This window comes from Budorcas taxicolor, chromosome 16 (genome assembly GCF_023091745.1).
Source record: "Budorcas taxicolor isolate Tak-1 chromosome 16, Takin1.1, whole genome shotgun sequence".
Lineage (NCBI taxonomy): Eukaryota > Metazoa > Chordata > Mammalia > Artiodactyla > Bovidae > Budorcas > Budorcas taxicolor.
In genome coordinates, this window is record NC_068925.1 from 45032547 (window position 1) to 45103959 (window position 71413).

The window sequence follows — 71413 nt, forward strand, 5'->3', positions numbered from 1 at the left end:
ATCACCCTGGCCTGCAGCCTCTTCTCACTTCTCTTTCAGGGTTGTGCTGGGGATACAGCCTGTGATCATACTGACCCTGTGGTTCCCTCCTCTCTCTTCTGCCCTAGAGGCTTCCAGCTTCCTTTTACATCTCCTTTCCTTCCTCAGTTCAGTTCAGTTGCTCAGTTGTGTCTGACTCTGTGTGACCCCATGAATCGCAGCACGCCAGGCCTCCCTGTCCATCACCAACTCCCGGACTTCACTCAGACTCATGTCCATCGAGTCAGGGATGCCATCCAGCCATCTCATCCTCTGTTGTCCCCTTCTCCTCCTGCCCCCAATCCCTCCCAGCATCAGAGTCTTTTCCAGTGAGTCAACTCTTCACATGAGGTGGCCAAAGTACTGGAGTTTCAGCTTTAGCATCACTCCTTCCAAAGAAATCCCAGGGCTGATCTCCTTCAGAATGGACTGGTTGGCTCTCCTTGCAGTCCAAGGGACTCTCAAGAGTCTTCTCCAACACCACAGTTCAAAAGCATCAATTCTTCGGCGCTCAGCCTTCTTCACAGTCCAACTCTCACATCCATACATGACCACAGGAAAAACCATAGCCTTGACTAGACGGACCTTAATCGGCAAAGTAACCCCACGTCCAAGGAGCGGTGGCTGCGCGGGCGCAGGAGGGCCTAGAGGAGCTATCCCACGTTGAAGGTCAGGAAGGGCAGTGGTGAGGAGATACCCTTCATCCAAGGTAAGGAACAGTGGCTGTGCTTTGCTGGAGCAGCCGTGAAGAGATACCCCACACCCAATGTAAGAGAAACCCAAATAAGATGGTAGGTGTTGCAAGAGGACATCAGAGGGAAGATACATTGAAACCATACTCACAGAAAACTAGTCAATCTAATCACAGTAGGACCACAGCCTTGTCTAACTCAATGAAACTAAGCCATGCCCATGGGGCAACCCAAGACAGGCGGGTCATGGTGGAGAGGTCTGACAGAATGTGGTCCACTGGAGAAGGGAATGGCAAGCCACTTCAATATTCTTGCCTTGAGAACCCCATGAACAGTATGAAAAGGCAAAATGATAGGATACTGAAAGAGGAACTCCCCAGGTCAGTAGGTGCCCAATATGCTACTGGAGATCAGTGGAGAAATAACTCTAGAAAGAATGAAGGGATGGAGCCAAAGCAAAAACAATACCCCGCTGTGGATGTGACTGGTGATAGAAGCAAGGTCCGATGCTGTAAAGAGCAATATTGCATAGGAACCTGGAATGTCAGGTCCATGAATCAAGGCAAATGGAAGTGGTCAAACAAGAGATGGCAAGAGTGAACGTCGACATTCTAGGAATCAGTGAACTAAAATGGACTGGAATGGGTGAATTTAACTCAGATGACCGTTATATCTACTACTGCAGGCAGGAATCCCTCAGAAGAAATGGAGTAGCCATCATGGTCAACAAAAGAGTCCGAAATGCAGTACTTGGATGCAATCTCAAAAACGACAGAATGATCTCTGTTCGTTTCCAAGGCAAACCATTCAATATCACAGTTATCCAAGTCTATGCCCCAATCGGTAACGCTGAAGAAGCTGAAGTTGAATGGTTCTATGAAGACCTTTCCTTCCTAGGCCATTGCTTATTATTGTGGTTATAATTATTGTCACATCAGGGTTTATTTCTTGATTACAAAGCAGTTCACAAGCACTGGGTCATTTTAAACCTTACTGCAGCCCACCAGGCTTCTCAGTCTATGGAATTCTCCAGGTAAGAATACTGGAGTGCGTTGCCACTGCCTCCTCCAGGGGATCTTCCTGACCCAAGGATCAAACCCATGTCTCTTACCTCTCCTGCATTGGCAGGTGGGTTTTTTACCACCAGCGCCATCTGATGAATGCTAGAAATAACTTAAATGTTCAACAGCAGAGGAGGGGATATGCTTCCAGGATGCTTCCTGTCAGTGGATTTCACACTTGTGTGGAAACCAAGTATGAAGACCACGGGGATGTGTGGAGAAGGCTCACAATGAAATAAACATAAAAAATAAAGGCTACAAAACCATGTGACACAGAGATAGAGCATCTCCTGAGGGAGGGAGGTTGCTGAACATGAAAAAACTACTTGGTGGGGTGGCAGGCACTGCAGACAACTTTGTTTTTAATTTTTTAACTTTTTTGGCCATGCTGTGCAACAGGCAGGATCTTAGTTCTCTGACCAGGGATGGAACTTGTGGTCCTTGCAGTGGGAAGCAAGGAAGGAGTCTTAACTCCTGGACCAACTGGAAGTCCCTTAATGGTGTCTTTTTTATACATAAATGAAAATCCAAATGAGAAAATTCAGTTTTTCCAAACTGCCTCCCCTCTTGATTGGAAGTGAGAATGGGGACAGACCTCAGCTTTGGGGGCCCCCCCGGTAGTGACAATCACAAAGAGAATCAAGGAAGACAAGGAGTCAGCAGTGAAAGCCAGGTGCCCCGACCCCGGCCAGCGCTTTGCTCTCAGGACCGGCAGACTCTGTCCTGGGCCCCAGATTTGGTGGTAGCCGACAGGTCTTGATGACAGTCATCTCTTGACCGTCAGTGAAATGAGGTCTCCTGTCTGGGCTGTGTTGGACCTTGCTGTGGAAGTGTGGACTCTTAGCGGTGCGTGGCGGCCACCTTGAGGTGTGGCTGTGTCCAGTGGATCAGAGGTGACCCCGGAGACCACTTCTAACAGAATGTGGGGCTAGAAGTGACTGGAAGGCCACTGAGTAATCTGCTAGTGAAGAGGACATGGAGGAGAAAGAGGAATTTGAAGAGGGGTGGACAGTGGACCTCCCAAATAAAGGGCAGATGGAAGGGTCAAGAACATGAGCAGAGGCTCAGTGAGGACATGAGTTTTGGTCACCTCTGCTAATATTGCTCTGCTAACATTTCTGCAGTGGAGGGGACTGGACTGCAGTGATTTAACATTGATTTGTGTGCCTTTTGGCGATGTATGAATTCACTTATGAGTATGCGTTATTTTACCAAAATACTGATGCTTCCAAAGGTGCCCCAACTGACACCCACCTCAGACATCACAGTGAATGCCCTCCAGCCGAGGCCTGCTGCATGAGTGATCCGCCAGGTAGACTGATGGGGAGACGACATCCCTCAGGCTGCTTGTGAACTTACCAAACCCAGTCGTCTTGACCCCCACTGTCTCTCCCAGGAGCCCAAGGGACCCTCAAGCAAGTGGGGACCGGCTGGTTGCTCAGATCCACCTGTGATAGGTGCGGGGTAACTGGGTCTGCCTCGCCACAACCTCTCAGAGCACACACACAGCCCATCACACTCGGTCTCCCAGGAAAAATAAAGAGCAGGGATTTTGGGGAAACAATTTTATTGTTTAAAAAATAGATGGTACATTTGACATACAAAAAAGGCATTTTAAAAACTCTGATCTGAATATGTCTCACTGTCAGATGCATCACTAAAAGTGTCCAGTGTTTCGTACAAGCCAGGAGCAGTTGCTCTTTCTGCAGAAAGGTGTGGCATGTTCACGCCACTGGCCGGGTCATCGGTCTTCCACCACCCGGGGGAACAGACAGTCTCTCCAAGGTAACAGCTTGCCTGTCTCTCTTCCCTCCCGACAGAAATCCTGTTTGGATTTCTGTTTCCCCGCACGGGACAGAATGCATGGACACAACCCAGATTGCAACACACCATGATTTCAGAGCCCACACCCCTCATCCAGGGCTCTTTCTGGCAATAGCTGCTAAGCACAGCACCAAGAAGGCTGGAAACCTTCACTCCGGCTCGGGAAGCGGTGGCTCTCGGAGCCGGCAGAGGCCCCTTGATGTCTGCTCTTACCCTGTCCTTCCAGACCAAGGAGGGGTGGGGCAGACTGTACAGGTCAGGCCTCAGAGATGCGCATTCAGCCTTGATTACCAGCTTCTCCAGGGTCCTTTCCTCTTATACTTGAGTACCCCATACCATTTATAACCAACCTGTCTAGACGACTGTGGGGTACAGCCAAGGACCCAAACTGATGAATATATGTAGTTCTGTTTGCACTTCTGTTTCTAAAGCTGCCAGTCGCTCAACCATATTCCATGCGACTTTTAGTGAATGGAAATGTATCTATCCCTTCCCATGCCAGAGGGACAGAAAAGATGCAGAGATTTCCTTTAGAACACCTGACAGCAAGGAAAAGACCATCAAGGATAAAGAACCACCACGAATAAAAGCAGCATGCTTAATTGAGATCTCCGCCCCTCCCCATCTACGCATCCCATGCAGATACAGCACTGGCGTCTGTTTTATAAAAGAGATGGGCTTCTGAAAGTTGGCTGGAGAGGACAGTTCATCAAAGGGCTCATTCCCCCCAACTCCCCCAGCTTGCTGTGAGACCAGAAGCGCCTCCTCTAGTCTCCGGCTACTTTTCTCCTGTGCTGACAGTGTTCGTGAGTGTGCACCTTGCTTTGCAATGAGCTGAGGAATCCTTAAGGGTTCCTCACTCCAGCCCCACCTGGAGTGCTGATAGCCAGAGGCCAGAGCCTGAACCTCTGGAGAGGGGTCCCGGGATGCTCTGGAAGATGCACATCTTCCAAGAACACAGGCTGGTGTGGTCCCCGCTGGCTTCCTCTGGTGAACATGCCTGGCACTGGGAAGGCCTCTAGAGCAGGAAGAGCACGAAGCGGGATTTCCATCTCACGTGGAGGCAACACAGTGTGCAGCAAAGGACCACAGAGGACACGCTGGTGCCCAGCTCCAACCTCCAAGTGAGCAATGGAAGATGGACCCTGGACCGGTAGGCTGACGCCCGGCCCAATGTTGGCCCGTCAGTGGGGCGCAGTTGGGGGGCAGGCGGGGTTCTTGGAAGAACAAATCCATGACCTCAGTCAAAACACTCAGGGCCTCCTTGAGAGCTGACCTCACTGCGGATCCCTCCCGATGCTGTCCCTGGGCACAGACCAGCTGCCAAACAGGGATGAGGTTGGAGGACCCACCCTATTCCTCGTGGGAATCTCAACTGCCACCTGCACAGCTGCAGCCTCGAGGGGAAGTGGGAGGTTCCCAGAGGGGAGGTGGAGGGCTGGGAGAGGGATGCTCTTCAGTTCAGCGAATCGATAAGGGGGGAGCGGATGGCCCCTTCTGGGCCATGCAGGCAGCCACCGCGGGACACAGCCGCCTCTCAAGGCCTCGGCCCCACTGGAGTTTGTCTTTTGTGGGGCGGGCAGGCACCAAGCTTGGGGACCTGCCACCACGGCCCCCTTACCCTTCTGTCACCACTGGCCTTTCCTGTGACCTGTTCGTTCTCGGACAGACACACTGCCCGGCGTGGACTGAGGTCCGTGGGTCCCTGTCTGCTTAAGATAAAAATAGAGCTGGTAAAGCTGATGCAGAGGTGGCTTCCGTAAGACTGTGTGTGTTTCTGTCGAGAAAAAAGTCTGTTTCTGAAAACTAACTTGTAGGAAACCGCCCCTTAAGTTTCTGCGGAAGCGTCTCCCTCTCTTTCTCAGTCACACTGTCTGGTTCTCTACACAAACCGGGAAGAGGAAGGTCCCAGACCTGGGAGACTGGACCCGTGAGCTCTGGAACAAGAGCCCCCAAGGGAGTGTTCTGAAATACCGCCTGCTGGCAGAGCCCGGGTTGTGCTGGTCCCCGGGAGGCCCGGGACTGGGAAGAAAGCACTGTCGGCAGAAGAACAAGAAGTGGGGCAGGAGGACAGGACTGTCCTAACTTGCAGTTGGCAGGAAACTTTGCTCCCAGAGCAACATCAGAATCTAGCTTATAGCAGCTGGGAAAGTCCCTAAATCTCTCCCTGCAGCAATTGGTAATAAACCTGCTTCAGAGAAGAGGATGTGAGCCGGCCTCCAAGAGGAGGGGCCGGTCTCCTTTCACAGGCCTGCAGAGCCGCTCCAGCTGCCTGGACTCTGTCTGGGAAACTCTGGGAGCTGCACTGGGCTCCCTGGGAAGGAGGTGGTACCGCAGGATGGCTGGGAGCACATGTCTACAACCCTGCGGTCCACGTCCGGTTTAGAACTGCCCTGCTGTCGTTAGACAACTCCAGTTTCAACTTCAAAATCATCGGTCAATTAGGATCCCTCCACCTTCTCACGGGGTTGTTGTAAAGACGAAACAAGACCATACAATAGAAAACGTTTAGTACTCAGCCTGCCACCCTCTGTATAGGACACATCATCACCGCTTCCAGAAGCCCTGGGGCTCCGATTGATGTGTCTTCCATCACCCACCCCTCCCCTCCCTTATGATGGGAGCGGTGAGCATCCCACCACAGAGGCTGTAGCAGCATCAGTGGAGACCAGCCTGATGCATGAAGCTGCAGGAACAGGAAGCCTGGGTACCAGTTCCAGAGTGCTCATGAGCATCCCTGTGTGAGCTGGGTGCCCGTGCTCCTTTCCAACCCTTGGGACCTCGGTTTACCCAACAGCGTAAAGTCAGATTAGAGCAACACATTTCAAACTATGGATCAGCTTGATTTAGTGAATTATAAGCAGCATTTTTTTTTTTAAAAGAAGGTATCCAGAATTCTCAGGATGAGAATTCATTTATGGAACTTTGGCTTGAGATGCAGATTCATACATGAGTGCGAGCGCTGACTCATGATGTAAAGTGTGTTTCTTGCTGTGGATCATGACCCAGAAAGTCTGAAAACCACCAGCACAGGATAGGAGAGAAAAAAGGGGAAGGGGAGTGGGAGGAAGCGGGACTGTGACAAGGGCTCCCAGTGGACTACGCTGGTGTGAGTTTAAGACAGTGCTTCCTAGAGGGGTGGGATTGGGGGTGGGGAGCTTCGAGGGAGGTTTAAGAGGGAGGTGCACGCGTGCATACTCTCGGCAATCCCTTGGACCGTAGCCTGCCAGGCTCCCTGTCCATGGGATTCTCCAGACAAGAATACTGCAGTGGGCTGCCATTTCCTTCTCCAGATCTTCCCGACCCAGGGACTGAACCCACATCTCCCATACTGGCAGGTGGACTCTTCACCAGCGAGCCACCAGGGAAGCAGTGCAGGAGGCAGGGGATGTGTGTACAAAGAGCTGACTCATTCTGTTGTACGGCAGAAACTAACACCATAAAGCAACTGTACCCCAATTAAAAAACAACAACAAAAACCCCAGAGCACTTGATTCTGGGAAGGAAACCCTGGCACTTCCTGCCCCGCCTGGCCCCTACACACGCTCTCCAAAGATGAAGGTGCGTTTTGAGGCAAGGTGCTCCTCTCAGAACAGGACATGCCCAGCTCAGGCCTGTGGTAACTCGCTGTCACTCAGAAACGGTGCCATCAGAAGTTTGCTGGCCCCTTATCCTGCAGCGACACTTGGGCACGTGCAGGTCCCTTTCTTTCTCACAGAAGAAGTTCCTAAGGAACAGATTGGGGAGGGGGAGGTCCTCAGTGCTAGGGATCCAGGGAAGCTCAGGAGCCTGGGGGCAGGGAGAGATGAGGCGTCTCTGTGGTCCAGACAGCAGGGATGGTCTGAGGGCGCCCCCACGTGGCCAGACGTGACACCTGCAGTCACGTGTCCATTCCCGCAGTCCACTCCCATCAGAAGCCTCAAAGCTAAAAACGCTGATTTTCAGAAAGGGAGGAAACTTTCCCATCTGGGCACTGTGCTCTGATCGGCCAAGGTGAGTCTTCTGGGCATCAATATTGATGTCCTATCTGGATGGGGTCTCTGGAGGCTGGGGGAAGCCAAATGTTAATGGGAGCCTTTATGTGCAGAGGCCCCCGCCAGCACCCACCTCACAGGCACCCATCTCCAAAGCAAGAATTCTTGTAAATTCTTGAAGAAGTGTAAACAGCCTTGAAGAAAGTGCAAACAATCAAAAGTTGAAAGGCACATTTCATGATGCTCCTTCTTGCCCAGGAAAGCCCTTGGTGTGACCTTGACACTTTGTATCTGCCTGATCTGATACAAACTGTGCCTATAAGACAGGGAAGCTGTTCCACAGAAAACCCTGCTTTATCCTTCACTGATGTAACTTGGGCTGTGTGGAAAGCTGAAATTAAGCATTTTGAGAATTTTCACTTTTTTATAAAAGAATTTTGTAGATGCCCCCCACCGCTTGGGGGTTTCAGAGAAACAGCTGTTATTGGCCCAGGGCTTCTTGGGAGCACCTGTTTACTCTAAATGAGAAGCTCGACGGGGACTGCCTCCCCCAAGTCTTCAGCATTGTGTTAGTGGTGAAGTGAGCGGTGGCAGAAGGGGCTGGCACATAAGAGGCCACTGCCTCCATGAGGTAGTGTGAAAGGGTGGGCAGCAGTCGCCCTTTCTCGGCACTGACAACCAGCGAAGGCCCTGGGACAGCGGTGGACTGCCACTGCTGACGTGGGCTGCAGCCGCTCCGCCAGGGAGGCCTGGCTCCAGCTGGGTGAGGGTCGGAGCGCCTGGATGGTCTGGGTGCCCTGATGTCACATCTCACTCTCCCTAGATGTTACCATAATAGAAAGATTTAACTGGATTTTTTCAGGAAAAACAAGAGGGGACGCTGAGAGAGGAAACACTCACTGGAAGTCCCCTGAGACAAAAGGATCCTCTTCAGTGTGGATCCCAGGAATGGTCTGACCAACTCTGTCCAGTGTGTTTCAGTGTTTCACGCAGAGCTGTCTGGCTGTGGTGGCAGGTTCACACTATCGGCACCCGCCCCCCCACAAAAGACAGGCTCCAGCAGGGCCGAGGCTGGAGACAGCGGCACGTGCCTGGGGCAGGGGTCCTCCCTGATGCAGCTGGGGAACCGGCGCCTCCCGCCATTGGTAAAGTCCACCTACTGAGAAAAGGAGCTCCACAGCACAGTCACAAGATTCTTGGATCCATTTCCACATCCTAGCGTTTGTTGCTAGGGTGTCTGAGGGACAGCAAAGCAGAGGGGGTGGGAAGACCTCCCTGGTGGAGGTCTAGGAAGACGGGACCTGAGACGCAGAGCAAGCGGAGGTGGCCCTGGAGGGGACAGGACAGCAGGCTGAGCTGGAGGCTGGAGAAAAAAAGGACGGAGGAGGAGGCGGCAGGTCCTAGCAGGCGCTCATGGCTCCAGGTGGGCACCTGGGCTCCGGCATCCACACTCTGCTTTTCTGCTGGAGGCAGTCCAAGGCTCCCGGCCCACAGGTACCTTCTGGTTAACCACCCCCCGACTGCACTCCTGCTCTGGCTTTCAGACTGTCCTGTTTGTGCTGGTGGGTGCCCACATGTAACTGCTGCAGGTCTTTTCTTAAAGTGGACGTTTCTCCTGACTTGGATCTGTAGATTTTCGAGAGCAGAGCTGCCATCTCTTCCTTGTTCCATGGGGACCTGCCATCACTAGACAGGGACTGCTGCAGTGCTGGGACGGGGTCTTATCCTTCCCTGCTGGGGGCCTGACCCTGAGATGTCAGATTCCAGACAGGAGGGCACGCATGGGCAGGGGGCAGGACTGAGAGGTTAATGAAGAGGGTGAATGAAGGAAAGCATGGGGGTGAGCAAAGGGCCAAGATTCCATCACCCCAGAAATGCATCGTAGTCCATGTACCACACCAGCTGGCCAGAGTCTGGCAGGACACCCGAGATGGGCCACTTCTTGGGCTCGTGGCCCACGCGGCTGACCAGCATGGCGATCTCACGCTTCATCCTGCCCATGACCAGCACGGCCACCTTCCGGGCACGGTTGATGAGGGGCAGGCTGAGGCTCATGCGCCGGTGCGGGCTGGAGGGGCTCGTGGTCAGCACCACCAGCTGCTCGCCGTCCAGGCCAGCGGGCGACTGCGGGAAGAGGGAGGCCGTGTGCCCGTCGGTGCCCATGCCCAGCAGCACCAGGTCAAAGCTGCCATTGGTCACGAGAGCAGAGATCTCCTCGGCGTAGGCCTGGGTGCCCTGGTCCTCCTCGGCGCAGAGCCGCTGGCGCCGGTGCACGGGCATGGGGTGGACGTTGTAGTGGGGGACCCGCACGTGCTGCAGCAGGTGCGTCTGCAGGCCCTGGAAGTTGGACTCGGGGTCCCAGAGCGGCACGCAGCGCTCGTCCACCAGCCACAGGTGCGTGTGGGCCCAGGGGAAGCTGTAGTGCCCTGCAGCCAGCTGCTGGAACAGGGCCACCGGGCTCGAGCCACCCGAGAGAGCCAGGTGGAACTCGCCAAAGCGCCGCACGGCCCGCACAGCAGCGGCCTCGATGTCACCCGCCAGCCTGGCAATCAGCTCCTCAGGCCAGGCCGAGATCAGCGGGCTATCTCGGTACTTGGCCGTGAGGACCTGGAAGTCGCTGGGCAGCGGAGCAGAGTCTGGCCCCGACACCAGCTGCTCCGGCAGCAGCTGGGAGAAGGACAGGTGGCTGCTGCTGAACTCAAAGTCCAACAGCTGTCCATTCTCTGCTCCTCCTGGGTAGAAGCGTGGGACCTCGTGGGCCAGGCTGTCCAGCAAGGGTGTCCAGAAGACCCAGGAGGCCAGCAGGTTCTCCGTGGTGACAAAGGAGTCCTTCCGGCAGTGGAAGATGTGAGAGATGAGCAAGGAGTAGGCATCCTGCTCCAGCACGGGGCTGTAGGCATAGTAATCGGAGAGCGGGAGACCGAAGAGGTGCAGCCTGGGCCGGCCCTCTACTTCCTTCCAGCTGGCGGAGGGCAGGGTCGGCCGGAAGAGGTTCCTGCTGACCAGCACGGCAGGGCTGTCCAGCTCGCCATGGCCGATGTAGAAGATGATCTGCCGGGGCAGGCAGCGGCTCTGGGCAGCGACCCAGTGCTTCTCACTCTGGACGCAGAACGCCTGGTTCTTAAACAAGATCCGCACGTAGCTCACTCTCTCGTCCAGGGCTTTGCCCGACATCAGGATGAACGGGACGCCCTCCCAGCGGAGGTTGTCTATGTGAACGAGGATGCCTGGGGTAGGGGACAGCGGGAGTGATGCTCCAGCACAGGACCCGGACCTCCCGGCTGGCTCACCTTCCCCTCTTTCCTTCCTGCTGGCCAGCCTCCTTTTCTGATTCCTCCTCTGGGAACCTCTGGCCTTGCTATGCTAGCCTCACCCCCACCTCACCTCTTCTATTATCTTCTCTTCCCAGTCAGTGCTCAAAAAGCAGCCTCATGGGCCACCTCGGACACCCACCGCCCTTGAGGGGCCTCTCAGTGCCATTGTCCCCAAAGGGGAGCTGGGCTGAGGGGCTCCAATTGGGAGATTCTGCGAGAAGTCTCACGGGGCAGGGGTGGGGGTGCAAGGTGGCACTGATGCTGAATGGGGATGGGGAGAGGTGTTCCTAGGGAAAGGTGCTTCCTTCCTGTCTGTAGAGTGCTGAGGATGCACTGAGGCCATCAGATACGGGGGTGCGGGGGAAGGAGAGGGGGAGCCAGGCGTCTCAGCCACAGGCCTGCAGGGAACCACTGTGCAGCTGAGGAGGCCTGCAGGGGGCCATGGCGGTGAGAGTCAGACGCAGAATGCCCTTCAGACTGAGCTGCAAACCTGGTTTTCCCATGGCCTATCTCTGTGTGACCTTGGGCAAGTTTCTAGCAACTTCACTGAGCCTCACAGCCCCTCACCTCTAAGTGAGGATGACGACAGCTTCCTGATGTGTTTGCACGGGAGGATTAAATGAGATGATGTGCACACAGTGCTGGGCACGCGGTCAGCGCCCAACCAGCAGCTGCTGCTCTGGTGCTGGGGGTTGGGACATCAGTGTTAGGGAGCCGGCCACCCCCAGAAAGCTCTGAGCCTGTGCAAGTGCCCCAGTGGGCACCTGCCTGCCTGGCGTGCTGCATGGCAGCCAGGTGTGCCCCCGGCCTGCAGCCTCTCTGGGGGCTGGATAAGCTCCTTAAGGGCAGAGCCAGGTCTGAGCCCAGCTGGGCAAGCCCTGGAAACATCCATGGACTAAACAGAGATCACCACTGAGGTGTCTATCCCTCTGTCCAGAGGGAGCCAGCAGGTGACCCACTGCTTTATGCTGGCAGAAGGCCAGGGAGGCAGGGACATCTCTCACCTCTAAGCACCTTGACAAAATCCCACTTCCAGCCCCTCCTGACCCATCCCGAAGGGGTCTGTGTTGGGAGGACTGCTTCCACCTGGGGGTGGGCAGGGGGCAGCCCAGCAGCCCATGCCCGGCCCTGGGGGCCCACCTGCGAAGGTCGGCGTCAGGCTGTGGAAGTTGTCTGGCTTCTGCAGCTCCCTGCGCACCTGCCCGCTGTAGGCCTGGTACTGGCCCAGCACGGCGCTGTGCCTCTGCAGGCCCCGCAGCGCCTGGAAGGCCTGGAGCTTGTGCTGCAGCACGGCCTCCGGGCTGCTGGTGTTGACAGGCAGCTCCATGGCCACCAGTGTGAGGACCTCCGTTAGGTGATTCTGCAGGACGTCGCGGATGACGCCGTACTCCTCGTAGAAGCTGGTGCGGCCTGGCGGGGGGGTGGGGGAGGAGTTATAAGGACTGGGCACGTGGCTGACCTCTGCCTGTGCATCCTGTGCCCACAGCCACACTCCCTAGTCTGGAGTGCCAGAGCAGAACTGGGCAGGAAGGGGGCGGGCGGCCCTGAGCCAACAAGACCCACCCCACCAGGTGTCAGACCCCGAGGGCCTCTCCAGGGCTCTGCCTGGGGAAAGTTCTGGTCCCGGGAAGCTAGGCATCGCGGTGAGGGCCTGGGCAGCTTGCTGGTGCGTGACCCTGGGTGAGTCACCTGACTTCCAAGTCTCTGCTCCACATCCTGCCATCAAAGGGGGCTCACTGTCATCCCCTACCAAGCCCACACAGGTGCTGGGTCCTTGCCCTCGGCTTATAGTCAGGGAGAGCGGGGGAAGATGGGAGGGAGGAAACGCCAATGAAGACATTATAAACAGAGTTCATGGCAGAGGATAATAAGGAGTCCGCTCTGAGACGTGCAGGGGCAGCCCTGCAAGAAGCCAGGCAGAGACAAAGGGAGCTAAGAGGAAAAGCCTGAGGCTGGACGAGCTTGGCTGCCAGGCGCCAGAAGGGGAGCAGGAGGGCGAGGCTGGGAGGGCGGGGCTTGTAGGATGAGGGGCGGAGGCTGCCTTGTCTCCAGGCTCAGGGGAAGCAGTGCAGGGGCTGAAGCAGGAGATGGCAAGACCTCCACACAGTCACGCCCCAGCCTGCTGTGGGGGTCGACCACAGGAGACCAGGTGGCGGCCCAGGTGGGGGCGTGGGGGGGGTGGGGGGAGGTGATGCTGGGACCTGGCAGGGGGGGTGATACTGGGATCTGGCAGGGGTGATGCTGGGACCTGGGGGTGGTGATGCTGGGACCTGGTGGGGGGTGATGCTGGGACCTGGATGGGTGGTGATGCTGAGATGTGGGGGGGTGATACTGGGACTTGCGGGGGGGTGATGCTGGGACCTGGGAGGGGGGTGATGCTGGGACCTGGGTGGGTGGTGATCCTGGGATGTGGCGGGGGGGGGGGGGTGATACTGGGACCTGTGGGGGTGATACTGGGACCTGGGGGGGTGATGCTGGGACCTCAAGGGGGTGATGCTGGGACCTGGGTGGGTGGTGATCCTGGGATGTGGCGGGGGGGGGGGGTGATACTGGGACCTGGGGGGGTGATGCTGGGACCTGGGTGGGTGGTGATGCTGGGACATGGGCGGGGGGGGTGATACTGGGACCTGGGGGGGTGATACTGGGACCTGGGGGGTGATACTGGGACCTGGGAGGGGGTGATGCTGGGACCTGGGGGTGGTGATGCTGGGACCTGGTGGGGGGTGATGCTGGGACCTGGGGCGGGGGATGATACTGGGACCTGGAGGGGGGTGATGCTGGGACCTCGGGGGGGTGATGCTGGGACCTGGGTGGGTGGTGATGCTGGGACCTGGACGAAAGTGATGGAGTGTAGCAGCTGCAGAGGGCGGATGGCGCTTCTGGAGTCAGAACTGACTGGACCTGCTGACCCAGGTGGCATTAGAGGTAAAGAACATGCCTGCCAACGCACGAAATGTAGGGACGCGGGTTCCATCCCTGGGTTGGGAAGATCCCCCAGAGAAGGAAATGGCTACCCACTCCAGTATTCTTGCCTGGAGAATCCCATGGACAGAGGAGCCTAGTGGGCCATGACCCATGGGGTCACAAAGAGCTGGACATGACTGAAGCAACTTAGCATGCAAGGTGACCCATGCGGGCGAGCACCAGTGAAAAGGTGAAGCCAAAGCCAGCTTCAAAGACTCGGGGTGGTGGAGGAGGAGTTGGCTCCTGGGAAGGTGTCTGCTCAGGCCTGAGCAGAAAACGGGCATGGTGACATTATCTGAGATGAGGGGACTGGGTAGAGGAAGGGGTTGATGGAGGGGAAACCAGGTGTATTTATGCCTAAAACATACAGGGGGAAATGGCAGGTGGCCAGTGGATGGGGTTACCGAGAAGGTAAAAGAAGGTGACGCATAGGAAGAACAGCAACCACAGAGCTTGGCACTGACATCAATGCTCACGGCACCTGGCACAGCGTGGAGACGCCAGGCACCCCTCCTGTTACACCCAAAGGGTCTGGCACGGCGGGTCCACCACCATCCCTGTCTACATGAGAGGAAGAAGTCAGAGGCCCAGGGCTGGGGTGAGCAGTCAGGAGCTGGTCAACCACACACGTCACACTTCCTCCTCCAGGGCTCAGAACCACCTCTGACTACCAGTGACTCAAATACATACAAGCCAGTGGTCAAATGCCACTACCCCTCACATGGCATGGCTCACATTCTGCTGACTTGCCGAGACTCGGGCCAATCCACAGCCTTACGTATAGAAAAAGGTGACATCACCACCAGAAGAGCAGCTGCTTATCGGAGGTTTCCGTGAGTCGCCTGTAACCTGGGATCAGCTCTGTCGCCCAGCAGCTTCTGCTCGTCTTTCAGGTCTCGGCTTCCAGAAGGTTCTACCAAGCTCTCAGCCTGCCCTCCTGGAGGGCCCTGTCTTTGGCTGCTTCCCCTGACTAACTTGGTGCTGCCTGTTATTCGCTCTTCCTGCCACCCTGATGCTCCATCAGGTTAGGACTGCATCTGCCTGCTCCCTGCAGCATCTCAAGCATCAGATACGGCGCAGCAGTCACTCCGCAGAACGCTGTGCGGCTGGGAAGCTGAACACACACGCCACCAGGGACCCACCTCGGAGGTTCCATGTTCAGAGAAATAAAGCTGACGATGTAATGTAAATATGTAAACTGCTTTGAAAATATAATATGACCAGGATAAACAGAATTTCAGATCAATGAAAAATACAGGAGGAAATAAGAAATTCCATAGACAGGTTTTATGGATTACGAAAGGTCGGCGGTAAAAAAAAAGTCAGTTATTAGAAGACAGATCCGTGCAGATTATCCTGCATGCAGGTTCAAGAGACAGAAAAGACTCAACACACACACACACACACACATAGCATGATGACTCTTCAAAATTAGACAGCATGTTTTCGGCAACTGGATCCATACAGAAACGATAAAGAAGCAAGGGGAAAGTCCACCTAAAACCCGGAATGTAGAGAAGAGGAACTGGGATAGGACTAGCAGAGGGACCTAAGGTTGGCAAGTTCACTAGTATCTGTTATATCAGTTCTGTATGTTACCTAGATTGTGTGTGTGTGTCCGTGTGCCTGCTCAGTCATGTCTGACTCTGTGATTCCATGGACTGTAGCCCGCCAGGCTCCTCTGTCCATGGGAATCTCGAGGCAAGAATACTGGAGTGGGTTGCCATGCCCTCCTCCAGGGGATCTTCCCGACCCAGGGATCGAACCTGGGTCTCTTGCATCTCCTGTGTTGGCAGGTGGGTTCTTCACCACTAGCGCCACCTGGGATTGTGTAATCATTCTTTTTTTATCTGATCAATACTTAATTCAAACCAACACAAAGAAATGGCCCCTGGTTCAGACCTGCCTGGCCCACCTGCCCTGGCCAGGCTCGGGCCAGCTGGACGGTGAGCAGGCACCACCTGGCCTGAGTTCAGCCCTACAGGCCAGGCGTGGCAGTGGGGCCAGTGTCACAGGGCAGGAAGTGGGGCCCACAGTCGGCTCCTGGGAAGGTGTCTGGTCCTCGGGAGTGGAGCGTGAGTTTGCAGCTCTGGTCAAGGAGGCAGAACCTGGGACACACAGGACAACCAGCCCGGCTGTTGCAGCCAAACTACCCCAGGTACCCACAGCTGGGAAACCAAGGCTCAGCTCCCAGCCCCATGGGGTCTGGTCTCCAAAGTCCTCACAATATCACTGAGAAGACATCAAGAAAAAGACAATAGATAATAGCAATAATGGCGGATGTGTATCAGTCCATTTACCCCTCACAGTAACAACATGTACAGAGGTCCTGTTATTACCCTCATTTTAAAATGTAAAAAGGAACTTCCCTGGTGGTCCAGTGGCTAAGACTCTACACTCCAACGCATGGGGCACGGGTTTGATCCCTGGTTGGGGAACTAGATCCCGAATGCCACAACTAAGAGTTCACATGCTGCAACTAAAGATCCTGCCACAATGAAGACCTGGCACAGCCAAATAAACAAATACATATTTCAATATATAAAAATAAATACAATGTAAGGAAATTGAGGTTCAGAGAAGTCAAGCAACTTGCCCAAGGTCGCACAGCTGGTAAAGGGGTAAAAATGAAATTTGAACCTAGGCAGCTGGCCCCAGGGGCTTCCCTGGTGGCTCAGCGATGAAGAATCCATCTGCAGTGCAGGAGATGCAGGAGACACAGGTTCTATCCCTGGATCAGGAAGAGCCCCTGTAGAAGGAAATGGCAACCCACTCCAATATTCTTGCCTGGGAAATTCCATGGACAGAGGAGCCTGGTGGGCTACGTCCACGGAGTTGCAAAGAGTCGGAAACAACTTAGCAACTAAACAGCAACAAAGCAGGTCCCAGAGCTTGCCATTCTCACCACCTCCCTGGCTCCCTGTAACTTCCCACCCAAACAGCCGCACGGCAGAACAGGCCGCCTGGCATGGGGCTGAGCAGCACGGGCTCTTGGTGGCTTTCAGAAGTGGAGGCTGGTGGCTGAAGCAGGAAACCAAGCTGGGCTTTTTGGTTGGGTGCGGGGGGTCGACGCAAGAGGTTAGCGGCTCAGCACCTGATGGGCCAGGAAAGGTGTGAGGAGGACAAGGAGGGCCGTGTCCCTTGGCTGCAGTCAGGCGGGGAGTGCCTCACAGGTATGTGGGCCCACAGTGACCGAACCTTGTCATTTATACAGAGGACATGAAAAACTGGATCATTAAGTACAGTCTCAAGTGTACAAATAATTCAGATTTTTTAAATTGCTGTGTGTCTCAAAGAACTGTATGTGGGGGGTCGACTCTGCCCCTGAGCCATGTCCTGGTTGGAGTGAGAAGCGTAAGCCAGAGGGCAGAGGCCCCGACACACAGGTCAGATGATGGATGGGGGTGACCCTGGCTAGTCTGGCAGAAGCGGCCAGTCTGTGATTCGGAAGAGCAGAGATCGAGAACAGATGGAAAGGGCTTTGGAAAGGAGATTGAGGGGCTTGAGGAGCTATTAAACGTCCTCGACCTCACCAGTTAAGCAGAGTTACTACACGATCCAGCAGCTCCAATCCTAGGTGGACACCCGAGAGAAAAGAAAACATATGTCCACACAAAAACTTGTACACGAATGTTCACAGCGGCCTTATTCGTGACAGCCAAAAAGGAGAAAGAGCTCAAATGTCCACTAACTGATAAGAGGATAAATAAAATGTGGTGAATCCATCCACACAGCAGAATGTTATCTGGCAATAAAAAGAAATGAAGCGGGTAGCACTGAAACATAGACATCACCCTGTGTAAAAAAGACAGCCAGTGGGAATTTGCTGTATAACAGAAGGAGTTCAACCTGGTGCTCTGTGATGACCTAGAGGGGTGGCATGGGGTGGCAGGGGGAGGGGACATATGTATACTTGTGACTGATTCATGTTGATCTGTGGCAGAAATGAACACAATATTGTAAAGCTATTATCCTCCCATTAAAAATAATTAATAAAAAAAAGAAATGAAGCACTGACACAGCCTTTACAGTGTGGATGGACCTTGAGAACATTATGCTCAGTGAGAGAAGCCAGACCCAGAGAGTCACATACTGTACATCCTATTTACATGAAATGTCTGGAATAGACAAATCCACAGAGATGGGGAGTAAGTTTATGGTTTCCAGGGCTGGAAGGATGAGGGGCATAATCAGAGGGTGGCAGCTAATCAGAGTAGGGGGGAATACAGAGCTTCTTTTGATGAAAATGTTCTGCAACTGATTGTAGTGATGGATGCACAGCTCTGTGAATATACCAAAGCCCGTTGAACTCTATACTTAAGTAAGTGCATTATATGATGGGGGCTCAGCAGTAGAGAATCCACCCGCCAGCGCAAGAGACCTGGGTTTGATCCCTGAGTTGGGAAGATCCCCTGAGATGGAAAAGGCTACCCGCTCCAGTATTCCTGCCTGGAGAATCCCATGGACAGAGGAGCCTGGTAACTACTGTCCATGGAGTTGCAAGGAGTCAGACACAACACAACTCAGAGGCTAGACAACAACAAATTGATATGTGAATTATCTCTCAATAAAACTCTTTTTTTATTAGAGTAGGGAGGTGGAACCCTGAGAGAGGTGCTGTGAGAAGATTAAGCCATCTACGATTTGCAAAATGAACAGAGAGGGGACAGGTGGGAATGAAATCAATGAACAGCTTTGGCTGCAACTGAAGGAAGTAACAAGGGCTACAGCAAACAGTGAAGCATTAGGACACTGAGTGGATGAGGGAAAACTGCATGATGACTGGCTGGATCCATGAAAGGCCGTGCAGGATTATGGTCTGCAGTCTCTGCAACCAGGCTGCGTGGGTTCAAGGACCTGCTGTGCCTTCTTTTAGCCCTGTGACCTCGGGCAAGTGATTCCACATCACATATAAAAGAGGACTGGCCACAGTGCCTGCTCTGTGGGGCTGCTGTGAACATCAATGAGCTAACATGTACATGGGGCATGGAGCAATACCTGGCATGCAGAAAGCACTGATACACACTGGCTAGCATTTTTATTATCACAGGGGCTGCAAGAGAAGGTCTGTCAGAGACAACTGACAACCCAGAGAACAGCCACTATTTGAAAATGAAGAAGTTAGAGGGCTTTCCTGGTGGCCCAGTGGTTAGGAATTCACCAGGTGACACAGGTTTGATCCCTGGTCCAGGAAGATCCCACATGCTGTGGAGCAACTAAGTCCGTGTGCCACAACTACTGAGCCTGCCCTCTGCAGCCCTCGAGTCTCAACTACAGAGCCCACACCCTGAAACTCCTGAAGCCTGCTCGCTCTTAGAGCCTGTGCTCTGCAAAGGGAAGCCACTGCAGTGAGAAGCCTACACACTGCAATGAGGAAAAGCCCCTGCTCACTGCAACTAGCAACGAAGACCCACCACGGCCAAAAAAAATTAGAAAAGGCAGACAGTATTTCATGAGAACAATGCAGTGATGGTTTAAGTTCCAAATCTGCTGGGTCTGACATGATGATATACACAGTGAAAATATTAGTATCTCAGAGGCAACTAGAGATTATATATATAAGACCAGGGCTTGGAAAGGCAATGAATGCTGGAGACAGACTAAATTCCATCAAATCAAAAATGAGACAGAAACTAAGATCTGGCTTGAGGGAGTTCACGTTTTAGCTTCCCAGGTGGCTCAGTGGTAAAGAATCCGCCTGCCAATGCAGGAGACAAGGGTTCTATCCCTGAGTCAAGTGATCCCCTGGAGAAGGAAATGGCAACCCACTCCAGTATTCTTCCCTGGGAAATCCCATGGACAGAGAGGAACCTGGCAGGTTACAATCCATGGGGTCACAAAGAGTCGGACACAACTAAGCGACTGAAACAAGATGGAAACAGGCAGCCAATTCAATTCTATCACCCCATCCATGGTAGACCCAACTTCAGAGAGGCCTGAATAAGTAAAAATGTGTATCTTGGAATCAATGAATTGGAGTAGATTTAGGACCGTAAAGAGGACAGTTAAAGCTTTGAGAGCAGATGAATTTTTGATGGAGAGAACACAGCAGAGTCTTAAAGAGTCCTGTTATCTGCTTACTAGTCATTAGCTCAGCAAATCCCTAAGTGGCCCTTTTCCTATTTTTATCCGCTCTCACTCCTGGAGAGGAGGCATTCATAGGTTTACTATCTGCTGTGTAAAAGAGAGCTTCCTTCATTCCTTAATTTCAAGCTTGGGGGTGGGAGGGGAAGTGAGCCTGTGTTCAGCACAGCCCATATATTTGGGGACTTAGATCCTTTCCTGCGGAGCTGTCTTTCCAGTTAAAATGGAGTGATCAGGCCCATGGCTGGCACCTCATTGGGGAAAGGCAGGGCGGTAAAGACCAGGTGGGGGCTGGTCCTCCTGACAGCATCCAACAAGGTGATTTTTTTTGGTTACCACCAGTTATTGTGGACTGACTTTTCCTGAAAGTGACACATATGACTCCTCGTATCTTTCCTAGGTTGAAAATTGAAGGGTAAAATACCATCGGTATGTGAACAAGGGGGACTTCCCTGGTGGTATAGTGGATAAGAATCCACCTGCCAATGCAGGGGACATGGGTCCAATCCCGGGTCGGGGAACTAAGATCCCACATGCCAAGGAACAACTAAGCCTGAGAGCCACCACTACTAAGCTTCCGTGCCCTAGAGCCTGTGCTCTGCAACAAGAGAAGCCACCACAACAAGAAGTCCACGCACCGCAACCAAGAGCAGCCCCTGCTCACCACTAGAGAAAGCCTGAGCACGGCAATAAAGACCCACCGCCACCAAAAAATTGATTCTTAAAAATACGTGAACAAGGATAGAATAAAGCATGCATGTGCGTGCCAAGTCACTTCAGCTGTGTCTGACTCTTTGTGACCCTCTGGACTATAGCCCACCAGGCTCCTCTGTCCTTGGGATTTTCCAGGCAAGAATACTGGAGTGGGTTGCCGTGCCCCCCCTCCAAGGGATCTCCCCAACCCAGGGATCAAACCCCCTCCCTTAAATCTCCTGCATTGGCAGGTGGGTCCTTTACCACTAGCGCCACCAACCAGCTTCATGGAGGACAATTTTTCCATGGACCTGGGGTAGGGGAAGATGGTTTCAGAATGATTAAATGTATATTACATTTACTGTGCATTTTATTTCTATTATTATTACATTAGCTCCACCTCAGATCATCAGGCATTAGATCCCAGAGGGTAGGGACCTGTGGAACAAAGCACAACCAGACTGGACAACAGGGAGAAAAGACCAACTTGGCTCCTAAATTGTTCAAACACTGAACTCATCCGAGTCACAAGACTGCAGGGATGGGAGACCCATCACTCTACTCCTGGGTCATGTTCGCCTTCACAGCCTCCCGGGCAGCACCCCATGCGAGGTACCCTGAGAAGAGCAGCTGCAAACCCACCAGAAGAGCAGAACAGGCAAGACAGGGGCCCGATGTGGACAGAGCTGTAGGAATGTCACCAGTGACGGATGCAGCTGTTGCGGATTTTCTGATAAACAGTCCAGTAAGATGTAAAAACAGCCATAAGGTCATGTTGACCCATCTGGTCTCGTCATTCCACTTCAGAAGCACACTTAAAGAAAAAACACTTCACAGAACGCTCATAAGTGTTCTATAATTAGATAATGGTTGCGTGACGGTGTGAATATACTACAAACTACTGAATAGCACACTTTAAAAAAGGGTAACTTTTACGGTATGTGAATACCTTAATTTTCTTAAAAGCTCGCAAAGTACTATTTAAAACAGCAAAGAGTGGAAACAACTGAGATGCCTAATAACAGAACAATTCATATTCTGTGATATAAACAGGACTGAACAGAAACACACAGAGACTGAAAGGGATACATTATGCAGGCTGTCAATACATGGAAATTTAGGTACATGTGTAAGTGTGTGAGAGAGAAAATATTAGGTGAAGAACGGACATAAGAGAGAATTGGAGATCACTTACCGTCTTTATATAACCCAACATAAGTCACCTACAAGTCACCCGGTGCCCAGAGAGACGGACACGCTGCTGCTTCCCCTCCCAGCCCACTTGGAAGGAGAACAGCAGTCTCCATTTGTAGAGCGTTTCCATGCGCATTATCTGACCTAATCCTTAAAACAGTCCCAAGCGAGAGGCAACAGAGGTGGCCATCACTATGCAGAGGTTGCCCAACATGCAGCCTTCAGATCTTAGGCCAGAACCCCCTCCCGGTTGCCTCCCCTCAGTGGGAGATTTGGACTTTCCCAGCAAAGCAAAAACAAAACGAAAAGCTGGCTGCCATCTCTACCAATAGGTTCTGGGACTGCTAAGAATAAAAACGGGGAGAGGGCCGAGGACAGAGCGGGCCCACGGGCTGGAGGCCCAGCAGCGGCTCTGGGCTCACCTTGTGGACACCGGGTGGGGCGCCGGCCCTGCTGAACAAGCTACCAGCACCCCCTTTCACCGTCCCCCCAGACACCAGGCCAGGAGACAGGACAGCTGCCGTGTACCTGGAGATGCTGGCTGCCTCAGCGAGACATATGGTACGGTCAACTCCAACCCTCAGGGTGACCAATGTCAGAACAGGGAGTCCCCAAAGCAGGGACAGCCACACAGTCCTTAGGAAAGCTCCCTCTTTCCTCTTGCCAAAAAAAAGGAGAGCCTTCCAGCCAGAGGGGAACCGGGGTGGGAGCGAGACACCTGGTGCACCTCCCGACAGGAAGGCCAACTGCTGAGGGCTTGGACAGACTGAAGCTGAGGGCATAGCGGTTAAGAGCCTGGGTTCTGGGGTGCCACAGACCTGGGACCCCCTCCCTGCACTTCTAGGTGGGGGGACAGCAGCCCGGCCTGACCGCTGAACCTCAGTCCATGAGGACAGCCCCCCTTCCAGCAGAGCCCATCCCCATGGCCGTGATGAGGGCGGGTGGGGGTCACCTCCACACACGGGCTAGTGGCCCAGACAAGGTCACTCCCTGGATGGCCCAGAGGGCTGCCTTGGGAGACCCCCCCAAGGGAGTGGTTGGCCAGGGCTTCTGTGACTCTCAGGATGGGACTTCCAAGAGGGGTGGCCCAGACAAGGGTGAGAGGGAGCTGGGGCTGCAGGAGGACCGCTCCCCTCCCCCCACCTCCTTTATTCCCCGCTCCTGTCTCTGCAGCAGCCTCGACTGCAGAGACCTCCTCTGGGCCAGAGGCTGCAGCAGGAGAGGAGAAAAAACCTCTCACAGCAGGGAGGGAGGCATGGAAAGAGGGAGCCAGGGGATGGGTTGGGGTGGGGCGGGGGGTGGAGGAGGCATCCAAACCCCCGTGCTGCTCAGAAGCCCCCACTCAGGGTCTGTCTGGGATCAGGCCTGGCCAGTAGCCCCCTCCCTTCCAGCACTTAGGCCACAGTCTAGGAGCAGGGTCCCTCTGGGACAAGGCCTGGCCCGTAGCCCCCTCCCTTCCAGCACAGTCAGGAGCAGGGTCCCTCCAGGGCTTCCTGGCACAGGAGAGAGTGAGGGGGGCAGGGGAGGGGAGAAGGCCCCCACACTCTGGCCTTCTGCTTAACGGTCAGACCCCGGGGCTCGGACTCCTGCCTGGATGCTTGCTGGCCGCACTCAGCCTCACTGCAGCACCTCGCCGGCTGAGCTCACAGGACAGCAAGACGCTGTGACCTCCGGCAGCGCGGGCAGTCTTTCCCCCTGCGGCTTCCCACCCCCAACCCCAGGGGGAGGCACAGCCATGGCCATGGTCTGCTGGGCACAGGGTTACTGGCCATGGGGGGTGACTGCAGGGTCCCCAGCTCCTGTCCTCTCTCTCCAGCCTGAGCTTGAGTCCAGCAGGGCCCTGAAGCAGATTGGGAGGGGAGAGAGAGGATCAGTGCTGGGGACGCACAAGGCCCCTCCCTGGGGATGCAGACACCGCTTGTCCTTCTGGGTCCCCTAGGCCCAGGAGAGAGAAAGACAGAAGGAGAGGGAAGGAGGAGGAGAAACAGATAGAGGCAAAGGGAAGAGAACCCCCAGTTCTGGCTGTTCCTGAGAACCCAGGTCCACAGCTCCTGGCTGAAGGGATGAGCACAAAGGCGGGAAGTCATCCCACCCTACACCATCAGGCCTGTGTACACACCCGGCCAGGGAGATGTAGCACCCAGGACAGCTGCTGTGCAAGTGCCACCTCTGACAAGGAGAGCGGTCTGAACCAGCCCCGCCCTGGCTGTGAGCCCCGCACATCTGGTGGGTCCCCGAGGCCTGCCCTGCTCTGGGCCCAGTGAAGCAGCATATACTCTGCAGCTGGCAAAAATAAGACCCACTCTTGGAACCCACACCCTGAAGGCAACCGGGCCGGTGCTTTGGTCCCACACAGCAGCCCTGAAGGCAGAGCCACAGGCCGCCCTAGCTCTAAACCTCAGCCGTCATACTAGCAGTCAAACCCAAGATTCTCCCTGCCATGGGTTTGCCACGGCTAACAGATCTGCTCAGGCCTCGGTCTACCTTTCTGTCTTCCTTTCTGCTTTCCTTTCTCTGACATTCAAAGGTACCTTTGCAAGGAAGGGTCTTTGCCCAGCTCCTGGCTTCATATAGATTCTACAAATGACATCAAATATCAAGAAGGATGGTTAAAACACTTTGGCCACCTGATGCAAAGAGATGACTCATAGGAAAAGACCCTGATGCTGGGAAAGATTAAAGGCAGGAGGAGAAGGGGATGACAGAGGATGAGATGGTTGGATGGCATCACCAACTCAATGGACATGAGTTTGAACTAACTCCGGCCGATAGTGAAGGACAGAGAAGCCTGGTGTCCTGCAGTCCACGGGGTCAAAGAGTCGGACAGTACTTAACAACCACCACCAAGAAGAATGATGTGGCAGGGTGGAGGAAATACGAAGCAACACCACCAACTGGTGACTCCAGACATCACAGGGTAGGACTGGGGAAGGAGCTGCCAGAAATGGGGGAGGAGAGGAGACCCAGTGTCACATCCAGGCAGAGAGGGGCTGGCCCCCACCCGCCCCCAGCCAGGTGCTTGGCACCAGATCTGCAGGTCATCTGTAGGTCATCTCTCTGAGGATGAAGCCAGGGCATGGCCCAGCCCTCACTCCTGCTAGGGCAGGAGGCACACACAGGTCTCAGGCGGAAACCCACAGCCTGAGCCCCTGCTGAGGACAGGAGAGGAAATCCAGAAGGCTTGAGGAGAGCCATGAAGGGCCGCTGCAGTGGGGAGGGCACCCTTTTCTCACACAGGTTCCAGACAGAGAAGCCCAGCTCCTCTTTAGGACGGCAGGGCCCTTGGAGGCTGGCTCCTGTCTGGTACCCTAGCCCACTGTTCCTCCCACCTGGCCCTGACAGCACCACCTGCAATATTCATTCTGGAGTCTGTCCCGATATATATCCCCAGGTGAACCCATGAGACATCAGGGGACAGCAGGCAGCTGGGTCCCCATCCCTGAAACCCCCCCACACCCACCCAGAGCTTGTAGCACTAAACACACTTCAAAGGGGAAAGGGGAGAACACCGAGGGGAGGAACAGAGCAGAAAAGAGACACAGACCTCCTGGGCCCCATCCAGGCCCAAGGGATCTGGGGCCCACCTTTCTCCCCAGGCCCACACCGATGGGTGGGATGGTGGCCTAGGGTTGCAGCACGCAGTTAGGGGATGAGCTGGCTGCAATGGTGCAGAGCCCGGGGCCAGAGCCAGACTGCTTGGACAGGGACCTGGCTACACCATATCGGGCCGTGACCTTGGGCTCATCAACAAACCTCATCCGTAGGTGGAGGCTAATAATAGCGCCCTTCTCATTTGGCTACTAGGGCCTCAGGACACGGTAAGAATTAGCTTTTATCATTGGGGTAAAAGAACCAAAGCTCTGAACACATACAGCCAATGCTCACGAGATGTGATGGGAGTCACAGAAAGCCAGGGCTCAAGGGGCCGCAGCTGCTGTGGTCAACACAAGCCACACAGATGAGGGACAGGACGCAGTGAGGCCACTCGGGGGAAGAGACGGGCCTGACATGCAGGTATCCCGACTACCAGGTCAATACTGCTGATTCCTGCAGTGTTTGGTCAGCACGTCCCAGGTGTGTGCCAGGTGCCAGCCAGGAGGTGGCCTGAAGCCTCCAGTCCAGTGGGACAGACAGAAAGATGAGGATGAGACGAGGGATGAGACGAGGCCATGGAGGGACAGGAAAGGGAGGTGTGTTCGCTTGGAGTATGCAGCAGGAGTGGACCTTGTCGGGACAGTCAGCAGGGCCTCCCCGACACTGCAACCACTGAGCTGAGAACGAATGAACGGGAAGGACCGGAGGTAAAGAGAAGAGAGGAGATGAAAGCAGAGGGGGCCGCTGCTGTAAGCAGAAGCCTGATGGTCTCCACCACACTCAGCAAGGAAGCCAGCTTACCTCCCAGGGTTTACTGCCAGCCAGTGTTTTCAGTGCCTGGGCCAAGTCCACATAACCCAACTACATGCTCCCTTAGGGCAGCTGTCACCATCCGGGGCTTGCCTGCGGGCACCCTGGGGTATAGCATGGCCCAGAACTGGGCACACACAGGCTCTGAAAGGAGACTGCACACCAGCAAAATCTTCTAAGCAAGCACTGGAGGGGAAAATGGCAACCCACTCCAGTATTCTTGCCTGGAAAATCTGAAGAACAGAGGAGCCTGGCCGGCTACAGCCCATGGGGTCTCGAAAGAGTTGGATGCAGGCACGCACACAGCACTGGCCCCGGCGCGGGGGCCAGGCAGACCCTCCAGCCCTGTGGGCCGATGCCAAACCACTGATGCAGGGCGGGGACCGCTCACGTACCTTCCGCGTCCAATGTCTCCTTCATGACGATCTCCACCCGCTCCACATGGTGCCGGTTCCAGAGGCCATCCAGGGCCGCACGGTTCTGGTCTCGGAAAGGCAGGATCTGGGCCACTACCTGCCAGGGAGGAAGACTGCGGAGCTGTGGGTTTCTCCTGGGACCAACAGGGAATCCTGACCCCACGAAAGGGCCTGCAACCTCTATCCCACTCAGAGGAGACACTCTCGGGAGCAACAGTCCCCGGATGCCAGGCCTTCACAGCCCAGTAAGGACTCGAGAACCTCTCAGTGACCTCCACAGGGTTAGCAGCATTTTTTTTTTCTTTGCCAAGAGAGAAAACATTTAAGATTCTCCACCTTCTATTGATGCTTCTGAACTGTGGTGCTGGAGAAGACTCTTGAGAGTCCCTTGGACTGCAAGGAGATCCAAGTAGTCGATCTTAAAGGAAATCAGTCCTGAATATTCATTGGAAGGACTGATGCTGAAGCTGAAACTCCAATACTTTGGCCACCTGATGGGAAGAACTGACTCACTGGAAAAGACCCTGATGCTGGGAAAGATAGAAGGCAAGAGGAGAAGGGGATGACAGAGGATGAGATGGTTGGATGGCATCACCAACTCAACAGACATGAGTTTGAACAAACTCCAGCAGATAGTGAAGGACAGGGAAGCCTGGTGTGCTTCCCTGGGGTCAAAAAGAGCCTGGTGTGCTTCCACGGGGTCTAAAAGAGTGAGACACAACTGAGAGACTGAACTGAACTGATCTTCTGTTACCATCCATTTTTAATAAAAGAAAGGTGTTTTAACACTAAAAATGGAGCAAGAAAAGTCTCAAATTGAATACCATCCAGTATTTTTTTCCTAATTTTCCCCTAAACAAGTGAAAAGGACAGGCACTGGTCTAAGGGCTTATCTTTGGAACACTGCAGCTCCAAAGAGAGCTGGACACAGGGCGATGCCTCCACCCCAGATGACTCCGTGGTGCCCCCCATGTGGCCCTGGGCCCGTGGCCTGGTCAGGGCCAGAGAACACACGTGCTTGTGTGTTTTCTGCTCTGGTTTCCAGGAAGAGGTGTCCTGAGGGGCCCTGAGGGTCTGTTCAGATTGAACTGGCGAGCTGACCAGCCTCACCCAGGAGGCCAGCCCCTTGCTTCGCCACAGGGCCTGGATGAGAAGCAAGGACTCAGAGTCCCTATCCTGTTTTACGATCTCGTTACCAGGCTTCTGGCTCAAAACAGAACCTGGAAACGAAAAGGTGTTGAGAAAAGGCAGATGGGTGTGGAGTAACGTGGTTAATTCTAATTCTCAGAGCATGCCCACCCAAAAGCCGGGCCCAGACCCGAGAGTCTCGGGGCCCCCTCGGGACAGAACACGGGGCCAGGCTGGGAAACAGAAGCCACGATACACAAAAGAACAGGACGCACGGACAAGGGCCAAGCAGTCCTGCCATTGCCACTCACCTCCTGCCCAGAATCAAGACCACCAAGGGAGCCCAGATCTCACGATGGCTTTGGGGCCAGCTCCACAGCCAGTGGTGCCGCCCTGAGGTCGGGGTCTTACCTACCCCAGCTCCCCCGACCCTGCAGGCTCCGGGCTGCGGCTCACCTGCTTGCCTAGGTAATGGTCCACCCGGTACATCTCCTCTTCCCGGAAAAAGCTCCCCAGTTCTGCGGCCAGCTGTTGGGCAGAGTGGAGGTCATGGCCAAAGGGTTTCTCCAGCACGACGCGCAGCCAGGCGCCGGGGCCTGGTCGGCAGCTGCTGTTGATGTTGCGGGCGATGTCCACGTAGGCAAAGGGCGGCACCGAGAGGTAGAAAATTCGGCCGGTCTCCCGGAGGCCTTCGTGCTCGACCTGGACCTCGATGTCCTTGCTCAGGGCCAGGTAGTCCTCGGGCGTCTTCAACTGGCGGTACTCACTCAGCTGCTGGAACTGAGACTTTAGTTCAGCACAGTTACCCGAGGCCATGTCCCCGGGGCAGGACAGGGACTCCAGGACCTGGGCAATGGCCTCCTGGCCCTGCTCGGTGCTCGTCAGAGCAGTCCCGTGGAAGCGAAAATGGTGGCCCTTCCCCACCTCCTCCAAGTACAGATGGAACAGGCCCTGCCACAGGTACTTTCTGGCCAGGTCCCCGGTGGCTCCCAGCAGGATGATGGAGACCTGTCCGGGGAGATCCTGGGCCTGCAAGCCGCTGAGCAGGGCCACGCACACGGCCGCCATGAGCATCTTCCAGACACCTGGGTGCCTAGGAAAGACAGAGAAGCAACAAGGAAGGATCAGACATGGCCCGGTGGCTGCGATGTTGGGGGGTAACACATTCTTAGGTTATCAAACATTTCCTGCCTGGCAAGGAACAGCCACCTGTTTCGCAGGAAAATGTTTCAGTTGCACAGCTTCCCTCTCCCTCCTCACAGCCTGGCTTCTGTGCCAAGCAGCCAGTGGGCTGGGTGCCTGCCCTGTAAGCAGAGATAACTCCACTTGCTGGAGGGGGGCCGTTCTGTGCAGGAGCGGCAGCCCCCAGCGAGGCCCCAGTGTGGTCGTGCGCTTGGAGCCGTCCACTCTACGACCAACACCAGTCTCATCCATAAGCACAGGTGGCCGGGGTCATCAGAGCAGCAGGCCATGGTCTTAGATGATGACCTGGAGCTGGGGGGACATTGTCGCCTCCTCACTTCTCCGTCTGCTCTTCCCAAATCTATTGGGCTCCAAGCACAAAATGACCACTAACATTTTTTTTTTCTGGCCACTCGGCATGCAGGATCTTCCCTGACCAGGGACAGAACCCATCCCCCTGCACTGGGAGCACAGTCTTAGCCATAGACTGCCAGGGAAGTCCACAAAATGACCACTAATCATTGCTGCTGCACTGTGATCAAAAACTCAGATTCTGGAACCAACTGAGTTTGAGTCCCAGCTCAACCCTGACCTTGAACAATTATTTAACCTCTCTGTACCTCAGTTTCCTCATCAGAAATGACGGTATTCATGGTCCCTACACCAGAGGGCTGTTAAAAGGAGAAAATGAGTGACTGCTGAGAAGGTCTTGGACAATGCCTACCACCTATTAAGCACTAGATAAGTGGTGGCTATCATTATGGGACTAGAATGGGTTAGCATACATTATAGTGTATGTTAATAGCAGCAAACACTGAATGCTGGCATGTGCCAAACACTGAGCTAACTACTTCTGTGCACAAGATTTCCCTGAATCCAGACAAGAGCCTTGCAAAGAACCAGTGGAGGGGGGACTTCCCTGGTAGTCCAGTGGCTAAGACTCTGGGCTACCACTGCAGGAGGCCCAGGTTCGATTCCTAATCAGGGCACTAGATCCCATATGCTGCAACTAAGAGGTCACATGCTGCAACTAAAAATCCTGCATGCTGCAACGAAGACCGAGGATCGCAGATCGCATGTGCCACAACTGAGACCCACCGCAGCCAAATAAATATTACAGAAAAAAAAAGAACCAGTGAAGGAGTGCTATCACAGTCCCCCACTTCTAGAGATAGACAAGCTAAGGCTCAGGCAGGTGAAAGTCCTGTGGTGAGAAAGTGGGGGAAGCTGGGCAGGCATCTGGCTCCTTGGCTCCAGAGCTGATGGGCAGGAATTACACACTATGGTCTCCCCAAGGTTAGTCTAACTTCTTGGGTAGTTTTCAGTCTCATCTGAAGCAGCTGACATGCAGGAGAGGTGAGGCCCCAGACCTGTCACTGATGCACCAGAGGGTTTGATTCCCAGCTCAGACTGAGGCTGTAGGGCTGGATATGTTCAATTCTTACTCCCTCGCTCTCCCATTCTCCAAATCCCTGCCAAGGTCAGTGCTTTGAAGGAAAGACAGAAGGAATGGGCAGGAAAGTGACACAGCTCTCAGACCTAGGTCAGGGGCCTGGGGCCCAGCCTGGGGTGTGGGAGGACTGAAGAAGGAATGAGGATAACTGGCTTGGCACAATTATATGGCAGGTGTTCTCCCAATAAAGGGTTAAAACAGTCTTCAACAATGAGGTGCTGGTCTAGTTATACAGATGGGGAAAATGAGGTTTAAAGAGACAGAAGGAATTCTGAAAAGGCCCTGCAGACCTCCCCTCACCCCAACACCGTCTGCTGTATTGAGGGACCAGATCTGCCCCCAACTCTGACATCAGACCCCTTCCCCTCACTCTGCCTTTTCCTTCTTTCCCCACCTCTCTTGAGATTCATCTCCAACATGGCCTGGGTTAGTGGCCAAACCAAGATAGGACCCAGCAACAGCGTCTGCACCAGAATCTACAGGCACCAGACCTTCCCATCATGGGAGGTCTAACTGAAGGACCAAGGGACCACACGCACGGCACCCCCAGCCTCCTCTTCCACTGTCCATCATTGGCACTCGTGCCCAAATTCGGACTACAGGGCCATTCAGCTTTCCAATCCCTATCCCTGGCCTGTCAAGCACTTCCTTCTTAACTGGCAAACCGCCCCAGTCTGGAGGGAAGGAAAAGCTGCAAGGTCAGTGCGGGAAAGAGGCAGCGAGAAATCTGAAGCCCAGGCAACAGCCTGGAGAAGGAGCAGCAGCCAGCTGGCAGCCGCGTCTCGGAGCTCCTGATCGGACACTGGCAGCCAGAGGTCTGGACGGGCCTATCGTGGCAGGTGAGGGAGCTCCGAGGACCAGCACTGCTACCCCCACCCCAGGAGACGGCAGAAAACCTGAGCCGACCCCCGGGCCTCCATTTAACCCTGTTCTGACTCTGAAGTCGGCTGCAGTCTTCTCTGCCCAGCCCTCTCCCGGCTCCCAGAGCTCAGGTTAGATGCCCTTATCTCTTGCTTACGTCCCCAGCCTCCTTTAAACAAATACACATCAGAAATATCAGTTATTGCGACACGGCCGCTTACTCTGTGGTTGCTAAACAACAAGGGAACAACCCTTTCCTAAATGAGTCAGGAGGGGAGCAGTCCTGAATGTCTGGTTTTCTTATTACCATGTCTTTTAACCTTAACAGCGTTTCTCAAACTTCAGTGTGCTTATGAGTGTGCTTATGAATCTCTTGGAGAACTCTTTCAAAAATGCAGATTCTGGGGCAGAGGATCTGGGGATGGGGCCTAAGGTGCCAAGAGCCCACCGTGAGAAGCAGGGTCTGGAATGCTGAGTGGTGAAGCCGAGTCAGGGCCAGTGTCAGAGGGGAGCATCACGTTTGATTCAGCTGCAGGGTTGTTCAAAATGCATGTGTGTGTATGTGTGTTAAGTGGCTTCCATCATGTCTGACTCTTTGCAACCCCATGGACTGTAGCCTGCCAAGCTCCTCTGTCCATGGGATTCTCCAGGCAAGAATACTGGAGTGGGTTGCCATGCCCTCCTCCAGGGGATCTTCCCTGACCCAGGAATCAAAACCGGATCTCTGGCACTGCAGGCAGATTCTCCAGGAAAGTCCCTTCAAAATGCACATTTCTGCCTCCTACTGCCTTCACCTCGGACCCCAGTGGGCCCAGGGCGGGTGCACACATGGGCATTTCAAAGCCACCTTGAATGTTGGCGATGGACCCAGCCCCCTGCAAAACCTGGTTACTAATGACCTCAAGACTAATAATACCTGACATCTACCAAGCAGTCAGCGTGTGCCAGATGATGTAAATGCATGTTCTCAACCCTCCCTCCACACAGCGCTGGGAAGGAGTCCTGCAAGGATCCCATTTCACAGATGAGCAGACAGCAGGCCAAGTCCACTGTCCAGTTCCAGAGCCCAAGGCCCCAGGCACGGTGTGAAATGGCTCCCCAAGTGGAATGGAGGAAGGTGGCCTTTGGGTCAGAGGACCTGGGCTTAAGGCCATGTCTGAGCTCTGTGTGGTCCAATCAAGTTACCTTGTCAGTCCTCACCTATCAAACGGGCTAACACCCCCCAAACTAAATGGAGGTTTGCAAAGACTAGCTGAGATGATACCAGTGACAAAAACCCTATACAAATGCAGAATTAGGGACTTCCCTGGTGACCCAGTGGCTAAGACTCCTCGCTCTCAAAGCAGGGAGCCTGGGTTCGATCCCTGCTCAGGGAACTAGATCCCACACGCCACAACTAAGACCCAGCGCGTGTGTGTGTGCTCAGTCACTGCAGTCTTGTCTGGCTCTGTGTGACCCCATGGACTGTAGCTCGCCAGCTCCTCTGTCCATGGAATTCTCTAGGCAAGAATACTGGAGTAGGTGCCATACCCTTCTCCAGAAGACCCAGTACAGCCAAATGCATATATATATATTGGTTTCCCAGGTGGCGCAGTGGTAAAAAATCCAACTGCCAATGCAAGAGACCCAAGTTTGACCCCTGGGTAGGGAACATCTCCTGGAGGAGGAAATGGCAACCCACTCCAGTATTCTTGCCTGGGAAATCTCATGGACAGAGGAACCTGGTGGGCTACAGTTCATGGGGTTACAAAGAGTCAGGCATGACTGTGCACATACACGCTGCATGCATACACACACACACACACAAACGCCAAGTTAATTAATGTACAGTGGCCCCTAACCCTGCCCAGCATGGCATCAGGCTGCTGCAGCTGCCAGGAAAACCTGTGCTGCCCCCTCCTCTCAGGAGCTCCAGAGCCCAGCACTGCAGACAGTACGGGACATGCCCAGACGTCTATGTAACACCCCCCTGCTTGCCCTTACACCCTGAGAAGAAGGGTACACAGGTATACAGATGTCCTTTCTGTTGCCCCGACAGAGGAATAAACAGGCTCCGAGAAGTCCAATTCCATCAAAGTCACGACCAGGCTCCCAGCCCCTGGAGAAGAGGTAACAGGGATCAAGGCTCCACGGCCACCTGTGGCCTAAACCGCTCTCGAGTGGCAAGCCTCTCCTGAAGGATTTTCTGAAAAACTTTCTCCTGCTTCCTTGCCTCCTCTGAGAGCAATGGGCTATGAAATACATCTCTTAAGATCACATACTTGAACTTGGCCAAAAAAACACGGAAGTGGCATTCCAACGGCCAGTCCTGCTATGAACTGCATCTGTGTTTAATTAATAAATAAGAAAACCAGGAGTGCAATGTATGAGCCACTCCAGGACAGGAGGACAGTGTATTCAACTGTGGACTGGAACACGTGGTGATTAGTACACAAAAGTGTCTAAACACCTTGTAACCTTGAACTTGCATGTTCCTTGCTGGGAACTGCAGTTTCCCCACCTGTGGAGAGGCAGCTAGAGGAGCTTGACAGCACTTTCCTCCCAGTAAACTCTGTTTTCCAAGGAAAGGAGATAACCTCTCTATTACATGGGAGATGGCCATCACCTTTCTGAAGGCAGTTTAGGCCAGGAAATACAGGACTGAAGTAGGAAGCATGGAACTGATAACTGAGAGTCACTCAGAAGTTAAAAGACCAAGCTCCCTGAAGCTCTAACTTCAGTGTGTGGAGGATGCAATCTCATTTGCAATTATTATTCCAAATGCTTGCCAGCAGCATGCACATTCGTGCATGCGAAGTCACTTCAGTTGTGTCCAACTCTTTTTGACCCTATGGACCAGACCCTGCCAGGCTCCTCTGCCCAAGGAATTCTCCAGGCAAGAATACTGGAGTGGGTTGTCATGCCCTCCTCCAGGGGATCTTCCCAACCCAGGGATCAAACCCACATCTCTTACGTCTCCTGCTTTACGCAGGTGAGTTCTTTACCACTAGCTCCCACCTTGCTACAAAGTGAGGTGGGGCAGAGGCTTCTTCCAGGGTGTGACAGGCTCATCCAAGAGTCGGGACGGGCCAGCCCACATCCAGAGTCCAGGGCAGCACTCGCTACCCCCAGCTCCAGGGTGAGGGGTTCCTACTGGGCCTCCTGGGAGACTCACCTTTTAAAGTGCGGCTCTGCTGACATCCCCAAAGCTGCGAGCATGGACGTGGCCAGCCAGAGGGTACGGGCCAGAAGCGGGGTTCCCAAGCGAGGGAGGCAGACGTGGGGTGCACCCAGGACCAGTCTCAGCACAGCCCCGCCCTGGACAGGCACTCGGGCGGCAGAGCTGGTTCTGGGAAACCACGGGAGGAAGCAGCTCTGACCCTCTGGCCCCAGCAGGCAAGGGGCGGGAGAAAGGAGCCGGGAGGTGGACGCCAGCGGCTATTGGCACTCTGTCCCTTCCCTGGTGCCACATCCACATCTTTGACCTCTGCCTTCTATTTGCCCGGCAGGGGGAAGAGGAATTTTCTTCAAATCACAGCTCATGAGCTTGGCATTTTTTACAAGAGCATGTGGGAGTGAAATGAAAGTTCAAAGTGAAGAGGAGTTTTTGCCGAAGTACAAAGGGATGTGCTGGTCCCTTCTACACTGGCCAGCTCCAGTAGGTTTCCCACACTCTCCTCTGTGCTCTGAGCCTTCTGCACAGACACCCCCATGTGGAGGCAAGTCAAACCTGTCATCGTCAACTGTGACCTGCATTCAACCCCTTGGGGCTAGACAGGGGACAGAACCCCAAGATCAGCTCTGAGACCATTTCCCCCCCTAAACTCATATAATTCTTGTTACCATCACCTCGGGGGTCAGTATTTGGTCCCTACAATTCAAATGGTGTGTGAGAGCCATCACATATCTGCAAGAGAGATTCAATTCCTAAATTTTCAGGAATTTGTCAAGTCAGTTGTTAAACACGGCCCCTATTAGAACCAAATAACACGAATTTAGAATCAAATAAGCTATATTAAAAAACAAAGATATTAAACACTCAATACTCCCTCATTGATTTACTTCATATTACTATTATCTCTGCTCTTGACATTATTTAACCTATTCCATCTGTTGTTGTTCAGTCACAAAGTCGTGTCCAACTCTTTGCGACCCCATGGACTGCAGCACACCAGGCTCTTCCATCCTCCACTCTCTCTCGTAGTTTGCTCAAATTCATGTCCACTGAGTCAGTGATGCTATCTAACCATCTCATCCTCTGCTGCCCCCTTCTCCCTTTGCCTTCAATCTTTCCCAGCATCAGGGTCTTTCCCAAAGAGTCAGCTCTTCGCATCAGGTAGCCAAAGTATTGGAGCTTCAGCATCAGTCCTTCCAATGAATATTCAGGGTTTGTTTCCTTTAGGATTGACTGGTATCTATAAGGTGAAGATATTCTGTAATGGTGTGCTTGAAACTGACCGGCGTGGGAACATTTATTTATGCGGCAGATGTCGGCAAATGCTATCAAGCTGGCTTCTGGCCACCAACCGCCATCCCTTCCAGAGGTTGTTAAACATTTACCAATACACAACTGCCTGTACACCAAGCTGCTATTTCCAGTCTGGACTCTCTCCCCCTAAACTCCCGTCTCACACAGTCAACTGTGACTGTGACACCAACAGCTGGATGTCTACAAGATGTACCACATTAAAAAAAAACTGACTTATCTCCCAAATGCTCCAAACGCAGGTCGCCCATCCTCAGTAAATGGCAACTCCCCCCTTCCAGGGGCTCAGGCCAGAGATCTTGGGGCATTCGATCTGACAGCAAGTCCTATGGTTTCTATCACCAACATTTACCTAGAATACAACTACTCACCATTCTCACCACCTTCCATCTCTCCAGTCTGGTCCTAGCCACTGTCACCTTTGTATGGAACCACCTCCCTGGCCTCTCATTTCTATCTCTGCCTGAACCCAGGAGTCGGAGTGCTCTGTTCACAGCATCAGTCAGATCCTGTCCTTCTGTTCGGTGGCTGGCAGGGTCTACACACTCTGGCCTCCCATCTCTTACCTCTTTGATCTTTTCTCCTATACTCTGTCCCTCTCTGGGCTCCAGCCACCCATCCTCCTGCCCCAGGGCCCTTGTACTTGCTGTTCTCGCTGCCTGACCTACTTTTCCCTGCAGATGTCCACGTGGCTCATTCCCTCCCTAATTTCAATTCTTTGCTGAAATGTCACCTCAGTGAGGCTTTCTCAGCTGACTCTGTGTAAAACTGTAAACCTCCAACCCTCATCTCATCCTCTGCTTTATGTCTCCCCATAGTACATACCTATATATGATAAGCAGATTTACTTTATCATCTATCACCCCTCCGCTCAAGAACCTATAAGTAAGTGCCTATGAGGACATGGGTTTTTCTGTTTTGCTCACTGCCTATCTCCAGTATCCAAAACAAGGCCTGGGGCTTCCCTAGTGGGACAGTGGATAGGAATCTGCCTGCCAAAGCAGGTGACACAGGGTTCAATCTCTGATCTGGGAAGATTCCACATGCCCGCAGGGCAACTAAGCCTGTGCTCCACAACTCCTGGGCCCTCTCTCTCTAGAGCTCGTGCTCAGCAAGAAGAGAAGGCCCTCGCCCAGCAATGAAGACACAGTACAGCCAAAATCAATCAGTTAATTAATATTTTTAAAAAGCGGGGCCTGGCCCACAGAAGGTATGCAATAAACATTTGCTGAATGAACAAATAAACCCCATTCACCCAAGACCACTGTCGACTCTGTATGGGTGGCCCCGTGTGGATGATGACTCTCTAATGGCCACTTCAAGCACTGTGACACAGCACACATTAGCGGCAGCTCACTATCTGAAATGATACTATGAATAATAAAAGAGATATTTATAGAGCATTTAACTAAATGCAAAACACTGGGCTAAGAGCTTCACACGTGTCACACCATTTAGTTCTTGCCACAGCTGATGAGGTAGGTGGCTTCCCTGGCGGCACAGTGGTAAAGAATCCACCTCCCAATGCAGGAGACAAGGGGTCGATTCCTAGGTTGGGAAGATTCCCTGGAGAAGGAAACAGCAACCCACTCCAGTACTCTTGCCTGGCAAATTCCATAGACAGAGGAGCCTGATGGACTACAGCCCACAAACGAGGTCACCGAGAGCTGGACGTGACTGAGCACAGCGCAGCATGAGGTGGGTACTGTCACTATACCAGTTTCTAGAGTGAGAAGAGAGGAAACTAAGGGGCAGAGAGAGAGAATAGCTCATTGAGGGCCAGGCGGCTTACAGGCGACAGCACTTGAATACAGGCAGTCTGCTTCGGCACCTTCCCACCTACCTCTAAAATGTGTGACATGCAGTAGGAAACAGCAACCCACTCCAGTTGTCTTGCCTGGAAAATTCTATGCACAGAGAGGCCTGGCAGGCTACAGTCTATGGAGTCACAAAGAGTCAGACACGACTGAACACAAACAAGGGCCCACCCTAAATCCAGGGTGATCTCATCTAAACATCCACAATTACATGTGCAAAGATCACTTTTCCAAATCAAATCACCTTTGCAGGTTCTAGGGTTATAAACTGGGCACACTTTTGGGGGCCACTATTAAACCTGCTGTAATGTGGTAAGAAAAAAAAAATGTGTGACTACAACCCCAAATGACAAACTTAAAACACTGTTTTAGAGGAACTTCCATGGTGGAGTGGCTAAGACTCCACAGTACCAATGCAGGGGGCCCAGGTTCCACCCCTGGAAGGAAAACTAGATCCCACACGCTGCAACTAAGAGTTCGGAGGCTGTGATGAAGACTGAAGATCCAGCGAGCTACAACGAAGACCCAGTGTAGTCAAATAAATATATAAATACACATTTTCCAAAAAGACTAAAAAAACAAAACAATAACAACACTATTTTAGTGGACACAGATTCCGCTCCCTTCCAAGATCGGATTTACAGTGGTCTAAATGCTCCCATAAGTGACCCAAGCTGGTCAGCAGCTCTGCTTCCTGAGGTCAGGTTGCCCTGACAATGAACTGCTGTGAACAGCCTTGGCCTCTGATGCCCACTCTAACAGTGATTCACTCACCTTATTTCTGACATCATGAGGACACTGTATTTAAGGCTGAGTTGCTTTGTTAAAACCTGAAAGGCCCTTACTGGGGGAGGGGGGAGACACTAGTTCCTGGGATCTTAGCTATTTAGTAGCTGTGTGACCTTATATAAGTTATTTAACCTCTTCCAACCTCAACTACAGATTATACTTAGGCCAAAGGAACTAAAGCATGGCAAAGCCTGGTGCAATCCACAGGTGGAACATTTGTGCTGCTAGGTATCTGTCTCATTTCAGATCGTGGCCGTGTCTGTGACATGGGAGACTTCTGCAGAGGTGTCCTGGTGCCATGGCTCCCTTCCCCAAGTCATGTGAGAGGCATGGGAGAAGAGAAGCTAAAGGCAAAGGAGAAAAGGAAAGCTATATCTATCTGAATGCAGAGTTCCAAAGAATAGCAAGGAGAGATAAGAAAGCCATCCTCAGTGATCAATGCAAAAAAATAGAGGAAAACAACAGAATGGGAAAGACTAGAGATCTCTTCAAGAAAATTACAGATACCAAGGAAACATTTCATGCAAAGATGGGGACCATAAAGGACAGAAACAGTATGGACCTAACAGAAGCAGAAGATGTTAAGAAGAGGTGGCAAGAATACACAGAAGAACTATACAAAAAAAGATCTTCATGACCCAGATAACCATGATGGTGTGATCACTCACCAACCAGAGCCAGACATCCTGGAATGCAAAGTCAAGTGGGCCTTAGGAAGCATCACTACGAACAAAGCTAGTGGGGGTGATGGAATTCCAGCTGAGCTATTTCAAATCCTAAAAGATGATGCTGTGAAAGTGCTGCACTCAATATGCCAGCAAACTTGGAAAACTCAGCAGTGGCCACAGGACTGCAAAAGGTCAGTTTTCATTCCAATCCCAAAGAAAGGCAATGCCAAAGAATGTTCAAGCTACCGCACAACTGCACTCATCTCACATGCTGGCAAAGTAATGCTCAAAATTCTCCAAGCCAGGCTTGAACAGTACATGAACCAAGAACTTCCAGATGTTCAAACTGGATTTAGAAAAGGCACAGGAACCAGAGATCAAATTGCCAACATCTGCTGGTTCATCAAAAAAGAGAGTTCCAGAAAAACATCTACTTCTGCTTTAATGACTACACCAAAGCCGTTAAGTGTGTGGAACACAACAGTGGAAACTTCTTCAAAAGATAGGAATACCAGACCACTTTACCTGCCTCCTGAGAAATCTGTATGCAGGTCAAGAAGCAACAGTTAGAACTGGACATGGAACAATGGGCGAGTTCCAAATTGGGAAGGGGGTACATCAAGGCTGTGTATTGTCACAATGCTTATTTAACTTATACGCAGAGTACATCATGTGAAATGCCAGGCTGGATGAAGCACAAGCTAGAATCAAGATTGCTGGGAGAAATATCAGTAACCTCAGATATGCAGAAGACACCAAACTTATGGCAAGAAGTGAAGAGGAACTGAAGAGCCTCTTGATGAAAGTGAAAGAGAAGAGTGAAGAAGCTGGCTTAAAACTCAACATTCAAAAAACTAAGATCATGGCATCCGGTCCCATCACTTCATTGCAAACAGATGAGGAAACAGTGGAAAACAGTGACAGACTCTGTTTTCTTGGGCTCCAAAATCACTGCAGCCATGATATTAAAAGATGCTTGTTCCTTGGAAGAAAAGCTATGACCAACCTAGACATCAGATTAAAAAGCAGAGACATTACTTTGCCAACAAAGGTCCATCTAGTCAAAGCTATGGTTTTTCCAGTAGTCATGTATGCATATGAGAGTTGGACCATAAAGAAAGCTGAGCGACATAGAACTGATGCTTTTGAACTGTGGTGTTGCAGAAGACTCTTGAGAGTCCCTTGGGCTGCAAGGAGATCAAACCAGTCAATCCTAAAGGAAATCAGTCTTGAATATTCATTGGAAGGACTGATGCTGAAGCTGAAGCTCCAATACTCTGGCCACCTGATGTGAAGAACTGACTCACTGGAAAAGGCCCTGATGCTGGGAAAGATTGAAGGCAGGAGGAGAAGGGGACGACAGATGATGAGACAGCTAGATGGTATCACCAACTCGATGGACATGAGTTTGAGCAAGCTCCGGGAGTTGGTGATGGACAAGGAAGCATGGCGTGCTGTAGCCCATGGGGTTGCAGAGTCGGACACAACTAACTAACCAACCTCAACCACAGAGTGGGAAAACAAGTCGATAGGAAGCACAAAAGGAGACAATCCATACAAAGCACCTGGCACAATGCTTGGCATATAGTAAACGTCCAAAAACTGTTAGCCACTGTCATTATTAAACCAAGAGCATCATGAATAAAGTGGCATTTCTTGCTTGTCTCTTGGAACTGCTGGGAAACCAACTGACTTCGCACAGCAGGAAAAATTGCCAAGGAACAGCTCACTGACAACTTCATGACCTTCCAGTCATACTGATGAAAAACCAAAGGGCTATAAAGCTTAGAGGGCTTCCCAGGTGGCTCAGCAGTAAAGAATCTGCCTGCCAATGCAGGAGACGAGGGTTCAATCCCTGGGTCAGGAAGATCCGCTGGAGAAGGAAATGGCAACCCACTCCAGTATTCTTGCCTAGGAAATCCCATGGACAGAGGAGCCTGGTGGACTACAGTCCACGGGATCACAATAAGTTGGACATGACTTAGCAACTAAACGCAACAGCAGCATAAACCTGAGATGGTTAAAAAACTCTCCACCCCAGCCCATAAGGGGTTTATAATCCAGGCCAAAGAATACAGCAGTAGAGTAAATCTCTAACTCTGCAGCCCTGGGACTTTCACTTAACTACTCAGGGCCTTTTCTCCAGCTGTAAGATGGGGAGCATTCACCTCATTTTAATATCTGGCCAAAAGAAAAAACAAAACAAAAAAACCCAGATCATGGCTGTGAAAATACTTTGGGAGGTAAAGATGGTAAGAGGTCTCCTAGACAAAGAGCCACCCAGCTCCCAGTTCAGGGCAACAGAAAGCAAAACCAGACTTCCTGCTCTGCCTGTGGGTTAGGGACTGGCAGAATCCATGGTGAAATCTGGCAACAAGCAATGACATTTTGCCTTGTTCAAATTCCATCAATAAAATGAGAAGTCGGCAAGGACTTTCCTGGTGGCCCAGTGGCTAAGACTCCATACTTCCAATGCAGAAGGCCACGGTTCCATCTCTGGTCAGGGAACTAGATCCCACATGCCATGACTAAAGATCTAGCATGCTTCAACTAAGACTTGATGCAGTCAAATATTTTTTAAGAAAATGAGAAGTGGATTGGCCACAGATGACCAAAGGTGCCTCTTGGTTTCCCTTTGCCCACAGATTTGACGGTTTCCTCTTTAAAGGGCCTAAAACCATCCCACAATAGTAAATTTTATTAGTCTTCGAATAAAATAACTTGAATGCCTGCCTGGAGTGTTTATCCGCTGAGCAGCTATACCTCAAAGAAAGGGTTACATAAAAAAAAAAACATTGCCTAGAGTGAGCTCTGTTCATGCCAAACACTGAGCATTTTCCTCTCAGGTGCTCCTAAAACTTGCCAGATTAGCCCCCTAAACTCAAACACTCTATCCATCACTATAGAGTACGTACTAACTAATGTGTCTGACTGTTTTGTGACCCCATGGACAGTAGCCCACTAGGTTCCTCTGCCCATGGGACTTCCTAGGCAAGAATACTGGAGTGGGTTGCCATTTCCATCTTCAGGGGATCTTCCCTACCCAGGGATCAAACCTGTGTCTCCTGCATTGGCAGGCGGATTCTTCACCACTGAGCCACCTGGGAAGCCTCAGTTGGTGTACAACATAGTTTAAAATACACCCAGTCTTTGAAGGTTTCCCGCTTTGACTACCTTTCAGGAGCCACAGGCCTGCCTGGGGGACAGTGGGGGTGGGTGGGCAAGGAATTTCAGGTTATGACTTCTCCAGAAGTTCTCACTTCCGTTTAAACACTCAAGTTTGAGTGAGCTGATTTTCAGAGACCCAGACAGGTCTGCTTCTGGAAAACCATTCATTGGATGGATGGATTTGAAACGCTGATGGAAACCTGAGCTCTAGTGCCAAAGCTTAAGCAGATTCCCAAGGGAAGTGGGAGTGGGTTGAGGGGAGCCTCCGGTTTCTCCTCTCACTGAACTGAGTTCCAGAAAGTCCAGGAAAAGGAGACGCCGCTGGCCCGTCCGGACCAGCCTCGACGGGGCTTGGCTGCCTCCAGCCAACCAGCCACCACGCAGCACTGCCGCGCCAAGGCATCTGCGGAGCAGGAAGTGAATAATTTATTTTGCGGAAGGAACGCGGGGAAGGAAATTGGGGCGGGTGGGTGGTAGCTGGGGTGACTCTTCCCAATCAAACGCCCGAGGATTTTACAGCGACGCGGGGCTGGCCTCCGGGGCCGGCAGGTTCGCAAGGGCACAAGCGCGCAGCCCCAATCCGGCTGTAAAAGACTCCTCCTGCGGCCCAAGAAGCCGGAGAGAAAGCGGGGGAGGCAGCTTACTTCATCACGCCCGTCAGAGCCGGCAGCTTCTCCGGGAAACGTCGGGGGCGGCGCGTGCCGCGCGGTGCTGCTGGCCGGGCTCAGGCCAGGTCGGGGCCCGGCGCATTCTCTTCCGTCAGCCCGGCCAGCCCCGACAGGTGCGCGTCACGCGGCCCCGCGCCTCACACGCGCTCGGGTTTCGCCAGCGACGCCGGGGGCGGCGAGCGGGGGAGGGGGGGCGAGGCCGAGTCCGGCCGGACCGCCCGGTCCCGGCCCAACCCGAGACGCGTCAGTGTCCGGAAGCGCGGCTGACCCCTCCGGGCCTGGGCGTCAAACCCCTGCGGCCTCGGCGCGCGCGCAGTGAGGCTCCGGCCCTCGGACGCGCGCGCGCAGTAGGGCCGGGCCAGGGGCGCGTGCAGCGGGGCCCCTGGGCCTAGGACGCGCGCGCGCGCGCGCAGCAGGACCGGGCGAGGGGCGCGCGCAGTGGGGCTGAGCCGGGGCTGGCGGCGGAGGCGGAGGCGCAGGCGAGACCACGCCCCCTAGCTCGGGTTGTTAGGGGTTGGCGGGCGGGCCCCTCTCAAATGTTTCCCTGGTTCGCGTGGATGGGCTGGTCTTAAGAGCGAAGTGAGCGGGCCTTTTTCTGCGTCTCTGGAATCTCCTGTGCGTCGTAGGGGCCGGGCCGCCTTCTTGGACACGGGAGGGCCGAGGGAAGTCGTTGTGTCGTGGAGCCGAGTTGCTGGCTCCTCGTCAGATTCTGGCACAAGCCGTGGGACCTGGAACTGATCACTTGACCTCCCTAGGGCTCGCATTTCTCCATCTGTAGAAGGAGCGGCGTGGTGCCCCCAATTTTTAATCTCCAGGAGAAGTGATTTAGGGGTGAGAGAACAGGCTATGGCCGTGTCTCCACCAGACAGCTTCAAAAGTCTGTCTACGCTCGTGTGACCTTGAAGACACTGCGTGCTGCGTGCTAAGTCACTTCAGTTCAGTTCGGTCGCTCAGTCATCGCCGACTCTGCGACCCCATAAATTGCAGCACGCCAGGCCTCCCTGTCCATCACCACCTCCCGGAGTTCACCCAAACTCATGTGCATCGAGTCGGTGATACCATCCAGCCATCTCATCCTCTGTCGTCCCGTTCTCCTGCCCCCAATCCCTCCCAGCATCAGAATCTTTTCCAATGAGTCAACTCTTCGCATGAGGTGGCCAAAGTATTGGAGTTTCAGCTTTAGCATCATTCCTTCCAAAGAACACCCAGGACTGATCTCCTTTAGAATGGACTGGTTGGATCTCCTTGCAGTCCAAGCAAGGGACTCTCAAGAGTCTTCTCCAACACCACAGTTCAAAAGCATCAATTCTTCGGCACTCAGCTTTCTTCACAGTCCAACTCTCACATCCATACATGACCACTGGAAAAACCATAGCCTTGACTAGATGGACCTTTGTTGGCAAAGTAATGTCTCTGCTTTGGAATATGCTATCTAGGTTGGTCATAACTTTCCTTCCAAGGAGTAAGCGTCTTTTAATTTCATGGCTGCAATCACCATCTGCAGTGATTTTGGAGCCCAAAGAAATAAAGTCTGACACTGTTTCCACTGTTTCCCCATCTATTCCCCATGAAGTGATGGGACTAGATGCCATGATCTTCGTTTTCGGAATGCTGAGCTTTAAGCCAACTTTTTCACTCTCCTCTTTCACTTTCATCAAGAGGCTTTTTAGTTCCTCTTCACTTTCTGCCATGAGGGTGGTGTCATCTGCATATCTGAGGTTATTGATATTTCTCCCAGCAATCTTGATTCCAGCTTGTGCTTCTTCCAGCCCAGCGTTTCTCATGATGTACTCTGCATAGAAGTTAAATAAGCAGGGTGACAATATACAGCCTTGAAGTCATTTCAGTCGTGTCCAACTCTTTGCAATCCTATGAACTGTAGCCCACTAGGCGCCTCTGTCCATGGGATTCTCCAGGCAAGAGTGGACTGGCAACCCTGGACTGGGTTGCCATGCCCTCCTCCAGGGGATCTTCTCGACCCAGGAATCGAACCTGTGTCTTCTGCGGCTTCTGCATTTCAGGCGTATTCTTTACCGCTGAGCCATCTCCCTGTGATAAGTGCTCAGCAAGTGGTAGCTTGCACCTCTGGGGCTTTATTAGCAAGACAGTGGATGGGAAGAAGACCTTATCTGTAGGATGATGGGGTGATGATAAAGGAGATGACCGGTGAGCTGCCTCTCAGCACTCAGTATGGTATGCCAGTCCTTTGCCCCATTCTTCGCCATGATCGCATGGTGCCTACCCTCACCCTCACCTTGGTGATCACTTTTCTCCCAGCTCTACACTGCTGCCAGTGCCCCCAGTGGGGCCATGGCCATCAGAAAAGCAGCTGCTTCTTCCTACTTCTCAGCTGACCCTGGGTGACCTTGAATTAATGCACGACCACCAGGACCACCTCCCAGACATAGCTCCCCCACCCCATGCCCATTCCTGAGCATCTTAGCTCTTTCCCTTCTTCAGACCCACCTTTCTCCCATCCCAGACACAGGAGAATACTTGGTCACCTATGCTGAGGAGTGTGGGACCACCCAAGAAGGGGCATTCTGACCAGAAAGAAAGAACTTTTAGTAACTTTTTATTTCATGAAGGTTCCACTAGAGGTAGGAATGTCAGGAACTAGCAGAAGGAACTTGGCAGTGGCCGGCAGGACTAAGAAGGGCCAACAGGCATGATTAACACACAGGATATTAGGCAAGAGGGTTCCAGGAAGGCTGGGGAGCCAAGGGGGGCTGGGCTCCACTGTCACCAGGGCCAGGGGCCATCTGGGGGCCTGCAGGGAGCTGCTGGATGTCAGCAAAGACTTGGCCATGCTGGGTTTGGAACTGTGGGGAGAGTTAAGGAGCCAGGTCCCTGCCAGACTGCCTCCACAGCTGGAAGTGGGTAGGAGGGTCTAGGGAAGGGGCCAGCCAAACCATATTGGACAATGCCAGGACTCAGTCAAGAGCTCTTCCCACATTCATGGCCCCAGGTGCACTGTGCACTCACATACCATGTAAACCCAAGCCAAAGGAGGTACAGATAGAAGAAGGCAGGTGCCCAGAGACAGAGATGAACGGAGGGGCGTTTCCCAGATCCCTGTACAGACATCACGAGAGTGATCTTCAGTTACCTATAGAACATCTTTAAAAACACTCCATGGGCTTCCCTGGTGGTCCAGTGGTTGAGACTCCAACTGTCAATGCAGGGGACATGGGTTTGATCCCTGATTGAGAAACTAAGATCCCACATGCAATGGGACAACTGAGCCCAGGCAACCTAGAACCCGAGCTCTGCAACAAGAGAAGGCACCACAATGGAAAGCCTGAGCTCTGCAACTAGGGAGTAGGCTCTGCTCACTGCAACTAGAGAAAGCCTGCACACAGCAGTGAAGATGCAGCACAGCCAATAATAAATAAATTCATTAAATAAAATTAAAAATCTTTAAATAAATGAAGACATCCCAAAGCCAAGTCACCTATAAGCAGCTTATTAAGAAAATGCTTGTGTCCACATAGGAATCAGTGGGGTGGATCAGGGGAGTAATGTGAAGTGAGTCTAGAGCATCACAGCACTTCTCCCTAATGAGAGAAGTACTTCCACACCCACACATAGTTGAGATGTTTTCATTTCTCTGCCCTCCTCCCTGTCTTGGAGTCCTATCTCAGTCTCCTCCTGATTCTGTTCCTCCTAGTCTGATCTGAACCATTACTTTACTTTCTTTCCATCATGAAAACAATTTGGTCCCATGATGCTTTCAAACTGTAGTGCTGGAGAAGACTCTTGAGAATCCCCTGGACAGCAAGGAGATCAAACCAGGCAATCCTAAAGGAAATCAACCCTACATATTCATTGGAAGGACTGATTCTGAATCTGATGTTGAATACTTTGGCCACCTGATACAAAAAGCCAACTCACTGGAAAAGACCCTGATGCTGGGAAAGATTGAGGGCAGGAGGAGAAGGGGGTGACAGAGGATGAGATGTTTGGATGGGATCACCAACACAATGGACATGAGTTCTCATGTCCAAAGGACATGGTAGTGAAGGACAGGGAAGCCTGGCATGGTGCAGTCTGTGGGGTCACAAAGAATCAGACATGACTTAGCGACTGAACAACAGCAAGCTGTGAGAGTATTGCTCCCCCCAAACCAAAAATCTCAAACTTTGTCCATGGGACTTTGTGATGAGCTTCAGCACCTTTGGATACCTGAAGCTTTTCTCACTTCTGTGCTAACAGCAGCTGCAAGGCCACATGACAAGGTACTCCACATCCTGAGGGACCAGGTGTGCCCAAAATGCTCTGAAGGAAGCCAGAATAAAGGAATGATACCCCATGGAGGGGAGCGTGTCCTGTGACCCAAACTGTGTCTGCCAAGGATCGCCCTGGAGTTCTGTTTGAAGCTGAGCTTTTTTTTTTTTTTTCCTTTCTTAACTGTGGGGTAGGCAAGTCAGGGTTAATTCGGCCTGCTTCCCAGATGTGGAAAGTGAGACCTGGAGAGATGAATGACTCACCAGAGAGGGCAGAGGAGTTAGAAATAAAATCATGTTACAGTTTCTATATTGGGGCTGCTGCTGCTGCTAAGTCGCTTCAGTCGTGTCCGACTCTGTGCGACCCAGAGTCGGCAGTCCACCAGGCTCCCCCATCCCTGGGATTCTCCAGGCAAGAACACTGGAGTGGGTTGCCATTTCCTTCTCCAATGCATGAAAGTGAAAAGTAAAAGTGAAGTCGCTCAGTCACGTCCAACTCTTCGAGGACCCCACGGACTGCAGCCTACCAGGCTCCTCCGTCCATGGGATTTTCCAGGCAAGCTATTTTGGGGCAGCAGTCACTAAGTGAGCTCTATTCCTTCAGTCTTTGCATGGGGTAGGAAGGAAAGAACAGGTGTGTGGATTTTCAGCCACGAGTATACCTTTTCCTGCCCAGCCATGAGAAAGACTAGCACTCCTTGTTTTAAATATTGGCTTATTAAAGTCTACATAAAGTAACAGCTACATGTTGGTTTTCTATTGCGGCCATAACAATTGACTACCATTTAGTGGCTTAAACAAAACAAATATATTATCTTACAGTCCTGTAGGCCAGGAATCTGATGTGGATCTCACTGGGCTAAAACCAAAGAGTTGCAGTGCTGTGCTCCTTTTATGAGGAGCCCTTTCCTTGTTCATTTGGTTGCAGAAATCAGATCCTTGTGGTTTTAGGACTGAGATGCCTGTTACCTTGGTGACTGTCAGCTGAGGACCATTCCTAGCTTCTAAAGACTAGCACATTCCCTAGCTTGTGACCCCTTTCCTTAGTCTTCAAAGCCAGCAATGGCAGGTCAAGTGCTTAGCAGCTCTCATCCTTCCCGTCACGTTCATTTCTCTGATGGATCTGGGATTGGACTTCTGCTTTTAAGGTTTCATATGATTAGATGGCCCATTTGTATAAACCAGGATCATCTACCTCAACTCAGAGTCCATACCTTTAATCATACCTGCAAAGTCTTTTTCGCCATATAAGGTGACATACTCACAGACTCCACACATTGGGGGCTGGACAGCTTTAGAGAGTCACAATTCTGCCTACCACAAATTATGAATTCACAGATTCTCAAACCCTCTTGATTTTCCAGGGTTTTCATCACATGATTTTTTTGGTAACAGTTTTACTGTGATATAATTTGCATTCTACACAATTCATCCATTTAAAGTGTACAATTCATTGTTTTTTAATATAGCCACAGAGTTGTGCACCCATCACAACATCAATTAAGAACATTTTAATCACCCCAACAAGAAATGATGTACCTGTTGGCACTGACTCCCTACTTCCCCTCAATTCTCTCAGCCCTACGGAACCACAAATCTACTTTCTGTACCTGTGGATTCTCCTACCCTGTATATTTCATATAAATGGATTCATATAATATGTGGCCTTTGGGGCTTCCCTGGTGGCTCAACTGGTAAAGAATCTGCCTGCAATGTGGGCAACCTGGGTTCGATCCCTGGGTTGGGAAGATCCCCTGGAGAAGGGAGCAGACTCCAGTATTCTGGCCTGGAGAATTCCATGGACTCTACAGTCCACGGGGTCCGCAAAGAGTCAGACACAACTGAGCGACTTTCACTTTCACATGACATTGAGCATTTTTTCGTGTGCTTATTGGCCGTTTCTTATTAGAGAACTATCTAGTCATATTCTTCACCCATTTTCAAGTGGGTTTTTTTTTTTTTAACCATTGAGTTGTTAGAATTCTTTATATATGCTCAACACAGGCCCCTTACCAGATTTGCAAAAATTTTCTCCAATTCTTTGGGTTATATTTTCACTTTCCTGATGATGTCTTTTGTAGCATAAGAATTTTTTTTATTCTGATGTCCAGCTTATCTATTTTTTTTGGTTTGTTGCTTGTGCTTCTGGAATCATGTCTAAGAAGGCTTTGCCTAGTCCAATACCATGAAAATGTATGCTTGCATGTTCTTCTAAAAGTTTGTTTTAGCTTGTATGTTTAGGCTTTTGATTCATTTTTGGTCAGTTTTTGTAGATGATGTGAGAGGAAGGAGGTCCAATTTTATCCCTTGGCATGTGGCTATCCAGCTGTCCCAGAATGCTTTGCTGAACTGTCACATGATGGGTTCCAAACACATCTTCTTGGATCACTCTACAATATGGACATGATCCAAGTCCCTCCCCAGTCCAGTAAGCGAGACTCCAGCGGACCAATGCCTGGCAAGCAGCAGATCCTCAAAACATGTTTGTCAGATGAATGTGGTGAAGGTAGGGAATCAGAGCCCCATGTTCAGGGGTTGGAGTCCCCTTCATTCTGCACTTAGCTGTGACTCTGGCAATATTTTCTCCCAGTGGCCATGTGGCCAGAGTCTAAAGAGGTGCCTTGGTACCCTTGCCTTAACTTGAGTGAAGGACGCAAACTAAGCTGAGTCTTTTTGTTTGTCGACTTTAGTCATGCCACGTGGCACAGCTTGCAGGATCCCAGTTACCCAGCCAGGCCATGCAGTAACAGCACCAAGTCCTAAACATTAGGCCACCCGGGAACTCAAGGGGCCATACTAGCAGGGCTCTTACTGCCTAAACACAGACCTCAGGGGGAAAAAAATCCCAAAGCTTGTTTCAAGGCTGCTAGGGAACAGGGAGGCCAAGGGAAAGGAAAAGAGAAGATTGGGAAGCAGCTGGCTTGAATGTGAACCCGGGCAGGGAACCTTGAGTAATGAATCGAGAAGCACCTGTACTCAAGGTCAGCATTCCTTGCCTTAAGCTTCAAGAGGCAAAAGCAGGAAAAAGCTCTTGGCTGGCAGATGAAATGAAAAGATAAAAGTGTTGGCAGCCACCCCAGACATCTCTGCAGCAGCAAAAGCCGCATGAGATCCTTTGGGCCAAGTGGAGCCGCAGCCTGGGGACAGCCAAGCCTCTGGAGCGGGCGACAGATGAACCTGGGGTCTGCGGAAGGACAAGGCACCCTTGCCGGGGAAATGTGATGGTCAGCAGAACCTCACGAGACAGAGGCCAGCTTCCGGATGGCTTCTCCAGGAAGCAGATGCTGTCTGCCTTTCCCAGCCCTGACTCTGCAGTGGCCTGGTCTGGAGCCAGGAGCTGGGAGCCTCTGACGAACCAGCAGCTCCCAAGTGGCGGCAGGGTCATATCAGGGGACAATCGCTCACTCCTCAGCCCCTTCCACTCCCCTCTCCAGTCCTGGACACACAGGTAAGGTACCCCTTGTTCATTCATGCATCCAATACAACATGCCAGGCTGTCTAGGCTCGGGGAACATAGCCATGAACAAGGCTCCTGTTCTCAAGGAGCTTATATTCTACTCCAAGTCGGGGTGTGTTGTGGGGAGACAGAAGATCAACCAGTAAAAGAGTAATTGTGTGCATTCTCAGTCGCTTCAGTCATGTCTGACTCTGTGTGACCCCTGGGACTGTAGCCTGCCAGTCTCCTCTGTCCATGGGATTCTCCAGGCAAGAATACTGGCGTGGGTTGCCATACACTTCTCCGAAGGATCTTCCCAACCTTGGGATAGAACCTGCGTCTCTTGTGTCTCCTGCGTTGGCAGGCAGGCTCTCTACCACTAGCGCTGCCTAGGAAGCCCAAAAGAATAATTGTGCTGTGTTGAGCTTAGTCTCTCAGTTATGTCCGACTCTGTGCGACTCCATGGACTGTAGCCCGCCAGGCTCCTCTGTCAATGGGATTCTCCAAGCAAGAATACTGGAGTGAATTACCATACCCGTCTCCAGGGGATCTTCCCGACCCAGGGATTGAACCTGCATCCCTTACATCTCCTGCATCAGCAGGCAGGCTCTTCACCACTAGCTCCACCTGGGAAGCCCAAAAGAATAATTACAGAATCACAATTGTGATGAAGAAAATAAAACAGAATAATGGAATAGGATGTCTGACTGTATGGTCAAGAAAGGCCTCTCCAGGGGTGACATTGGACTAAGACTAGAGGGAAAAGGGCCAGTTGCACAAAACGGAGAAGAGTGTTCCAGGCAGAGAGAACAGCACGTACAAAGGCCCCGGGGCAGGAAATAGCTTGGCGTGTCTGAAAGGAGGCCAGTGTGGCTGGAGCACCAAGCAGCGGGAGGCCTGAGAACAGGTTGTAGAAGCTGGGACACGTGAGGCCTTCTAGGCCATGGGAAGGAACGTGGATTTTATTCTAATGTTCAGTGGAGGCCCCTGGGGAATTTTAAATAAGAGAACTGACAAAACCAGTTTTCATTTTGGAAAGTCCCCGGGTTCACGGCTGCAGGCCTGGAGGAGAAGCATATTGAGTAGGTGGGGGTTACTATAGAGTCCAGACAGCCTAGGGCCACAAATCCAGGATGGATTAAAATGTAGATGCAGTTACTGTTCAGATACGGCAAGGCAAACAGATCAAAAGAGGACTGCTGCTGAGAAGGTAGTCGGTTGCAGTACCCAAGAAGAGTGGGCATGCCCTGCCACCCATGCAGGGTCATGAGGATGCACCAGGGTCAGCCAGGGGACAGAGGGAGTGAGGGAAGATGTGTACAAGAGCCTGAATAGTGGTTTCCATGGGAAGGCATGGGTGAGACAGGGTCAGCAGGCTTAGGATTGGCCAGTTTGAAGAGTATCAGTAGGCTCTGGGGCATAGGGGCTGCCCCCTGCTTGGTCTGTCTTTGGTCCAGAGTAATGGGGGCAGGTAGATAGTGGCCCAGGGTGTGAGAGCCTGATAGAGAAGGAGGTTGTGGCTTAGGGATTGGATCAATTTGTTCGAATATGAAAGGCACACTCCAGAATCTGTCACTGTATCTAGGAACTGGCTAACCTTGGGAGGGGCGGTCCCTCCACAGTCAGCAAGGCCCCAGACATCAAGGGATCAGAAACACATGGTTGACACACAAGGGACACCTGTATTCTGTGGAGAGAGACTCTGGAGAGGAGAGGAAATTGATGGGATTTGCTGATGTTTTTAGATGTAGGTGATGAAGGAGGAAGAATCAAGGATGTTGTCTGGCTGTTTGGATTAAAGCCACTGGTCCCCAACCTTTTTAGAACCAGGGACAATTTTCCCACGGACTGGGAGCTGGGAGAGGGGATGGTTTCAGGATGATTCACACGCAGTAGGGTTCAAGCTCCTGTGAGACTCTAATGCCGCCACTGATCTGACCGGAGGCGGAGCTCAGGCGGCAACATAAGCAATGAGTGGCTGTAAAGACAGATGAAGCTTGGCCGGGCTCACCTCCTCCTGCTGTGCGACCCAGTTCATGGCCTGGGAGTTGGGACCCCTTGGCTTAGGCAGTTGGGTCCCCTCACTCTCAAAAAAGTCTCTGAAGGCTCAGGAGACATGGCTACCTTCAAGAAGCTTAAACTCTCATTAGGGGAGCCAGGCTACAAGTAGGGACAGTTTCAAATCAGTGGCATTCAGCTCCCTGAAGAATATGCCTTGCCTTAAGTAACAAATGTTACTGAAAAACAACATATGACTCAGATATAGTACATGAGGGGAATACTGTATCTGAATTATATGTTGTTTTTCAGCAACATTTTTAACACTCAAGGCAAGGTATACTTATCTGCGTTTTAAGGCAAGGTATACTTATCTGCCTTAGAAAATCTCTTCATAAAAATTTAAGACGAAGGCTTTTAAAAATATACGCTCTTTTGATTGTATAAGTAACAGCCTTTTAACTTTTTTGTTTTGTAAGATCTACATTTATTTTGTGAGATCTGTTTAACATTCTGTTAAATTCAGTGGCATATAACCATAAATAACTTTTATTATTATTTTAAAATTAAGACTAAGAAAAGAGAGCATGCATGGAAACATATACACTAACAAATATAAAATAGATAACCAGTGGGAATTTACTGCATGACTCAAGGAACTGAACCGGGGCTCTGTGACAACCTAGAGGGGTAGGATGGGGTGGGAGGTGGGCAGGCGGTTCAAGATGGGGGGGACATGTGTATACCTATGGCTGATTCATGCTGCACTGTGGCAGAAATCAACACTATATTGTAATCATCCTTCAATTAAAAATAAATAATTTTTTTAATGATCTAACCAAAAAAAGAAAGGAGAGCGCTTGTGACATAAAAACAGGCTTCCTTGATGACTCAGTGGTAAAGAATCCGCCTGCCAATGCAGGAGACTTGGGTTCAGTCCCTGGGTTGGGAAGATCCCCTAGAGAAGGAAATGGCAACCCATTCCAGTGTTCTTGCCTAGGAAATCCCATGGTCAGAGGAGCCTGGAGGGCTACGTCCATGGGGTGGCAAAGAATTGGACACAACTTAGCGACTAAACAACAACAAAATGACATAAAAATAGGCACTCAATAAAACATGTTTCTGCAATTTTGATGGTGTAGCCTCCATGAAAGGAGGGACTGGTGGTGTATTTATATCTATTGCAAAGCTACAAAGAAGCTCTAGCCCCAGAATATAATCATCATGACCTGGCTAGGGACTAAGCTGGGGATGCTGTAACACCTAAGGTTAATGTTCCCAAGTTCTTGCTAGTTTTGATGTCACCCATCACCCACTGTGAGCATGGAAATATTGATTGCTGGTGAGAAATGTGATTGTGTGCTTCCAGGCAAGTGATGTGAAGTCGTGTGGCTTTGCCTGACCACCCTCCCTGGCTGCAGGAGCACTCCCATCACATCCGAGTGGAATTCACACGTTTGAAATGATCATATGTCACCTGCAAACATCCATTGTTGTTTTCCAGCCTCTGGGAAGTGTCTTGTCAACTAGGCTATAAATACTTTGATGAGGAGCTGCCCAGTGGCTACTATATCTTGTAAATATAAACCCCAGAACAAGGATCTCTTTATTACATGCTTACATGTGAAGTCACTTCAGTCATGTCTGACTCTTTGCAACCTTATGGACTGTAGCCCTCCAGGCTGTTCTGTCCATGGGTTTCTCCAGGCAGGAATATTGGTATGGGTTGCTATCCCCTCCTCCAGGGAATCTTCTGGACCCAGGGATTGGACTCGAATTTCCTTTGGCTCCTGCACTGCAGGCAGATTCATTACTGCTGAGCCACTGAGGAAGTCCTCCTTAATACATACTTGTTAGTTTAATAAATGAATTAATTAATATTACATAGATGCCTGGTGGACTACAGTCCATGGGGTCACAAAGAGTCAGACACGACTTAGTGACTAAACAACCACAGCAACATAGCTGCCAGCTGGCAGATTTTTGTCTGATCAAACATTTTTTTAATGTATGTAAAAAGTTCCACCTGATTGTGCATCAAAAGATGCTAGTGAGTGAAAAGACAATCCACACAATAGGAGAAAATATTTATAGTATTTAGAATATATAAAGAACTCTCACAACTCAATAACAATAAAGCCAAACAACCCAGTTGAAAAATGGGCAAAGGATTTAAATAGACATTTTTCTAAAGGAGATATACAAATGACCAAAAAGCACATAAAAAGATGCTCAACATCATTAGTCACTAGAGAAATTCAAGTCAAACCACAATAAGCCACCACTTCACATCCACTGAGTGAAAGTGAAAGTCGCTCAGTCCTTTCTGACTCTTGTGGGACCCAAGCTGCCAGGCTCCTCTGTCCATGGGATTCTCCAAGCCAGTATACTGGAGTGGGTTGCCATGCCCTCCTCCAGGGGATCTTCTCCACCCAAGGACCGAACCTGCATCTCTTATGTCTCTTGCATTGGCAGGCTGGTTCTTTACCACTAGTGCCACCTGGGAAGTCCTATGCTGTGTATACTTTTCACAACTTTAAAAATCACACACACACACACACAAAAAGATCACATTGGGCAGCTTCCTGTGGATGAAGATCTGAGAAGGGTCTAACTTGCGTGGTATTGGTTAGGCCATGATATCCTGCCTGCCTGGCTCCCCTGTGTCCTAGGATTAGGACAAGCTGGTCATCCTTTTTTAAATTTATTTTTGGTGGCGTTGGGTCTTTGTTGCTGTGCATGGGATTTTTCTAGTTGCGAGTGGGGGCTACTCTTTGTTCCAGTGCCTGGGCTTCTCATTGCAGTGGCCTCTTTTTGCAAGCTTCAGTGGTTTTGGCACTCAGGCTCAGCTACTCTGAGGCACACGGATCCTTCTAGACCAAGCATGGAACTTGTGTCCCCAGCATTGGCAGGTGGATTCTTCACTCTGCTGCTGCTGCTGCTGCTGCTGCTAAGTCACTTCACTCGTGTCCGACTCTGTGTGACCCCATAGACGGCAGCCCACCAGGCTCCCCAGTCCCTGGGATTCTCCAGGCAAGAACACTGGAGTGGGTTGCCATTTCCTTCTCCAATGCATGAAAGTGAAAGTGAATTCTTCACTCTACCACCAGAGAAGTCCCGGTCATCCTTTTTGATGTTGTATGAAGAGTGCTCGATACATAGATGTTTATCCCCAAGGCTGACACTTGTCAGAGCTGGGACCGTAGCCGATGTTCACACAGCAAAAACCTCTGCAAGGGCACAGATCTTCTCTCTTACTTCTGCATCCCTTTCAATGCCTCCTCAACTGTCCGGCTGCAATCTTATTGTAAAGGTTAATTATGTGTTAGCTAAAACCAGACATTTCATTTTGACCACTAGTCCAATTTGGGAGAATGTTGAGTATGTGAGTCCCTATTACCAGATAAAAGGCAAATGAAACTCAAACATATGCCAAGGTATCTGAAACACTTTTTTCTCAGAGCCCATGCATTGGGGCGTGTGTGTGCCCAGTCCCTCAGTCCAGTCCAACTCTTTGCGACCGCATGGACTGTAGCCAGTCAGGCTCCTCTGTCCTTGGAATTTTTCAGGCAAGAGTAGTGGAATAGGTTGCCATTTCCTCCTCTAGGGGATCTTCCTGACCCGGAGATCCATTGAACCTGCCTCTCCTGCGTTGACAGGAAGATTCTTTACCACTGAGCCACGTGGAAAGCCCCCATACAATTGGGTAACACACTAATAACATCCACCTAATTCCTCTAGAATTAAGTGCCAGATGGATGAGACCCCAAATGAGTTTTTCTGTATTAAGTTCCAGAAAGTTGGGAAATGTTAGAGCATGGCTCCCAGGTACTTAAAGAAAATCCGAATTACAAATACAGCACAAATGAGGCAGCTGTTAGAAGAGCCAATGCCACATAAATAAGTATTTAGAGGTGAGACAGGAAGTGTTAAATGGAGCCCTAATTAATGCACTGCTTATTGTGCTTCCTGGCAACTAGGAGATTAACCCTGGGATATTTTTAAAGCTTTTGCATGTAGCAAAAGTTGCATTGAACAAGTGGGGCTCATTGGATGCAAAAGACAAAACTTCATCTTGCCCTTCTGTCAATTCAAATCTGCTGGAATGTTTCCTCCACCTTTGGATGAAATCTGAAATGGAAATCTGACTTGCCCAGCCTCTCTCTCCAGCCAGGATTTTAAATGTCCTGTTCAGTTGCTAAGTCATGTCTGACTCTTTTTGACCCCATGGACTGCAGCATGCCACGCTTCCCTGTCCTTCACCATCTCCTGGAGCTTGCTCAAACTTATGTCCATCGATCTGGTGATACCATCCAACCATCTCATCCTCTGTCATCCCCTTCTCCTCCTGCCTTCACTCTTTCCCAGCATCAGGGTCTTTTCCAATGAGTCAGCTCTTCACACCAGGTGTCCAAAGTATTGGAGCTTCAGGTTCAGCGTCAGTCCTTCCAAGGTACAGCATCTTCCTACCCCCAGCTCCTGTTTTCCCACTTGGGCAGCCCTGCAATTGCTAGCTAGGATCTCTGCCTGAGCCAAAACTGCAGGAAGAAGACAGGAGAAGGTGACAGACAAGGTTTACCTGGACTGGGAGGTCAGGCGCTGGCTTCGCTGCTTGCTGGGCTCAGTGAATATTCAAAGCTTCTCTGGCCAGGCACTTTGGCGAGTCTTTGGAGATCTCAACGGGGAAGAGGTGACACCTGCTGTTCTTTTTGACTACTGTGAAAACACCTTCTCTGGCTGATGTTTTGTTATTTGTAATTCCATCCTCAGTCCCCAGAGATCAGACCTCTCCCTCTGAGGGCTCCTTTCCCCTCCAGGCAATCCCTTGGGAGGATCTAAGGCTCTCCCAGATGCACAGTGGTCCTCGGAAGCTCCCACCTTGCACTGGCTCGCAAGGAAAGAATGTCACCACCAGGGGGCGCTGTAGTCAGGTGCCCCCCCCCCCCCCCCCCACCTTTAGATTTCTCAGATGGGAGTTGCATCTGGCCTTGGGAGTCAGGTGGGGGACCTTTGCCAACAAAGGTGTGTCTAGTCAAAGCTATGGTTTTTCCAGTAGTCATGTATGGATGTGAGAGTTGGACCATAAAGAAGACTGAACGCTGAAGAATTGATGCTTTTGTACTATGGTGGTGGAGAAGATTCTTGAGAGTCCCTTGGACATCTAGGAGATCAAGCCAATCAATCCTAAACGAAATCAATCCTGAATATTCATTGGAAGGACTGATGCAGAAGCTGAAGCTCCAGTACTTTGGCTACCTGATTCGAAGAGCTGACTCATTGGAAAAGACTCTGATGCTGGGAAAGATTGAAGGCGGGAGAAGGGGACGACAGAGGAGATGATTGGATGGCATCACCGACTTGATAGACATGAGTTTGAGCAAGCACCGCGATAAAGTGAAGGACAGGGAAGCCGTCCATGGGGTCGCAAAGAGTCGGACACGACTGAGCAACTGAAAAAAAAAAAAAAAAAAAACAACCAACTAGGGTACTTTGTTGTCCTCTGAGTTGTCTCCATAAGAGATATGGAGAGATATGTCTCCATAAGAGATATGTCTCCATAAGAGATATGGAGAGTTCCTCTCCATAAGAGGAAGCAATTCCCCGATCCTCCACGTGGGGGCGATACTCGCAGGACACCGACCACTGAAAAGCTTTCTTCTCTGCAATCTTTTCTCCTCCAGGTAGTTGTTGAGCTGATGGATGCAAAGCAGTCGCTTGACCTCTCCCGGAGTTGGGAATTCTGGCCTCTCAGGGCTGGACCCGTGGCTGAAATCAAGCCCGTGAGTCCCTTTTGAACATCTCAGTACACACTCTTTTAATGATTGAGGGCAAAGCAGAGATTTCTTCCCCCACCCCTCACCCATATTTTAAGTGATTTGCTTCCTACTAAAGCTAAAAGCGGAAATATTCTCAGCAGAATTCAAGAGACTCATGCAAATCAGAGTGATTTCAGGAGACAGAAAATTGCCCCAGGGGCTTCCCGGGTAGCTCACTGGTGAAGAATCCACGTGCCCATGCAGGAGACGCAGATTTGACCCCTGATTCCGGAGTATTCGACAGGCTGAAGAGCAACCAAGCCCGTGCGCCACAACCATTGAACCTGTACTCTAGAGCCTGGGAGCCACAAGTACTGAAGCCCACATGCCCTAGCTAGGGCCTGTGCTCTGCAACAAGAGAGCCACCGCAGTGAGAAGACAGCACAGCCCCCGCTCGCCGCAACTGGAGAAAAGCTTCAGCAGCCACAAAGACCCAACACAGCCAAAAAATAATACTTAAATAGAATTATCATTTAAGAAAAGGAAAAGAAAATGGCTCCCAAATGTGAGTCACTAGGAAGAGCTCCAGTGGATAATGAAGATCTTTACAGCCTACCTGGAGCATCAGTGGACCAGAATTCTGCCCCACTGGATGAGTTTTGTCAGGAATGTGAGTGATTTCCCCATATAATCCAACCAGGGAGGAACCCAGGCACCATCTCAGACCATTTCATTCACATATGTAACCTCCATGAGCAAGTAACCCATTGATGGGCAACATTCTCCCCTCCTTTTATCCCTTGGGCCTACACCATGCCGGGCACAGTAGGATCTATCTGGGCAAAGCCTGAACTGAATCATAATCTAAGGATAAAGTGGGGAGATCCAGAGAGACCTGGAATTTATTCTTCAAGGAATTTACTCTTCTCCTTTAAAAATTCTTTTTAATTAGATTTGAGATAGAAAAAGATCAATCTGCTGCTTTATTTTATTACTGTTCTATTATATTAAATTGTAACCCTTGGTGGCTTTTAGAATTATAACGAGTAAAGTCTATAAAGCAAGGTATCAGGCATGTTAAAATTGCCTATATTTTTCAAAAGTAGGCCCTTAAAGTCCTCCTACAGAAAGGCCAGGTGCCCTGATATGTAAGGAAAGAGGATATAGTGTTTTATGGTCTACTTGCCTACCTAATATCCATTCTCCCCTTCTTCTACTAACAAATCCTTAATTTTTTATCATGTGGCAATGTATGTAATTATTAACACATTTACAAGCTTCTCTTGCTGCTAAATATGGTCATGTGATTAAGTTCTGGCCAACGAGATATAAGTAGAAGTTGCTAAGCAGAATTTATGAAAAGGGGGATAGACAGTTGGCATATGCTTTTTTCATATTCTTCCTCCACCTGCTCCTTGCTTCTTGCCTGGAATGCTGATGTAATAGCTAGGGCTCCAGCAACTCTCTTGGCTCATGAGGTGACAGTAAGACTGAAAGTCACGTGCTAAGAATGGCAGAAGAGAAAGGTAGGAAAAATCCAGATTCTAGCTGATACTGTAGACCTTTGACACCTGGAATTTCTTATATGAAAGGGAAATAAAACTCTATTTTAAGTCTTTATTTATGGCTTCCATCATTTACACAGTTCTTATCTGTAACATCTGTGATAAAGAATCACTTAAATACCCATCATTTAATTTTATCCATTTTGGAAGGGAATTCCTCTAGGATACATTGTATACCCTCTTCCTTTTTAAAATGAAGCATGTAGTGTATGTAGTGAACAAAGTTGAGAGATAAAATACAGAACACCCAATCAACTTGACTTCCAGACAAGCAAGAAATAGATTTTGAGTCAGTTCAGTCCAGTTGCTCAGTCGTGTCCAACTCTTTGCGACCCCATGAATTGCAGCACGCCAGGCCTCCCTGTCCATCACCAACCCCCGGAGTTCACAAAAACTCACATCCATTGAGTCGGTGATGCCATCCAGCCATCTCATCCTCTGTCACCCCCTTAAAAGCATGCCCCAAATATTACATGGGACATACTTATACTAAAAAATAGTTAGCTGTTCGTCTGAAATTCAAATTTAATTGAGAGTTCTGTATTTTTATTTGCTGACTCTGCCAGTCCTAATTGAACAGGCTCTTTTCTTGCTGTTACCTAACCTATGATGAGGTGTACGGTGATGCACTGGGGACCTACTGAGGTATGGAAGGCTCTTAGGCATTGTGGAAATAGACCCAGATCGCCACACTTTTTATTCCTTTTTAAAATATTTTTATTTAGTTAGTTATTTGGCTGCACCAGGTCTTCATTGTGGCATGAAGAATCTTTGTTTTGTTTTTGTTCTGATGGGTTTTTTTTAGCTGTGGCATTTGAACTCTTAGTTGAGGCGTGTGACATCTAGTTCCCTGACCAGGAACTGAACCCCGGGTCCCCTGCTTTGGGAGCAGAGTCTTAACCACTGAGCCACCATGGAAGTCCCATGCTTTTTATTCTCCTTCTGCTCTTTCTAATGTTCCCATTTCTTAGCGATCACCCTGTCATTTGCTCTCTAAGTGACTCTGCCTGTCTCAGCCCCTCTCCCCGTGGATGACGTGCTCTGGAAATCTGTGGGCAAACACGGCATTTGGAACATGGAGCTGGAAGTCTGGGTCCCACTCCAGGTCCCCCCACTTTCAATTCTATGACCTGGGGCAGCTCATTGACCTGCGTGAGCTTGGTTCCTGCCTATAATATGGGGGGTAGCCAGAGCCGCCTCCTGCGTTATGTGAGGCTTAAATGTGGGCAGTGCTGGGGCAGCACCCAGCCCTGAGTAAGCACTCAGCAAATGGAGTAATTGCTGTGTGGTGGGCTGAGCAACCGGATAACCAAGCCCGAGAAACAGGATCTGAGGAGAAACCTTCTATGAGTAAAACATGAGCAACAGGGATGCTAAGGTCACCGAGAGGAGGGGTGGGAGCGAGACTGGGGGCCAAAGGTCAAAGTCAGAGGAGAGTGGGAGAGCTTGCACAGAGCTTGCATCAAGCCCATCAGAGGGCCAGGGCAGGGGGTGCATAGCCTGTGTGCTGATAGGCGCCCCCCCCCAAGATTTATGTGCTGATATCCCAACCCACAGAACCTCAGCGTGTGACTGCACTTAGAGACGGGGTCTTTAAAGAGGCAACTACATTAACATGAAGTCTTTAGGGGTCCCTAACCTGATCTCACTGATGTCCTTAAAAGGTTAGAGCACAGGCACAGGGCACTTCCCTGTGTTCGAGGTGTTAAAACTTCACCTTCCAGTGCAGGGGGTGTGGGTTTGATCCCTGGATGAGGAGCTAACATAACACGTACTTCTCAGCCAAAAAAACAGAAATAAACAGCAAAAGCACTATTGTAAAGACTTAAAAAGTTGTCCCAATCAAAAAAAAAGAGCACAGACACACACAGAGGGAAGACCAAGTGAGGACCCAGCACCAAGGAGAAAGGCCTCGGGAGAAATCAACTGCCTACACCTGGATCTTGGACTTCCAGCCTCCAGAACTGAGGGAATACCTTGCTGTTGTGCAAGCCACTCAGTCTGTGGTGTTCTGTTAAGGTGGCCTTGGCCAATTCAGACAGGTGTGGAAACAGAAGTCTGTAGGAACATGGCAGCAAGTGCCTGGAGCAGTCATGCAGCCCTTGATTCAATGGATGTTCTTGTTGATGTTGACATCAGTGGTGGTATTGACCCAGGAATTTTTCCTGCACAGAGAATCAGGGATGAACGCTGTCATTCTCAGAGAACAGAAGAACCAGAGAATCACAGACGGTGACAGACCCCAGGCTGAGGCAACTGACTGGGAGGAAGCGTGGAGCTGAGAGCCGCGCCATCAAGCCCATCAGAAGAGGCTGTTCAAAGAGGGGAGCTGGGCTGACACCTGAAGAAGAAAGAGCCATCAGGGGGATTTCCAGAAAGACCACAAGGAGGCCAGGGGCTGCTGGGGTTGAGCAGGAGAGAGAGGTAGGCCAAGAGGAGGTAGGAGGCTGGAGGCAAGGGTCAAGGCTGGACTTCACAAACTCCTGGGCCTTGGTAGGGTGTTTGCAAGTTATTTTAAGATGAGAAGGCAGATCCAAGGAGATGTATGATCACAGAGAGATGGCCAGCTCTGCCAGCCCTTCCTCCTGGCCTGCGTCTCCAGGAAGGACAGCCGTAACTTCTGTGGGCCATGATGTACAGAGCCATCCTATGGGCTTGGGGAAAACCAGGTTTCACTGATGGGGGAAAATTAGAAGTCCCCAGGTGCCGACAAAGGTCCATAGAGTCAAAGTTATAGTTTTTCCAGTGGTCATGTACAGATGTTGAATATTGGACCATAAAGAAGGCTGAGTGCTGAAGAATAGATGCTTTCAAACTGTGATGCTGGAGAAGACTCCTGAGAGTCCCTTGGACTGCAAGGAGATCAAACAAGTCAATCCTAAAGGAAATTAGTCCTGAATATTCATTGGAAGGACTGATGCTGAAGCTGAAGCTCCAATACTTTGGCCACTTGAGGCAAAGAGCCGACTCATTGGAAAAGACCCTGATGCTGGGAAAAACTAAATAAAAGGAGGAGAAGGGGGCAGCAGAGGATGAGATGGTTGGATGGTATCACCAACTCAATGAACATGAGTTTGAGCAAGCACCGGGAGATAATGAAGGTCAGGGAAGCCTGGAGTGCTGCAGTTGATTGGGTTGCAAAGAGTCAACTTAGCGACCGAACAACAACAATGTGGTGGTGATTATAGGTTTGCCCAAAACTGAAGAATTCCACTGGGTGCAAAGAGAAAAGAAAGGGGGTATGTTTGCTCATCCATTCATTCATTTACAAAAATACAGGGAGTCTCTCCTTCCTGCCAGGCTCTGACCTAGTGCTGGGGACACAGCCGTGAGCCAAAGAGCCAACCTCTCTGCTTTGGGGGAGGGGTCTTCCCAGTGTGGGGAGACAGATACTAACAAACAAGTGGACAATGTCAAGTGCTGATATACCTGCTCACAAGGCAGGGAATAGAGTGAGGAGGTGGTGCTGGTGTGCTGTTTTGAAAGAGAGTGAGTCTGATAAGGGGACATTTGGGCATAGGCCAAAAGAGGCAGATCCCATGGACACAGTGAAAGATGTTCATGGCTGAGGTGGCCATTTCAAGGATCCCAGGTAGGCTTCCTTGCACTGGAAATATGTGTCATCAGGGAGCCGGGGCCTGAAGATGCCCCCATCATCACTTGGCAGTTAACACAGACATCTTGGGGAAGAATCTCAGCTCAAGCTGTGAACCTCTAATGCCTCAGCAAAGATACATTAATGATCTATGGAGCGCAAGCTCGCCTTCAGCCCAGTGTTGACAAAATGTGTGTCTCTCCACCACTCTGCACATAGTAGGTGCTCAATCAACACTTTTTTTTTTTCCGGCCATGAGGGATCTCAATTCCCCAACCAGGAATGGAACTCTCACTCCCTGCAGTGGGAGCACAGTCTTAACCACTGGGCCACCAAGGAAGTCCCTCAACCAAGAGTTTTTAAAGGAACAACTGAGAAAACCCACAAAATGCGTATGTGAGCTGGCAGATCTGATATTTGAGCATTTATGGTTTTATTTAAATAGACTCAGAGGCAGATCAAGAGGGTAGGAGACTGCTGTTCCCCAGCTGACCATGAAGAAGCAGGAGGAAGGAACAGTGTGACCGTGTAGGGTGGAAGTGTTCTTCCTAATCGTAAAATGCACTTGACTCTGCCCTCCCTGTGCCCTCACATGGCATTGCTCAGAGCAGAACAAGCTGCGCTTAGCGCAGCTATCAAACCTGTAAGAAATTCAAGGCAGGCAAAGACTTTGTCTTCCGCTGAACACAAGAGCCACCCTCTTGGACCCCTCCCTGGTGATGGTGGTTTTGTGTTGACAGAGAAAAGGCCAAGCACATGGAAGTCATCACAGAAAGCTTTACTCATCCGGAAAGAAAAGCCACTGTGATGCACTCTACAGCGTTCTCTAGTTCCAACCCAGATGCTCTGCTATGTAAAGGTCAAGGGACTTTTTATGATGTAAGAGGCAGAGAATCTCCTGAGTCAGATGGCCATCTAGAGTTTATCTCCAGGCAGCTCTGAGCCTTCAAGGGTTCTGCCTTCTCCTTAAAAGGGAAAGATCTGGGACCTCCCTGGCAGTCCAGTGGTTAAGACTCTGTACTTCCACTGCAGCGGGCATGGGTTTGATCCTTAGTTGGGGAACTGTCTTAGTGCAGACAAAATAAATAAATTAAATACAAATAAAATTGTATTTATATAAAAAAAAGAAGGGAAAGATATGATCTAGAGTAATACTTTAGAACCTAATGTATTTAGTAGTATTTGGAACCTAGACTTCTATTACTGTTACTGAACACATAAGAGACAGTGGGACTGTTGCATATTAGCCCCACGTAAGGCAGCCAGTGAATAAAACTGGAACCGTATCTGCTTTCTACCCCTGTGCATGCAAACCGCTCCATGCCAGTGTAGGAAACCCAAAGAGGAACTAGACAGCCCCAGTTATTTCTCAAAGTCTAAGTCATAGTCAAAGCTATGAGGACTTAAGGTCTGAGAAGAAATCTAACAGGGATTAGAACTCTAGAAGAAAGGGAAAGGCTCACCAAATTCACTAAAACAGCCTGAGAAAGAAGACCCAATGGAAGGACCCACAGTGTTGGCAGCTCCCAAAGACCACTGTTCTTACCAAGTTTCTTCTTTCTTGTTGATTTGAAAGTGGATGCTTGTTTCCATGTTAATTACTGACCTGACAGCTGTTTTGTTAATCAGGAGTGACAATTTTAGATGTGCATTCCATTCTTAGGATGACCGCGTGGGGTTATCCACATAGTTAATGTTCCTGAGTCCCTCCAGTGTGTCTAAAGGCTACAGAGGTGTTCCTGGTTGTTGTTATTGCTCAGTCATGTCTGCCTCTTTGCCACCTCATGGACTGCAGCATGCCAGGTTTCCCTGTCCTTCACCATTTCCTGGAGTTTGCTCAAACTCATGTTCATTGAGCTATCCAAATGGTGATGCCATCCAACCAGTCTCATCCTCTGTCACCCTCTTCTTCTGCCCTCAATCTTTCCCAGCACTAAGGCCTTTTCCAGTGAGTCAGCTCTCCACATCAGGTGGCCAAAGTATTAGAGCTTCAGCTTCAGCATCAGTCCTTCCAGCGAATATTCAGAGTTGATTTCCTTTAGGATTGACTGGTTTCGTCAGCTTGCTGTCCAAGGGATTCTCAAGAGTCTTCTCCAACGCCACAGTTTGAAAGCGTTTCTTTGGTGCTGCTCAGCCTGCTTCACAGTCCAACTCTCACATCCATACATGACTTTTGGAAAAAACACAGCTTTGACTATAGGGATGTAGGGATGACAAAAGACATTGACCAGAAGATGGACCAGCACAGAGCACACATCCAAACATGCTCAGAAAATGTCTGTAAAAGAAACCAATTGGAGATGTGGACTAGACAGAAAATCAATGATGTCAAGCTGAGAGAGAGAAGAGTATGTGCAACCCCAGCACGAGGGAGCAGAAGTAGGATTAAGAGCAAGGGTTCTGAGCCAGATGGTCTCCATCCTGCTGCTCAGTAGCTTGTGTGACCCAAACCTCTTTGTGCCTTAGTTTGCCTCACAGTGAAATGGGGTGATTGATCCCTGAGTTGGGAAAATGCCCTGGAGAAGGGAATGGCAACCCACTCCGGTATTCTTGCCTGGAGAATCCCATGCACGGAGGAGCCTGGTGGACTATGGTCCATAGGGTCACAAAGAGTCAGACACAACTAAGCGACTTAGCACAGCACACAAAATGGGGTGATAATGACAGTATCTGCTGCAGAGGGTTGTTGAAAGAATTAACCAAATTGACACTTAGAGGCCAACATTCTGTACACATAGCTTTTAGCTTCTTTTATCAAAAATTTAATTAAAAAAGTTTTTGATGTGATGCGGGCCATTTTTAAAGTCTTTATTGAACTTGTTACAATATTGTTTCTGTTTTAGGTTTTGGTTTTTTGGCAAATCAGGTGGGATCTTAGCTCCCTCACCAGGGATTGAACCCATACCTCTTGCATCCGAAGGCGGATTCTTAACCACTGGACTGTCAGGGAAGTCTCTTAATTTAATTTTTATATATATTGCAGCATACTTGATTTAAAATATTGTGGTCAGTTTCAAGTGTATAGCACAGTGATTCAGTTATACATATACATCTATCCAATCTTTTTCGTATTCTTTTCCCATATAGGTTATAACAGCATACTGAATATAGTTCCCTGTGCTATACAATAGGTCCTTGGTTGGTTATCTATTTTATAAATTATAGTGTGCATATGTTAACCTCAGATTCCTAATTTATCCATCCCTCCCTTCCTCTTTGGTAACCATAAGTTTGTTTTCAAAGTCTGTTTTGTAAAGAAGTTCATTTGTATCCTATTTTTCAGATTTCACACACAAGAGATAGCAAATGATATTTGTCTTTCTCTAACTTTCTTGACTTAGTAGGATAATCTCTAGGTCCATCCATGTTGCTGCAAATGGCATGATTAACTTCTCATAACTTCTTATTGATGCCTTATAACCGAAAGGCTCTGTTATGGCACCTCCAGCAATTGCGGTGGGATCAGCGCTGTGATATTCCATTGCTGTTGGGTCTCACATGAAAACTTTCAGCAGACAGTGCAGAGCGGTGGAGCACGGCCCTTCCCCCCTGAAAGATGTAGAACCTCTGAAGTTGACCTTACAGGGGAAAAGTGACTTTGAAGATGTAATTAAGGATCTCAGGACAAGATGATGTTGGATTAGAATGGGGCCTAATTCCAATAACATGTGTCCCTATAAGAGAAGGGACAAACAAGAAGGGAAGAAGTGACATGAAGGAGATGCCACTCAAAGACAGAGGCAGGGGTTGGAGTGATGCGTCTACAAGGAAAAGACCTGGATGCTGGGAAAGATTGAAAGCAGGAGGAGGGGATGACAGAGGATGAGATGGTTGGATGGCATCACCGACTGGATGGACGTTAGTTTGAGGAAGCTCTAGGAGTTGGTGATGGACAGGGAAGCCCAGAGTGCTGCAGTACATGGGGTTGCAGAGAGCTGGACACAACTGAGCGACTGAACTGAACTGAACTAAACTGAACAAGGAAGGGCCAGCATCACCAGTAACCAGCAGAAGCCAGGAGAGATGCATGGAATGAATTCTCCAGAGGGAACTGCCCTGCTGACATCTTGATTTTAGACTTCTGGCCTCCAGAACTATGACATGATCGGTGTCTGTTGTTTTAAGCCACCAAATGTGTGGCACTTTGTTTCAGTAGCCCTACTGTTTCAGATGGCTCTGTAGGTCTCAAAATAAGAGAAGACTGAAAAAACGCTTGCTTTGGTTCCTAGGCCTTACGTATGGTCTTGCCTCTGAAAGTGAGAAAATGACTTGGTAATTTTCCCACTTCCAAAGAGTTGAAACTCCTTGGCCTAAGTCTGCATACCATCTAGGGAGGGGAGACTGACCACAGAACAGAGAGGTGATCCTCAAGGTCACGTGAGGAAGGGGCAGAGGAACACGGCTCCCCTACAGGGCAGGGGAAATGGCAAATATGGTGAGAAACTCACAGGACAAAGGAGCTGAGGACCCCAATTCTAACCCTGGCTCTGCCTCTCATTGGCCAGGTGACTTTGGGAGAGGTCCTACCATTTCCTGGGTCTCAAGATTACCCATCTGTGAAATGGGGGCATGGGGCTGCCTGCTCTCTGGGGTCCCTTCCACTGGGACCTTCCATGAGTCTGTGGCCACCCCCTGCCACAACCAGGGGTGCACCATGAAGGGGGCCCCTAGCCTGACAGTGGCAGGTCCTTGGCTCTGTCTGCCAGCATAGCCCATGCTGCACAGCCCTGCGTGTCTCTGCCAAAACCCGAGAGCCAGGAAGGTGGGTGAGGGCGGCCGGTAGATGCGGTGCCCACGTTGTTGCTGGTGCACTGCAGCAGTGTGGCCCTGTGTGGCCCCGGGCAGAATGCTGGCTGCAGAGCCTTCCCTCGGGGTCTCTTTAGAAACCAGTCACACACCAGGCTTTACTTCGGTAATGAAGTGTATGTGAAATTGATGCAGTCGGTCCTTCTGACCAATTTATTTAGGAATCTCTGTTCCCCTCCCCTACTCCACCCTTTCTCCTTAACTGACCTTTCTCAGACTCTGAGTTTGCATTAAATGCGAAATCTGGGAATTCCTTTTTCACCCCTCACCCTGCTCTCCTTCAGTTTACTCTTCTGCTTTATCTCTTGTGGATTATGTTAGGATGTGCTGTTTTAATCATATCTGCATTTAAAGGGCTTCTGCTCCTAGAATTTTCCCAATTAAATCCCCATCTCCATTGTAAATGATATTAACTTGCACGGAGGTAGGAGCAAAAACTTTAAGAATCCCAGACGTGGCAGGACAAAATTTACACTTTTGTGGCCATCTTTTACATTTTAGGTGCCTGATAATTTTTAAAATGGGATTTTCTTGAAGGAAAGCAAAAATAGAGGTTTCCCAAACTGTTGAAAATTTGCCAGCAGACAGAGAGGAATTTTCCTATATTTTTCATCTTAGGTCTACCTCTGTCCCTTTTTTGGGTAAAGTGGCGGTATAGACTTTCGCCCGAGGCAAAGCGGGCTTGTCGTTCACTGCCTCTGCTCCTTCCTGGGCGTCAGGCTGCAATTCTCAAACTTCTAAACAAGTCACACCTCCTCCAAAATGTAGTCCCAAGAAGGAAAGAATTAAGGATTCCGCAGTCCCTGTCTTCTTCTTCTTCTTCTTTTTTTTTTTTTTTGCCAGAAAAGCATCTTCAGGTGAACAAACGCAGAAGGTGGAGCAAAAGCCCTGGACCTTGCAATGAGGAGGCTTTTTGGAGATGTGACTCTGTAGAAGCAGGCATCTTGCCGTGTCAGGGGTTTAAATTAAAGCCGTGTGGGGGAGGGAAAAGGGGAGAGACCATCCCTGCGCCTGCAGCGTTGACTCCTGGCATCATTTCGGTGCAGGGACCCAGCTGACACTTCTTATTTTGGGTCCTGCCTCCCCAGCAGCAGTCTGCAACTTGCCGGCATCCTGGCAGGACAGCAGCCGGCAGCCACTGAGCAGAGGAAAGAGAGGTAACTTTCTGGGGAGGGGTGTGTGGGTTTCTGGATGCTAGATCAGCTCATTTCAACCCGCTCCCTAGATTGCCAGGCAGAACAATCCCCTTTTCTTGGGGTTTTTAAAAAACTTTGTTTTCTAAAAAGCTGAAACCCTCTCCCTGCACTTTGAGGAAACTCTGGCTCCATGAAGTTCATCCAGGTCTTTCGCTGCATGGCATTCTGTGTAAGGAAAGCTGAGTCAGTTGCTCACAAGAGTAGATTTTTCCAAAATAATTGTTAAATGAGGTTCGAATTCTTGTTTTTAAAAAAATCGTATTTCTTTCTTATGTTGGTTTCATGTTTGCACCTTGTGTTTTAATTCAGCTATAATAAAATTAAGTTTGTGGGGAAAATTTTGGTGGGGGTTTGGTGATTAAAAAAAAAAAAAAATTACTCCATTGCAGTCTGCTGCAGTCCCAGCAACCTGGTTTAACTGCAGAGGCTCTCACAGTGCAGTCTGCCTCTCCTCTTTACCCTTGCTAGAGTCTGAGTCTCTGATTCCCACCCGCCTGGCTTCTCCAAGCCTCCTATCCCTCGTCTCCTGGCCCACCCACCTTCTGCAAAGGACCCCAGTAAGTGAATGGATGTCCGTGACACTTGGGGTTTGAAGGAAAATTTGGACACTGCAGCTTTAAGAATGCCGTACTGCGAAATCTTTCTCCTTCAAGTGACTGCAGAACCTCAGCGGCGGGAGGAGGCAGCAGAAGGAAGAGGAAAGAGAGGGACTCCCACTCTCGGGTCAGCCCGTTGTGTAACTCAGCCTGGGGAGCGCTCAGCCCTGGGCAGAATCCAAAGTGCGTTCAGGATCTGACTCTGGGTTGGTCCACACGCTTGGGCACGCGGGGAGACCCCACAGACTCACTGATGAGTTTCAGCTTAGTCCTTGCCTCCGTGCGTGCCTGCGTGCGTGTGTGCGTTTGTGTCGGGTTAACTGGCTCTTTAAACTGTGTGGAGAATTCTGGTCTGATCTCTATTGTGATCTTTGCAGCCTGGCTTGAACCCTGGGAACACAGAGGCAGCTTTCGCTGCCTTGTTCATTGTGGGTGGAGGTTTTCTTCTTGAGGGTTTGTTGAGATGAGCTTTGGTGGGAAACTCAAATGATGATTTGTGACTGCAGGGCCGAGGTTGCAGCATTTAAGAAAGGATGTGTTACTAGTAGGTGTTGAATGGTGATTGATGCATGGGGTGCCAGGCAGTTGTGGGGGGGTCCTAGAAACCTCATCTAGATGAGGAGGGGGACTGCACAAAAGCAGCTGAAAGCACTCGTGGGGCAGCAGCTCTTTCTGGGGAGATACACAAGGAGCCCAAGGCAGCTGAGCTCTGTCTCCAGGACCAGACTCCTCCCTGACTGGCTGAAAGGCCACCCCAAAGGCAGTTGCTGCCTCAGTAGGTGCCGACTGGAGGAGTGCCAAGGCTGGCACTGCTGGCATGGCATTCCGGGACATGCAGTGCCTGGATCCAGGTCTGCATTGGGGGTGATGTCACACAGGGCCAATGTGCCCAGGTGGTCCTGGGTACTAGACAGGCTGAGCTCCTATGTGGTTCTTCCCAAAGCAAAAAAGTATCTTTTTACAAACAAACAAAAATAACTTTAGGTCTGGCAATAAATCTGCTCTAAGAAGGCACAGGAAACCTCTCAGATATAAAGTATCCAGGCAAGTCCCTGAAGCAGCAATAGGCTAAGGCTGGCCATGTGCCATGACCTCCTTGGGCTGCTGGGTGTCAGACTTGGGGGCTCATCTTTAGAAAATCCTGCCTGTGCTGTGGCAGCGGCTGTAGCAGCCATAACTCCTCAGGATGTGAGAGGTGGTCCCATCAAACCCTCTACAGGTCTTTGGGGAAATTTGGGCTCATAGACAAACATTTTGTAGGGTCTCCCACTCCAGTGTTCTTGCCTGGAGGATCCCAGGGACTGGGGAGCCTGGTGGGCTGCTGTCTATGGGGTCGCACAGAGTTGGACACGACTGAAGCGACTTAGCAGCAGCAGCAGACTGTATAATTGCCTAGACTGGA

The 71413-nt window shown here is 50.9% G+C and overlaps 1 protein-coding gene across 1 annotated transcript; it reads right to left on the minus strand.

Moving 5' to 3' along the window:
- Nucleotides 1–3331: 3331 nt before the first annotated feature.
- On the minus strand, nt 3332–43065 carry H6PD (hexose-6-phosphate dehydrogenase/glucose 1-dehydrogenase). Its single transcript, XM_052653793.1, has 5 exons — nt 42814–43065; nt 28223–28859; nt 26618–26735; nt 12024–12293; nt 3332–10796 (listed from the first exon to the last, which is right to left on the minus strand). Exons 1-5 carry the CDS (start codon nt 42816–42818, stop codon nt 9433–9435), a joined length of 2394 nt encoding a protein of 797 aa, XP_052509753.1. The 5' UTR covers nt 42819–43065; the 3' UTR covers nt 3332–9432.
- Between the last annotated feature and the right edge of the window lie 28348 nt (nt 43066–71413).

Coding starts and splice junctions, on each gene's coding strand:
- H6PD (XM_052653793.1), bottom strand. Junction 12,294..26,617: donor GGAGACATTGGACGCGGAAG/GTACGTGAGCGG, acceptor CCCCCCCGCCAG/GCCGCACCAGCTTCTACGAG. Junction 10,797..12,023: donor CCTGACGCCGACCTTCGCAG/GTGGGCCCCCAG, acceptor CCCCTACCCCAG/GCATCCTCGTTCACATAGAC.